Genomic DNA, 72,089 nt, shown 5'->3' with positions numbered 1-72,089 from the left:
CAGTCAGACTGGTATGCAAGGTGCTGCACAGCAACACAACTTCCCATCTTTTCTATCTGAAATATTTTGGTATCTGTGGAAAAAAATAAATACACTGTAGCCCGGGGGTGTAAAGAATATTATAGTGTGTCTCTTGAAATAAGAGAGCAATAAAGCTGATGAGAGGGCTGGAAAACATCACTTACAAGGAAAGAGTGAAACTGGGAATGTTCAGTCCAGACACTGAAAGAAGTTATAATGACCTTAAGCTACATGAGCTGATGTTGCTGACTGCTCTTCTCTGAGCAGCAATCCATATCCACTGGCCATGGGCAGGAACGAGTGGGCTTGAACTGCAACAGGGAGTTTGAAAACTAAGAAAAAAACTCAGTAACTGTCTTCCTGCTGTTAGAGAGAGTCCAGCACCTGCAACACAGGAATGGATCAACAAGGGATGTTCTCAATTTGCCATTATGGCAAGTGAGGGGGAACGGGCAGCAAGGGGATCGACTTAGGCAAGTATCTGTTAGAAATGGGATGGAAATAGTTTAAGCCTGCTTTGAGATCAGGCTTATGTCGCCTCTAGAAATTCTTTCCCTCCCTATTTTTTATTACTCTGTGTTAAGTATAGCTGGAAGATTTCTGCAGTCCCTGTAGGCAAAGATGATTCTGCGACTGCTCAAAGGCAACAGCATTTCTCCCAAGGAGAGCCTCACCCAGCAATAGAGGATATATGGGTTTTGTTAACTGTTCCTGTGTTCCTCAAGGAAGTAATTCATGTGAAGTGCAGCACTAAGTACCTCCTCCCTCGGTTTCTTAACAAAAATGACTGGTAAAACTGAACTGAGAGATACTCAGAGGTCTGTGGGACAGCCTGAAATGAAAATGCTTTACAACGAGACTTATCCCTTACTTATTCCAATCCACAAATAATTTTCAGTCCCACCTGATGTTTATAAACCTCCACAGTCACCCTGTCCTCCATCCTAATGAAAACAACTATAGTATGTTCACATTTTCCCTCAGCATGTGTATTTTTTTCCCAGTGTGCAGCTTATGATCTGGGTACTTGCCAGACTGCTGGGGGTTCCAAATTTAATCACATTCCCCTTGTTCTGTCCCTCTGAGGTACTCACGTTAGGCTGAAATTATAATCCAGGTATTTCATTTTTCTCCATTATATCACTTATTTTGGAAGGTCAGCCAAAGAAGGAGGGGGGAAAAAGTTATTCTTTTTATTTGGAGCACATCGCTGGAGCAGATGATGTACTCTTGATTTACCTGCTCCTTTCTTTCTGTTTTACAATTTAATTATTTCATTTTTATATAATACATGGATAGACACAACAAAATCCAATGGGAGATTTACAGCAGTGGGAAAACTAACCCCTGAGCAAACTCACAGTAAGAGGAGTGAATGTTTTTGGGGGGGGATTGACACAAGACCAATGGGATCAGGTTTTGACCCTTTTACACAGATCAGAACAGATGGTATACATCACTTTGGTTGTAAAACTCTCTCCTCACATTTTCCCTCAGCATGTGTATTTTTTTCCCAGTGTGCAGCTTATGATCTGGGTACTTGCCAGACTGCTGGGGGTTCCAAATTTAATCACATTCCCCTTGTTCTGTCCCTCTGAGGTACTCACGTTAGGCTGAAATTATAATCCAGGTATTTCATTTTTCTCCATTATATCACTTATTTTGGAAGGTCAGCCAAAGAAGGAGGGGGGAAAAAGTTATTCTTTTTATTTGGAGCACATCGCTGGAGCAGATGATGTACTCTTGATTTACCTGCTCCTTTCTTTCTGTTTTACAATTTAATTATTTCATTTTTATATAATACATGGATAGACACAACAAAATCCAATGGGAGATTTACAGCAGTGGGAAAACTAACCCCTGAGCAAACTCACAGTAAGAGGAGTGAATGTTTTTGGGGGGGGATTGACACAAGACCAATGGGATCAGGTTTTGACCCTTTTACACAGATCAGAACGGATGCTATACATCGCTTTGGTTGTAAAACTCTCTCTGGTACTCACATACACATGGGGGTACAGAGACATGCATGTCACAGTTCTGTTAGCAAGCTCAGCTGGTATTTCTTAATGGAGAGTTATTAGGGACAGAGTAGTATGGATGCTCAAAATAGTACTAATGCTCAGAGACTGTCTCATACTCTGTATTTTAAGTGCTTCAATTCTAGTACGCTGCAAGAATACCATGTATTTGAGATGAAACGTGTTGGCAGACTCATGCTCTGCAGAAGCCTGTTGACAGGTAAGAGAGTGGCATAATCGGGCATCAGATGTAATTGTACTTCTTAGAGTAACCTCTAGTCACAAAACTCCTGCATTCAAAAACTTCAGTTAAGCGTTGCCTGTGGATATGCTGAACTGCAAACGGATGCCTGGGCACCCTTATTATTCCTCCTCATTGAAACAAATGCTTTTATATTTAATTATGGCAGAGAACCATCAGAAGAACGTGTCAGACACAGAGAAAGGTAAAGCTTAGTTTCTTTTTGCTTAATGAGCGCCCTGTTGCCAGTGTCAGGTATCCAGCAAACTCATCTAGAGATCAGCTCCACATCCAATACGGGTCAGAAGTTACAAGTAACCTGAAGAGAGCTCACTGCCCTTTAAAGACAAGCTGTAACCGAGCACTTTTAATACTTAACAGTGCAGTCACAGGCTGTCCTTGTCCCTGCTTATATAGCTAGAGTTTGCTTTTACATCTGCTTCTCCTTTTTCCTTTACAGATCTTTTCTTGAACAGACAGTAACAACTAAAAATATAACCCCTTCCCCCAATTTCAAACAAAAATTAGCACCAAGAAATAAAACATATTCTTAAACTAAGGCCAAGCATTATAGCTATCATATAAATGGACTGCAATGCTGCTCAGAATTCTGAATTCAGACCAAAAACCGTGCTCCACTGTGTCACTTATTGCAAGATATTGCAGTTATACCAGTTTGCTGAACTTGTCAAGTGAAGTAATTTAACTAATTAACTGCTCTCTTTCCCACTATGGTGCTGTTCCTGAGACTCCTAGCATCATTAGAAATCTCTGAGCTCTATAAATCAGAATAAACACACCAGTAAAGTTTGCTTCTCATCTGAGCACTTAGAAAATCCCACCAAAGAGGACGGCACCTTGTGTAATATCCACTCTTGGAACCACAACCTGTCTCTGAAGTGTCTCATTATTCCAGTCCTTCTTGGGTTGAACAGCAGCTTCAGAGGAGCAGGAATTTTCTAGTGGAATACACAGCAATTAAGTTGCTTCTAGCCCTCAAAATGGTAATATATAAGATGATAACTTATTTTTTTTTATGAAGAAGTTATTGAATTTGTTTTAAAATTTAAAACCTATGACCAATTTGTCCTGAGTCTTAAAGAGAGACAGCTACAAAAGCTACATAATAAAAAGCACTGGAAATGTTTTAAAATTCCTCAAAATGTTTTTTGTTTTAATCAGTGCTGGATAATGTGGGTGCAGCACAGGATCCTGGAGGTGCTGGCTCACATCTGCAGTGACCACAATGTGCTCAAAGCATCTCCACAGAGGTCCCTGGTAGGGACAAAGCAAGAAGAGCACATCAAAACGCACACCTTCAACCTAGTGAAGCCCTTGGCTACTGCTGTGGTAGAAGGGAGGTCTGGAAGGTGAAACTATCTGCTTCCACACATTTTGGGCAACTGGGTGAGAAATGACAGGAACACAAGGACAAAATGAGACCATGCCCTGATCAAGGAAACCCATCCAAGAAGCACCACAAAGTCACCTCCAGTTTCTCAGTGGTCCTGAAGTCAATAAAAGTTTTCCTTTGGCTTTAGTGGGCTTACACTTTAAAAAAACAAACATAAACCTAACACACTCACATAATATGATGTACACATTGTCACATAATCTAATGTCACTAAGGCTTGCATTATTAAAAACATCACCTAATAGTATAATCTCTAAAATGTTGTGATTATTTTGCTAAACATGTCTGTAGCTGCTGGACCCAGGCTCATGACAGTCTGAGAGATGGGCAGAAGTACGTGTTCCTTTTCATTCTTTTCAGACTCAAATATAATCCTGAGGATATTAAAATATTCATGATATTAAATATTTAAATTCTTCCACCCTGCTGGCCTGGTTACTTCTATATTCACCAAAAAATAGAAAAAAAGAGAGTTCTAACATATGCAAAAAACATATAAAAAGCTAAACAGGGGGAAAAAAAAGTGTGTTCAGCAAACACAGGTGAGTATTTGGGAAATAACAGCTTTAGTCTAATGGTGATAAAGCATTCCCAATTAAATAGAAATGAATATATTACAAAGGCATGACAACAAGAAGGTACCTCTCTCGCTGTACAGTGGCATGCAGAGGGTGGAGTCAGCTCATTTTATAGACCTTAAGGGTTAGATTTAAAATTTAGACCCAGATTTGACTCCAGAGCTCTTCAAACTCTGGGATCGTAGTCATATGCCAGAGGTCTGCTGTATTTTATTAACCACACATACTTTTCTTTCTTGGAATATCCAAACGTGGGGATGGAAGGCATTAGTTAAACTCACAAACAGGCAACGGGCCAGTAGCATTTGGGTTTGACTACAGGGCAGACCTATTGAAAATATAAAGCTACAGATCCTCAGGTGAGAGGGTTGTCCCCTTTTTTTTTTTTTTAACAACTTATTCACAAAAAGTAGAGAGGGGAGAGAGGGGTGTGAGACAAGGCAATAAGAACAGATATTACTGGAGAACCCAGATACAGAAAGCCCTCCTTGATGGGAATTTCAAAGCTGGGCACTGGTGATTGCTGTGTCCCAGGAGCAGGCTTCAAACCAGATTTCAGAGAACCTGCAGGGTCTCAGCTGAGGGAGTACCTGCTTACGAAGGGAACAGCCCCTCTGTCAACAAGAAAAGAATATTCTCAAATCTTGATGGGGTGATGCTTTAATGTGAAACACTTACTTTATGAAATAATTTTTAAGAATCACTAGACTAAGTTCAAAATCACCTCTTTTCTTTACATACGTATTAACTGAAAAATCCAGATCTCCTCTCACACTTGATTTTTACTGGTCAGCCTTTGTGTTTTCCAGAAATGCATGAGCCAGAATTACCCACAAATCCATGAAAAATGTTGATGTTGGTATGCCGAATATAGAAAACATATGAGCAAACATCTTCCAGATATGTTATTAAAACTAAAGTAATAAAGTCTACCCGACTCTGAAAACATAAAGACACAAAAAAGCCAAGCAAATAAAAGGTTAGTTTAACCTTGGCAGTTTGACTTTCAAATGCAAACCTAAAGCATCCAAAACAAATGGAGCATTTCTTTCATTTCCAGCCATGTGAGTGATGCTGAATTAATATATAGGTCGCATTTAAAAGGCTTTGCTCCAACATTAGGCCTTTGAATACAATTTTTTGTTCCTTATTTCTTTCTCCCATTCTATTTTCTATAATCCTGGGGTATACGAGGCACTTCAATCCTTTAGATCTTCAAGGTTTTATTCACCTTGATACAGCTGCAACCACAGCACCGGGCCACTTTATTGCAATACCCCAAAATTGTACTATTACTCATATGCTGTGATCAGAGTTTGTAGGGAAGAATTAATGAAGAGCAAGTAATTTTCCAGAATGGTTTAGAAATACAGTTCTTAAAATTTGAACTCACTGAGGGCAAATTCCCCCAAGTTATGAGATTTCAGAGATCATTTCATTGTTAAGATTTTATATGAACATGATATACGGGTCTTGGAAATGTCATTACAAACTCTTAAATCTAAATACTTAGCAATTTAAAAACCCATGTATTTTAAGAAATGTTTAGAGTACATTATAAAATGTAGAAAATACGTATATAGACACAGTTACTTTGAATATGGTGACTTTTTTTCTCTGCAGAGCCCTGTGCTACCATGTGCTTCACATTTGCACTCGTATTGCATGAGAGCACCCAGGCACTTGGTGTGAGCAAAGCCGTGGTGAGGAGGGCACCTGCCCTTTGCACCAGAGTGAACGCTACTCGTCCTGTATGAAACTTTTTGTTCTTTTGCTTTATTTGCTCTGCTGGAACTGAATTTTCTCTGATCAGCAGGGCATAGGCAGGGAATCAGTTTTATCCAAACAACAGACTGATCTTTGAAAAATCTGATGGGATATGTAGCATCCTGAAATGCAACTCTGATGGCAGCAAGGAGCCACACAGTCAGCTTGGACTCTACTGAAACATGATGGCAGGAACCTGAACCACAGGACATGGCTTTGTTCCTCAGCATTAGCATAAACAACAACACACAAAAAGACGGGGGGAAAAATGTTATTCCCAGCCTTATGCTTTGTGATGGGTTTGAACTGGGTGGGTCACCTGCATGTTTTGAACCCAGAAATACTATCACAGATCAGCTTTAGCTTTTACGCAGTCAGTTCATTCACTAGCCCTTTCTACATGATTTTAAAAACCTTTCCCCTCTCTGCCTCAGAGATACTCAACACAGGAAAGCAAAAGGGATGCGGAGCCACATGACACTACTCTCTTCCCTCACCTTCCCCGAAACAAAATGCTTAATATGAGCACAATCTGCCAATGTCACCCACATGACAGTGCTCTGCATCTGTGTGGCCATATGATCGCTTAATCTGCCTGTTTCATAAGATAATTACTGAATGAGACATTAATATTAGCATAGCAAGCCGTAGCCTCACCAAATGTGTGATGTTTTGCTAAAGTGTCTAAACTAGTCAAGTTCAGATTTAATGTTGCAAGGAAGTTTGAACTGTTCATTGAACATGGAAGTTGAAAGGACAAAATTAGGACTGAGCCTGAAATCTGCTGCTTGTGAGCTCCAAGTCCCTTTTGGTTGTTAGCACCGGACAAGCCAGTGTGAATAATCCATCAGCCATTTAAATAACTTGCCCCTGATTCCTCTAGTTAATAAAAGAACTGTAACTCTCTCAAAAGAATTGTATTGAAATAGAAAATGTTGTGAAGTATGTTAAATATCTTTACAGGAAATTATCACGCTGAAATGTTATGCAGAAAATTATTCCTGCATTTTGCAAATCTGTGCTGCAGAAACGTCAAAGAGAAAACTCCCCATTCCTGCCTAGTGAGAGCCCAAAGATTTCTTAAAGGAGACACAGCAGTGATTTTGCCTCCCGCATTTCTCAAAATCAGGAAGGATATCTATCATTCATCATTTGTGACATGTCTAGACCCTACAGTGGGTGCGTATGTGTATATTTATTTACACACACATACAAATACGCTCAGCACGAGTAATAAGAATTAAGAAAATAAAGTCATGCAGAGTTACACAGTAAAGGTAAACAACAATTCTTATAAAACATGCATGGAAGTGATCTATACAAAGATGGCTGCGAGGAAATGTTCTTTATACATCATTTTCTGCAAATACACTGCCTGAAAATAAAATGATTTGAAATGACATAAATATGAGTATTTTTCATATTCCTTTCTCAGCCAATGCAGGAAAAACACTTCCATTCCTAACAAAATGTTTCTTTACATGTTTTCTTTGGATTTATTTTGTGACTGTTACAAAAACCCAGTGCTATTCTCCTGCAACCCAAGCGGCGGTGATCCGACACCGGGCGATGCTGCCGCTCTGACAGGGTGTGAAGGAAACCCCAGCCTCAGGTTTCAGGGTTGTCAGGGGGCACAAAGGCAGGCAGGAGGGATGCAGGGGCAAGAGCAAGATCATCTGCTGAGCAAACAACACCAAACCGGCCGATTTCAAAACAAACATGATACACCACTGAAGAGAAGGGCTCTTTGACAACAGACTTCTAAACCTCCGCTCCTGGAATGACTTTTTCCATGACTGAGTCACTAGTTTTAATGATGATCTCTCACTGCTCATGACCCAAGAGAAGACCTTAACCAAACCACTGCAGTTCAATTAAACCATTAATAAGATATTTGACAGCAGGAGGACTGTATCTTAAAAGGAGGATAAACAGCCTTTGGGAAGAGAGGTATTTTCCTTCATTAAATGTCAGAGGAGAACAGTTCCAAAAACTGAGCAAACCCAAGACATACCAATGAAAAAAACTATTCCTGTCACTTAGATCTACTGATTCCAAACAAAAATGACAAATTCACAGAATAGGATGTTTTAACAAGTGTTTGAGGTGACCTCAACTTTCTGACCTCTCTTCTAGCTGTTGGCCAAAGAGACAAGAGCTCACTCTGGCCAGACTAAGTACCTGCCCACCGCTGGTGTAACCCCGGGCTGGGTTGCTGGTACAGCTCAGCCACTGGTTGCCTCCCAAATGCCTTGGGAGCATTCCCACTTGGTTCCTCACTGGATTAGGTAATTTTAGGAGCCCAACTTTCCCTCTCTGAAAGAGTATAGTGTCTGTCTTGGGTCAAATGACCCAGAATCAACTGTAATAACAGATAAGCAAGAAACAACTTTCCTTAAAATCAATAAGATTAGCAACAGTGGAACCAAGCTGCAAAATGATGAAGCAATGAAAAATACTGACAGTAGCATCCTCTTCAGATGCTGTCAATGACAGTATTAAAGGCAGAAATGCAGACAATAAAGGTTCATTCACAGATGGGATGACTCCATTTGTTGCGCAATAATATTATTTTGCATAAGTGAATGATTTTTAAAAAACATTAATAAGCAATTTAATCAAAATGTGTCAATGCAATAAGTACATTTCAACATCCCTGGCCTGATTTTCTACTCACTTAAATCTCTTTTAGCTTGTGTAATCCCATAGAATATAATAGTTTTGCTCTTGAGGGGAAAAAATCAGGTGCAGAAACAAAGGTACAACTGGAAATTATTCCAAAAAGTCACAATATAACTTGCTTCCTTGTGCAAGTTGTCATACAAAGTCAGAAACTGGCAGAAATCATGTGTCCATATTTTGGTCTAGGTAAGAAGACAAATGAATAGGCAAAAAAAAAAGGTCATGATAATCAGCATTAGACAAAAACATATTAAATACTCCCAGAGAAAAGTGACCAATAAATTAATATCTAAAATCCAGAAATACCCAAGAAAAAAAGTCATGGTTCACTGTCCTTCAACATGTGCCTTCATTTTATGTCCAGGATGCACCAGACACTCCGGACTCTGCAACTTCAAACACACGAGCGGACTTATTCATTACTCATATAGGTATTAAAGCATTTTTGTCCCTTAAAAAACTACATTCCAGTTGCCAGGATATCAAAGACACTGAAAGTTATTCCCTGAAGCAGGATGAGAAAAAAGAAAATATTTTTAATCCCTATTATTTCCACATCCGGCACAACAGAAAACAACAACAAACATCCATCTGGAAGAACAATATGGAATATAAATTCAAGGAAGAGGCACCAGGACCCTAGAAAAATCACCCTTTTACAAGATATGTGAAACTGGCTTTTTTAAACAAAGAATGTTAACTGTTATTCTGCAGCCAGTTTGCACAAGAGTTCAGTCTCTGATCGAACTGCATTTCACCTGTTCACGCAGCAGGAATTCCTTAAAATTAGTGTATTCCCTACCAGCATACAGAAGGGAAAGATTCAGCAGTGAAAACTGGTGTAAAAAAACAAATACTGGTGTCACTAGTGTAAAACCCAGTATTTCCTGCTCCACTATGGAGAGATTTTGATGTGGGAGAAGTGCAACTTAGACAATAAAATAACATTGGACTGAGGCTGAGTGCTTCTGCACTGAGTTTTATCATGCATTTTTCTATATATATCAAAATCAAGTCTTCTTAATACCTGATTGCTTTAGGTTATTTGGATGGAAGTCACTGTATATCGCTTTAATTGGTTTATGGTACTGCTCTCTTGGACAAGTTCAGAGGTACTGAGTCCCCCTCTTTTCATAAATATTACAGAGTTTCTTATTATTTCTTTGTTGAGGAGCTCCTAGAGTTTCCAATAGAACTACACCCTTATGTACTAGGTCTTGTGTAGACACATACTGAGCGATAGATCATCTCCCAAAGACTTTAAATCTACAGAGGGAAGAAACATTAGTCTGCAGATGGGAAACCAAAGCACAAAGGGTGAGATCTTCATTTAAGTGCACGCCTGGGGGAGCAGAAGCCTCGGGAAGCAAAAATGAGGTTAAACCCGAACATGTCATTTGATATCCTCAAAAAAGCTATGGCATAGATTAAACAGAGAAGGATTAAAATTAGGTTTCCTTCAACACACCCAACAGGACAAATAAACAGCATAGCATGCAACTGCTTTAAGAAGATGAAACCATGGGAATACTCATGTATTCTCCAAGCGAATCTATCCACAAATGAATTTGGCTTTTTTTCCTCTTGTCTTTATTTGAAACAAATGCTACAAGGACTAGCAATAAAATCGCTTTATTGTCAATTATGTATTGAACTGTGAGGCAACTAACTGAGGAGGTTATGGTTTCTGCATTAAAATGATCAAACATAATAATAATAAACCTGCTTTTTATGAGTAATGTCATGAAAATGTTAATAATAAGCCAACTGGCACTTTTGGGGGCTTTCTCATGAATATAGCATCTTAACTGAGTCATTAGACTATTTTTTGAAGAGTCCACATTCATACTGAAAGATGATATAACTCTTAGTAAAATCAAAAGGATGGATAGGTTCTATTTTCATCTTTAAATTGGTCTAAATAAACTTAACTGTAGCCGATATTGTGACACGTCCCCCACAGCCTCGTCCTATGAAGGGCACGATAAAGGACAATCTTGAATTCAGGAACATGCAGGGCAGTGGGGCTGGGCGAGATGGTCACAAGCATTTGCTGTGCCAACAACACTGAAAGGGCCACTAGTGAATCAGCATTCTGTATTCTGGGCATGCTTGGGATCAGTAATTAAAAATTGATTTTTAAAACCTTGAATTTAATGGAAATACAAGGATATGGGAATGCTTGTGTCTCCATATTGCATCTCCAACCAGAAGAGTTTGCCCCTTATAACAAATTCACTCCAGCTTCCACATACTGGGCACATAAACCCAAAGCACTTATTGAACAAACACTAAGTCTTGCATATAACTTTTTATTAGAGTTGTAAATGTAATGAAATTAAAATCTCTTTAAAACAAGCTATTTTGAAGACTACTGAATCTTTTATGAAGGTGTGTAGCTTCTGACTGCATAACTACAATCTGCTCTGACTATAGACACCCTACCCTAGGAGAGACACGGGGTGGGAATCTAACGGGACAGAGCTTCAGAAAAGCAAAGATACATCAGTGGAATTCATTATTAAAGGATGAAGTTCAAACACATACCCATTAGCCAATTAAGTCCATTGAAAATAGATTCTGGAAGGGAGTACAATTCAAAGGACTCATTAGCTTAAGATGTGCTAATATCAGCCAAAGACTCTTTTACTGCCTGAAGTGAATTTAAAGTTGAAGATATGAATGATATTAACACTCCTTCTCTCCAGACTTTTCTGCATGTGATCTACAGCTCAGCATTACTTTACCAGAGTCTAAAACATTCAGCTTTGGCCTTGGCCTGAAAACATATGGTCTTTTTTCTCTCGAACAAGCGCTGACAGATTTTGCTTCTCATGTCCATATGAACATTTTCTACTCACAATTAGCAGGGCAGCATCCAGTGTGACTGAAGTGAACAGAACAATCCTGGAACAGGATTTAACCCTTAAATTACATGTATCGGGCAACTGGCCAGTTAATGACAATTATGGGAATTCACTCAAGAGTCAGTGAAACCAGAGACCTAATTTTGCCTTGAAAACGGTGACTGTTTTGATACGATACTGAAGTCCAAACAAACCCACAGTGCCTGGCTTAGTCTGTTGCATCTAATTCAAGGGTGAGCTTTCTGAGACACCAACCATCTGTTTGTCCTGTGTTTGTACCAAACAAGAGGCTGTTAAAGTCTTTTTCTTGGATTCTTAAGCTCTGCTGCAACACCACTAATGACCAAGTAATAGCAAAAACAATCTTGTCTTAGATACCAGAGAGCCAGCATCAATTTCTAGACAATATTCACGTAACAAAACATTGGGATTTGCTAGAAATCAGAGCCATAATATAGCAAAAACATTGCAGAAAGGACATGGCAAGGTGGACACACTGCCAAGGTGGCTGTATTCCAATACCTTGAAACACTTCTTGGAGTTGGAATATAAATTATGAGATAATATCAGTTTACATGAAAATAATAATGCTTCTGTAACAGTAAAATAATTATCAGTCCCACCAGCATGTGAATCCAGAATCTACTAGTCCTTCCAAAGCCCTGCAGCCCACCAAAATATGTTGGAATATGAAACTTCACAAAGCTGTTTTTTAAAATTAAGGTCTCATCCTAAACCTGGGAAAACATTGTAACATTTTCGATTTTTCCAATCAGCTTTAGTTCTTTTCTTCTCATTATCATGAGTAATGAAGAACTCGTAGTCCAAGCTACGCCCTCCGTGCCCTTGGGTCCCTTTTAGCTCTCATCCATCCCTGAACTTTGCCTGAACTTAGTGACCAATTCTATTAACAATGCACCAAAAGGGAAAATGACTGAGCTGCTTTTCTGCCAGCAGGATTTGCTTCCCCAGAGCTGGAGGAGAGCAGCATCGCCAGTACCAGCAGCACTTCTGCCTCCGAGTTCAAGTAGGGAACCGGAGGTGCTGAGTAATTCCTTAGTCATTGTTCAGAGTAGACTGTGCTTTCAACTGATGCCCTCCCTAATCTCGTGTTTAGATCGCATCACCTCAAGTACTCTCCTGGTTTTTATCTGCTGATGCATTTATAGATGAAAGGAGTAAGTACCTGCATTGATTTTACAAGCTTTTGCAGTAGCATATGATCAGTGGGGCTCAGAGGAGAGTACAAGCAGCAATACACTCTGCTGTCACCTAATGAATAAAAAGATGCACTCTATTGCCTGGTTCCATCAAACATGGACTGATAAACCAAGATGACCCCTAAGAGAAAAATAGGCTGGTGAAAGTTTCTCTGAAAAGGACAATTGCTGCAGTAGTAGTAAAAAATGGCAGCATCAACAAATCACAGCAGCAATCAGTGTGGGGGGTTATGAAAACTCATTAGGCATATGATCAGGAACCAGGGAGTTGAAGGAGCCCATCAAGAGTGATACTAGAGAAGCCTTACGGATACTTCTGCTCTCTGTATAACTGGAGGAGTTTATGACAATTTGGGTTATTTCATTCTAATAAAAATCTTTTCATATTTCTAATCCCTTCAGCAGATTAAATATCACTAGAAGGAAAATCAACACCCACGCACAAAATCTGGACTCATCCATTGAGTGTAGTTATTTAATTGAGGTCACTAAGGTTGAAAAACAGTCCCTTTTGGCCAGCTATTTACCCGGTAGAGAAGGACAAGCAACAGGAGAAAGTCTGCTATCCAAATAAACGCTCTGGAATGAATACATTTCAAATTAGTCTCCTTTGCTAAGTGCTGCCATTTACTTGAGTCCTTCTACAACACTGTTAGAAATGGATGTTCTAAACAGCATCTTGGAGACAGAATTCATCCCGGGTACTCTCCGTGAACAAAATATTTGCACTAATGTAAAATCACCAGGGACAAAGTTTCTGCAGCCCATGTCTAAATGAAGGAATTTTTACTGAGGGTAAAAACACTTTAACTAAGTATGATGATAATTTCTGCTTACCTCCAGAAAAGGGGTGCATGTTAGTGTTTTTCCATGTGAAATGGTTAAAATGAACTATATGCATTCTAACTTCAATACATGAAGAAATATTACAGCCACAATGAGCCTTCAAGTTCTCTTTTCTCACTTGCTGCCGTACATTTATATGTAACACAACTACCTGGTTATTTCCCAAGCAAGCAATAAGAAACCAAGTGGTAATTAAATTACCTCACTCAAACGTCAGGTGTATTTTGAGCCACGGTAATATCTCAGCATCTCACATACCCTTCATGTCCTGTTGTTTAATTATCAAAGGAGCAATGAAAAGGAGCACGGGAATGAGGTGTAGATGAATATGAATTATTGAAAGAGACCAGGAAGAAAGCGCTGCAGAAACAGGAGCATCTGTCATTTAAGCTCCACGTAAGAGGTTTTAAAGCACAAATGAGAGCAGTGAACGTGAAAATGCTCTGACTGGTGTTTCTACTGCTTAATAAAGAATAAAGGGTGTTTGAGTTCCTGCACAATTTACCTCTCTGCACCATGAGGGAATACCCAACAGTACCCAACACGGCCACCTCACAGCTTCAGCCTCAGAGAAGGACTGGGGGATACTGGCATTTTTCAATGCTCCCTCTCTGTCTGACCAGCCCACCAGGACCATTATTTTCACAGTTGACAGCAGTGTATCTTGCCCTTACTTGACCTATGGGTAAAAATCATTCTCTCAAACGTTCTTCTCTGCTTACACCAAGGGCTTTCACTCAGCCAGACCAGCCGCTGGCCGCTTATACCTCCTGGCAGGGCAGAAGGTTTTGCTGGAAAAGCTCCCCTCCCTTCAGCAGCTTCAGCGACCTTTTTATTTAAGACATTTTCTATTGCCTAGCCCAAGCATTCAGACTGAAATTCTGTGTCTTTACCTAAATCATTCAAGGCAATATTTCCTTTCTCTTCATGTTAACCCCCATTCAACAGCTGTGGATGGTTGTCATGTCACTGACCATCTTCTAAAATCATCTTTTCTTTTTTTTTTTCCCTTTTAAGACAAAATCTTCATGTGTTTAAATGACTGCCAACCCTTCTCCTTTCAAATTCTGCAAATCTTTTTTCAAACAATGAAATCCAAAACCACAGGAACCGAAAACTTAACACTACTTCCATTTAATCCACGATCCGTAGCATCATCTTTTTAAATATCTCTACAGGAAACTTTTGATTAGTTTGTTGGGCGGAATATATGAATGGATTAATTTTATGTTTTGCTTTATGTTACTCCATCATATTATAAAACCAAACAGCATTTCTGCTTTCCAGACACTTGCTTTTCATTGCACTCCTCTCTCTTGCTACTTTATGGCTGTTTTCCTTTAGATTAGTCCCTCTTAGTGGGCATATTAGTCTGTTTTTCCCCAGGTTCAGCCTAATTTTATTAATGCCTACCATTTTCTCTAATCTCTCTAGCTCCGTCTCTGTCTCTCTATCTATCCTGCCAGACATTTCCCTTGATTTTATCATTAATTAATGCATCTTTGTAGGGTTTACAACAAAAGCTGGATTATAAATGTGAATCACATACCCATTTCTTGTCCAGCCACTTAGAGTTCCACCGTTCCCGTATCAGTATGCCAATAATTTTAAGATTAGAGTGAATGAAACACTTTCTGATTATTTTTCCCCTCCAGCACTTCAGCACTCGCAGCTGCTAAACCCTCCTGACTTTGTAGGCTACAGGTCTGAACACAGACTGAGAACAGTGACCAGTTTGCAAAAGGTAATGGCCCAGAATGTCAGCTTCGGGGGGAGAAGCTCCAAAGGGGCACTTGTACCTTCCTAATCCTGGCACTATTGCGTGCCAAGCCAGCTCTCTCTAGTGTACCTTAAAGCAATCCAAAAGTTCCTCTACACGAAGGGCTGCCAAAGCAGCCAGAGATCAGGGAAAAGTGGGAAATATTTACCTATAGACAGCAGGACAGGAACTTGAGTGATCCTTTAGGTTTTGCGGTACTGAAGCTTTTCACTGCTGAAGCCTTGCAGCCCTGAATGCTGAGAGGGGTCTGTTCCTGGGTGGCTAATGCAAATTTCAAAACAAATGGGCAACGAATTTGTAGGGAGGAAAGTGAAAAACAAGGGCTTACTTTTGAAAATGGTTCTGCAGCTCTTAATTTGCCTTTGAAATATGACCCTGCAAAGAGTAGGTGCTGTCAGATGGATTGAAAGATGGGTCTGATGAGTGGGTTTGAAGGAAGAGCTTGGTTTCTCACCTGATGGTGGACTTTTAAAAAATGTTCAGTGTCAGCCTAAGGAAGTTGTCCCCAGAACCAGCACAAGGAGGAAAAATTCTCCCCTTTCCTTTCAAAGGGAAAAGTGAGACAGCTCTTCGGAGCCCAGTGGATGGGGATCCTCCCATGGGTTTGCAATGCAAGCACATAGTCTCTATTAGTTTCATACTAGTATGATCAAATCATAATATCTTTGTATTTCAGCCTGAATGAGGCTAAGATTTCATTGATTAAAACAGATAGAGATCTCAATAAGGAACTAGCAAAGTTATTAAGAGCTTAAGGGTATTTTTTTTTAACAACTGGGTGGTACTATATGCACAGCAATAACTTTTATGTATATTGCTTTTTAACACAAGGTCTCAAGACTTGGGAGGAAATATAATTGAAATGATTCTTTTTTTTTTGGCATTTAATGCATCATAAATGGAGAACTGGATTTGTATGGTAATTCGTTTGAACAGTACGGTATTAGAAAAAACAAGAAGTAGTAATCAATCTCACCAGAAACACCTAAAAAAAAAATTCTCAGACCTTCCTTCACTACTTCTAAATTATTTAAGAAATAAATCCTAACAGGAGAGGGGAAAAGAAAATCAACAACATCCAGTATTCAAACCCGCCTCACCTGCTTAGCAATTCATATTTTAATCTGTCAGTTTGTCACAGTAGCTAATGTAATTCTAACACTGTTTCTGCTTTCTGTTTGAAAACTGAAAGCATTGCTGTATTTCATTCTGGAGCTATGTAACTTTAGATAATCAGTCTTACTAGTAACTTATCCACCTATTAAAAGCAATCTTCTCCAGCACAATTAGTTGATTATCAACTTTTTAATTCCTCCTGTCCTTCTTCCCAAATGGGAGCTTGCTGCCATATCTTAGGATCATAAACAGAGTTCTTCTTACAAGACCACAGTCATTATATTTATTTGATTTATGACTAGGAAACCAAGGCACAGAGATATTAAGTGATGTGCCTGGGATGAGAAAGAAAGATTTTTACAATGGTAAGAGATAAACAATGAACTTCTGGATTGTAACCACGATATTACCTTTTCTCTTCCACTGCTGGCAGATATTTTCATGTGCACAGTAAGTCAGGTATGTGGCTCTGTATAGAGATAGATACCCACTACCCTGTGATCTCCAAAATCAATGGTACTTATAGACATACATATTCCCCAAGGGAGCATTCTGCTCAGCATGTGATAACAACGTTCATACTACTTGAAACATCTGGTTAAGCGTTTCGTCAGTTTTTCTTCCTAGCAAACACCTTCTTCTGCCTGTTTCCCTCTTCAAATTCTGAAATGGATGTTATTTTTCCCTACAGATAAAATTGCTCTGTTACCTGTCCCTGTGCAATACCCTTCAGACAGCTTCTCTTTGAAGCAAAGCTTCCTCTTTCTTAATCACGCCTCTTGTTACTGACTGTAGAAAGGCATGAAAACAGCAAAAAAAACCCCCAACAACCTCAGCACTCAAATGGCAGTTGAATATCAGGTTTTAGAGTATTTTCAGAAATAGTAAAGTTATATCTGTATAGCCATACCCAATACTCTACATTGGCTGTTTGTGGTATTTCAATGATCCTGAGGTGGATCACTGAAATGACTCTTTTAATACCAGTCACGAAAATGGTGTTATTCATAAATGCTTTGGAATTTTGAACTGAAAAGCACTTGGTAAGAAAAATATTTATATCATTTCCAATTTTTATCTCACCAACAGTTTCACATTGTCAAGATGTTTTCAACTTTGATAGAAACATCAAAACGCACAGTTCAAATCTGCCTGCAGAGTAAGACAGAAAAAAACTTCGTACTCTTGAAGAAAACTTCCATTTATCAGCAACAGCCCCATGCTGATTATCACCAGGGACTCTCAGTTAACTAGGCTCTCTGAGAGGTTAAAAATGCCAACCACATATTTTTCCTGATGTGCATGCAGTTAGACAGATGCACCTTTTGGTTTGGACTCAAGGAAGGGAAGGTTGCATGTGTTTCCCATAGAAAGTTCTGGCACCTCTGAATAGACCAGTGCTCAGTGGTAGCAGAAAAATTTCTTCCTCAAATGCTTGACTTGAGCAGTGCTCACAGGGAGACTGATCATCAGAACTACAATCAGGAGTGAATTACTCTCCAGATCAGGTTGTGAAAGACTTGAGATTGTCTTCCTCTAAAGCACCGCTCTCACATTACTTGGGCATATCTCACTTAACCAATCTCTTGCTATCTGGAGAGACAATAGCACTCAGCTCTAAGCCGTGGCATTTAGCTCTGTTTCTTCTGCCCTTTAATCCCCTAAAACCTTTTAAACCTGAGTGATTCAGCCTTTATGCAAAATTTATTTGGATCAACACAGGAATGATTATCCATTTGAAATTAATTTCCTTGGGTACTGTCCATTAACAGGTATAAGTTTCTAGATAGTCCAGAGGAAATGAGCACAGAAAACTTTGGGAAACTTATCTGAAGGTAATTCCTGGGTTCAATCTTCACACATGGAGAACAGTGAAAGGACACAAATTTACCTTATTTACTTGGCAAATAAATGCTATGAATAGTTAATTTGCTTTAGTGATATTTCACCTAATGAGAAGTGGTCCCTTTTGGCTTTCATCAAACTTGACAGAGAAAAAAGAAAAAAACTTTTACAAAGACAAGGATGGAAATACAGCATAAAACACTGCCTACAATATGTGACTCAGTCTTCCAAGACAATTTGTGACAAAACAGGAGCATGGATTACAACTGGGGGTTCTAAGGGCTGGGATGAACTAGCAATATATTATAAAAGTGTTCAACAAATCAAGGGTACCCATTGCCTGACTTACCACATATTCCTGGGTGATTGCAGCATTATTCTACTGGAATCAATAATGCCGCAACTCAGTAAGACTTGAATAATGAAGAGGTGAATCTAGCCCTTCGCTGTCAATTTAATTATCCATACAAACTAGGCATTTGGCAAGAAAGGGTATTTCTATTGCTCCATAAAGACAAATTATGAGGAAATAAACAGGAACACAAAGCTAACATTGCTGCACTGAGTAAAATGTTGGCATAAATCCTGGAAGTTTACCTAGCAATGTGTAATGTCATAATTAAACTCAGAAAAGAAGCCTGAGCTATTCTCTATGCCCGATGCGTAATATAAGGATCTGAAAAGATGTTGAATTTCCATGTAACAAAGCTATCTAAATCCAGTTACTTCCAGAAGTGTTAGCCACCTGTGAACACAATGGAAACATTTAAACTAATTTTTGAGTGTTCAAATGCTCTTTTCAATCCCATGTCAATTATTTTGCAAATAAATTAAAAATTATTTTATTTATCATAAAAGTTCACATGACACAAACAAAGAACCTGGGAAAGGCCAGGTCCAGACATTGGCTGAGGATTAGAGAAGAATTAGCCCTCACAGACAAAAGGCTGTAAACCCAATTGATAAAAGAAGCAACATCCAATAATTTTGTGATGAAATTGCACCAACTGAAGATTCAGCACTGGGGTACTTTCTAAGCCCATGAACGAAGACAGTACAGGCTTTCAAAATGAATTTCTTTCATTCTTATTTTTTCTTCTCTTTTTCAGTGCATTCATATTTCCTTAAATAATTATTTTGATTTACACTTTTGTTTTCTCTCTGACTTTAAAAAGCCTGAAATGTGCCTTCTGTTACAGATACCAGGCAAAGTAATTATCTTTGCATTATATTCAAGCATTACAAAAAGCCCAGTTGGGAAGGAAGGAGGACTGACAACACTGCCTTTATTAAATTGCATGCCTGCTCCCTGCAGAATGATTGGAAGACCTGCAAAGCCCATACAATTTCAGAGTGTACAGTCTACCCCTTTGTGAGGCTGCCCATTATATACAGACGTCATTACTATTGAATATATATACATGCACATACATATATAATCAGAGTTTTTTCTTCAGCTCTGATTTGCTTTTCTGACAGAAATACTGTCAGGTAAGTAGTGCACGATCATCTCAGAAATGCCTGACCAAACTAGAAGAGCCTCAGCCACCCTCTTCAGGTTTCTCAGCATGAGAACATCTCCACAGGGTCGCACCATGGTCTGTGCACTGCCCCTGTACATCATCTATCAAAAATCTAAGAAAAAAACCAAAACAGCACAAGCATAAACATAGTCGTAAAATACCTCCCTGCTGCCCAGCAACATGTGGGTTACCAGCTTTCCATGCCAGAGGTTGGATCTAGCTGGTGGATCTTCCTTACATATATTTTCTCAGTCCTTTTTTGAATTCTTTACACTTTTGGCCACCACACCACCACGTGCCAATAAATTCTACACTTTTCATTATGTGCTTTGTGCAAAAAGCGCTTGCTCCTATGAATCTATATTCTGTATGTATCTGCTGCTCGATACAGGATTCTGGCATAATTGCAGAGAATGACATAGAGGAGATGAAATCACAGGTAAGCAAGCTATTAAAGACACTGACAGTCACTGGCTTTCCCATTTTCTACAGCATTTAACTATTATCAATATCTAAATACTAACCCTGCCAATGATTTAATTATTGAACTAAGAAAAATCTGCTCACTGTAATGGACGTCCCTTACCCATTTCTGCACGTCAGGGGGACATGGTGATCATTGCACCGTCAAACCCACAAAGTTTTGAGCCAGCCAAGGAGATCTCTGCTGCGTGTGTTTGAATTTGAATTCAGTAAGAGTTTCACCATCAAACACCTTACAGCCTAGATTGAAGCTTTAACCTTGTTTTATGCAGGGCTCAGTCCAGCTGAGAGAGCTGTACAACAACGTGCAATTGCTTTGTCCCTGGAGCCATCTGGATAAGAACTCTCTCTTCTGCTCAGCTTTCTTCTCAGCAATATCATTATGGTACAAAAGGGATGCGAGAGGCAGGTCTAAATCAAATTGCAGTAGAAAGGCAAAACAAGAAAACAGTGGAAACAACAGGGAGGAGACAGGAATGTCACTCACATCAACAACTAAATGAAGCATATGGAAACTGCATGTAAGGCATAGAGGGCATGTAAAAGAAGTTGATATGACCAGATGGCTAAGGAGCAAGGAGAGAACAATTCTGGAAACTGTAAGGGAGACAGAAAACAGAAAAAGAGAACAAAGAATATGAACTTCATACTAAATAGGGCAAATCCAAAGGGAATTTAACAGGACGACTACCGCAGTAGTTGTGAAGAACAAAAGAAAAAAGTGAAAGAACAAGTCAGCAGAGGTTAGAATTGAGCCAGGAATATGCCTTTCCCACCTGGGGAGAGATTTCAGTTTTGGGTTGTCAGCATTAACAGTTTTAGATACTCCACTATTAAGGAGGATCTCATACAGACATGGTAGTAGGGTCCAGGAGAGAAGATGACGGAGACAGGGCAGAGTGGGAGGACAACTTTAGGGGTAACTAAGTGTTTAAGACCTTCAGAGCTGGGTACAGGGCCTGGCTTCCTCAGACACAAAATCAAGTATTTCTCTTTTCTGTGCCTTCATCTCCTGTTAATAAAATTAACATAAAAATATTTCTATCCTTTCTCCGCCTCATTTATGAAGACAGATGACTCTTAAGGACTGACAGGCAGATACTTGTGTTGTTTTAGCTGCAGTGAGGTCCTGATCTAGCTACAGACACAGCTGCAGATCCCAATAAAGCAAATATTAGTGTGCCTTGTATTGGAATCGAAGTCTTAAATATTAGAACATATGTATGTTTTGATAAGTAAGTGTAACACTCAAATTACTCAATTATGTACAATATTTACTCATTGTTCTGGATTTATGCACCTGCTTGTCAGCTGGTTTCAGAAATAGAACTTTTAACACCACCACACAAGGGCATCACAAGGTAAGAAGGAAATGTTAATTGATTTTATCCTTTTGTGAAACAATCCACCCAAAGTTAATTAGAATAGGTTGTTTTTTTCTTTGCAAAAATAATCCGTAAGAAAGACTGATAGGCAGAGCAAACTGCATCTTGCACAAATGTGGTAGGATTTAAGTGATTTTGAGCTATGCTCCCAGAACTCGGTTGCCTTCAGGCATCTATCTGGTCTTTCTCTGTGGATGGCATAATTAGGACTTGAGTGAAAACCCCAGTGGTGAAGCCTGATAAGAAGTTAATCTTCTGGGCACCACATGGGCCAAGAGAGATGTGCCAAAAACTCCAATTAGCAAAGGCTTCCTGTCCGAGGTTGTGCCATTGCATTGCTCAGCGCTGACAAACAGCTGCAGCATCCCCTTCCGAGGTGCGTCAGTTCAGCAGCGCACGAGCCCCACACACGTTATAAGGGTGAGCAGCACAAGAGCAAGCAAAGGGCATCACCTGCACCTTCCACTCACTGCACAAATGGCAGAAAAGCAGCTCTGCCATCTAATCTCATGCCATTTCTCCACCTGACCTTCGTGCTCACAGTGGGACATGTAAATCCTATAGATTCACTCCCTCTGTAGTAATAAGATTCAGCTTCAGTGCTTTCAGCCATAAGCCAAGGCATTTCTTACTACATTTGGGAGCACCTCAGAGTCAATAGCGTCTGATCGTAGGTTTCTTGAACCTCTGACTGAGGTCAAGAAAGCAGAATATAGGTCAAAATCCACATCATCCCAGTTTTAGACTGAGACAGCCCAAGACCTACTGATAGTACAGAACCCAAAAGCATTACAGCAAGCTCATCCCTCCTAGAGCCTCGTATGAGAAAAGGATTATGTTAGACTTCCCACCATCTGTAAAGTAGAGAGGAAAAAGTTCTTGGCTGTTGGAAAGTACTGCAGATCTAGAAAAGAGGATGCTCAGCACCTATTCTTTGCAAGCCAGAGACCCTTTCTTTTACAGGAGAAAAGCACTTCCCTAACAGCCAAAGGAATGCTGAGACCCAGCATCCATGGACCAAACTTCCCTTTCCATCTAGGGATAATTGAGAGCAAATCAAGAGGGATGCAGTACACAGAAACTGCTCCTAAAGAATTTGACTGGTGTCTCCAGAGCAAGGAGCTGTGGTATGACTACAATGGAAGGAGTTAATACACATTGAAATTGCTTTATTAAGTAGGTTTGCCAGAATTTACTTATTATTAAACCTCATTAGTCGGAGACTGCCCTTGTACTCCATGTTCTTACCCAGTTGCTGCCTGCAGCCTGCTGAATAGACGGAGGGATGCTGGAGAGATTATTTCTAAGCCCTTCCCCCTTCCCTCTCCCCTCCTCTTCCAGGACCACACTGACAGTGCCAAGGGAAACAGAGGAGAGACAGGGAAAGGGCAGGATCCACCAGCTCTCACTCAGCAGATTTCACCAGGAAGCCCCAGGAGTCCAGAAGAGGAGCTGCCACTTAGGACACTGTCTCCTTTGCAAAGGATCTATTAGCACACCATATATTACATGAACACATACGAGTATTTTCCCCTTCCCGGAAAGGAGGAGAGAAAGAGGAAAGAGACTGCGATCTCCAGAGTGCTAGAGTGATTTTTCATGTAATCAATACTGTAAAATATCCCCAGGTCTTTCTGCTGGATGGTAACTCAGAGGGCAGCTGAGCAGTTTGCAGCATGTGTACTTCACCTGCGGGGAAGGCAGGCACTGGGCAGCAGCCCGTGGCGCGGTGGTAAGTAACTTCGGGGAAGTTTCCTTGCAATTTTTGCACATCACTGGCTTGGGCTAATAAATGCTTTTGAATCTTTAGAGATTATGAACAAAACCAGGGAGTTGATCCTGAAAGGGGGAAGTGAAAAGCGAGCGTGTCTTTCAATTGCTTCCCCCCCTCCACCCCGAGCTGATAAAATACTTCACTTTCTGTCTGCGAAACAAGTTTTCTCCAGGGTGGGCAAATGTTCTCTATATCTTCTCAGTAATTTGCAGTGACAGCAGACTGGGTTGATAACAATAGTCGCCATTTACACAGCACTTTACCTCTTAAGGCATTTTACAAACATCTACTGGCTAATCCTTGCAATACCCCCGAGAGGCAGGCAGAACAGTGCAGGGAAAGGAAGAGGAATTGCAATCCGAGCCTCCAACTTAAAGCAATTAGTAACTTTACATCCAGCTGATGACAGGTAATTGACCACTCTAACTCTAATAACTATTAAGCAGTTTAGTTGAGTTAGCATGTATTTAAGGGTTTATAGAAACAAGAAAGCAAAGTGACAACCACCGGGAAATACAAGGATCTAACGATGCCCGAGAGGTGCTGGGAGAAGAGCCGGATCTGTTTGCGTTTGGATTTGCAGGCACCCGACCCTGCACAATAATTATGAATGAGGCTTTAGCTCTCCTCCGTGTCTGTGTGTTGCCAGACAACCAATGAGGCTGCAAAGCAAATCGCATTCACAGGCTGCAGATCTCAGGAAGAAGCACAGAGGTGACTTTTACTTACAAAACACACGCTCGTTAACTTTGCGATTTAGTAAAGTAGCCTGAAACACCTTTTCTCTTGCAATAACCTCTGCTATGTTTTCTCCTCCTTTCCATGTCTTTTGGATAACAGATAACCCTGCTCTGATGCCATTTCGGATGTCCCAGTGAGAACTCTTAGAGATGCCTATTCTCTCCGGAGGCAGTGACCAAGACTATAGTAACATTAGCTACAATTCTTGCAATTCCTTGAGCCACCTCTTTCCTGTCTCCGTTGAAACCCCTTCTGTCAAAGGGGTCCATTACCAAAGAGCCAGGAGGATTTACCATCCTGATCAAGTCTCTGCAGTCGATCTAAAAAGAGAGATCATGATAAATGTTGGAGGCATCAAGTACCTGCTACCTTGGAGTACTTTAGATGAATTTCCCCTGACCAGACTGAGCAAACTTAAGTTTTGCAGCAGCTATGAAGAAATAATTCAGCTGTGTGATGATTATGATGAAGACACCCACGAGTTCTTCTTTGACAGGAACCCCAATGCTTTTGGGATGATTGTCAGCTTTCTAGCAGCGGGGAAGCTGATGCTCTTAAGAGACATGTGTGCCTTGTCTTTTCAGGAGGAGCTGAGATACTGGGGGATTGAGGAATCCAACCTGGAGAACTGCTGCTTTCGAAAACTATTTCAAAAACTCCAGGAGTTGGCCGAGGTACGCAAAGAAGAGGAACTTCGGAAGAGCAAAGAAGCTGCATGTGTCTTGGATGAGAAAACCAGATTTGGACAGTTTATGAACAGACTCAGAGATATGGTAGAAAATCCCCAGTCAGGACTCCCAGGCAAAGTCTTTGCTTGTCTCTCCATTCTCTTTGTGGCCACCACAGCTATAAGCCTTTGTGTTAGCACAATGCCAGACTTAAGAGCTGAAGAAGACAGGGTAAGTCAGTCTTTTTTTAATTGGTCTAACTACAGAATTAAAAGAAATGCATCTATCTTGCTAGGCATACATCATTAAAAAGAGAAAAAAACATACAGAAAATCTGTAGCGATGAGGTTCAAAACTGTCGCTGGTAAAGAAATGGTCTATAACAGAAAATGCAACAATGGCTTAAATTTATTCTCTCAAAGTTATATCCATTAAGAATAATGCAAACAGGCAAGAGCTTCTGGACAGAACAGATCCTCAGCTTTTTAATCTAGCACTGTTTTTCCTTCCTAAGAAGCAGTTGGAAGTGTAAGTTGTGATCACTTGTTAGCACTGAGACTCAGATTGACATTGTGGAGTTTTCTCTTCAACATGCCTTACTCTCTAGTTACCAGCAATCTCTTGTTTGGACACATCAGCTAAAGAAATATTTAACTCTGACATCTTTGTTTTTTAAATAGCAGGGCATCTTCCCATGTGATAATACAGCCCAATCTTTAAAGAGGTAGAAATACTCATTAATTTATGTTTAATGTCACAGTTCAATAGTTGCATAAAAATTAAAGGATGAGAGACAGATGAAGTATTTTCACAGATACTGATACTAAAAAGCTGCACCTCCAGAAATCGTAATTCCATGCTAATAGAATTCTGTATTTGCCCACATATATATGTACATATTGTAGAAGCAATGCCAAATACTAGCTGAACTGCTAACTGCATTTAAACCCTTTTCAAGTTAGTCATCCACATTAACTCAGGGCAAGTAAATCAAGCCTGTATCATACATGAAGGATCTTCTCTATAACAGTGTTGTGAATATTTCAGCATTTTAAAGATTTATCATTCTCATAATGAAACAGAGAAAATTAACAATCCAATGTTATTTCAGATGTTGTAGTGCCCAAATCCATCAAATAACCTTAACTTATCTCTTCAATGAATCCTGCACTTCATTTGCAAACTGCCCTTCCAAAAGTGTTGAGGAAATCCATCTCAAACTCCCTGCCCCAACCACTGCTATAAGACATTCCTCAGAGTACTGTATATTGATGAATAAAGTAATATTTACACTTATAGCCCAGCATGGCATGCACAATACAAAAATCTGTATATATTTTATTGCTCAAGCAGTAAGTCAAAGCAGCACAGTCATGGTGAAGATGTCATTATATTTGAAGTCTTTGAATAAAACTAAGGACTGCAAAGAGAGCTGAAATTTAAGATCATTCCCTGTTCAGTTAACCCCTTGAATATTAACTTACATTTGCATAGGAAGACCAGTACTTTTCAGTAATAAGTCTGGTGCTCTTACAGCCTTCCACAGATATTACTTTTGGCAGGAAAAACTGTTCCAATGCTTCTTCCAAGAAAGAGCTTTAAATATAGAACATCCTTCTTACTGCTAGATGTAAAAACATTACAAACTCTGCTCTAGCAAGTGCTTCCTACTAACTTTGTTAATGGAAGTAGCCTGATGCATTTTATCTTAATTGCCCAACCACTGCAGAAAAAGCTATTATACATACTTTTCATGCAAAAGAACAAGCACATAATGTTTCAGAGCTCAGCTAGATGTAATATGTTGTGTGTTTTAAAAATAATTAACCATATGTTAAAAAGGGAAGCACATTAAGGGTTATATGTCTATCTGGTAGCTGCAGTGTAGCTCCTGTTCCTGGATTTCCTATAAAACACAGATGACATTACTACTTAGGGATCTGCATATATATCACTACTTTAAATACAAGCAAAGTGGATTGAAATAAGCTCAAAAGATGGAATGTTTAAAGTGCAGAGGAGAAGATGAAAAATGAACTTAAGCAAAGGAACCACATTTGTCCAAATATTTGGAAACATTCCATAATTTACACTTACAGCAGCAGTCTAATGCACTTTGTCACTGTGTCCCAGAAGCACAGAACAGAGTATTAAAAGTCCTATTATTTGAATCATTTAAAATTATGCCAGAGAAAACACAGGGGAATACATTAGAGAAAATACTCGTGCCTTATGGAAAAGCAGAGAACATGAACAACTAAATAGTAGTTTTTCCATCCCATCCTTAAGTTCTTAGCCTGCAACACCTAAGATTTTCTTATGGAGATCTCAAAAGAACATTTTAGCTAGAACTAGACAAACAGCTCGGAGAACTTAATTGACTTAAAATACTACTTCTTGGTTGCAGCTGAGTCATACCCAGGCAAACTGCAACTCTGCGCTGATTTGTAACTCCAAATTGTTCTTTGGTCAACCTCTGAAAGTCATTCCAAGATGGGGCCACATTTACCAGCAACCTGGGACAGGCATGCAGAATCTGCAATTTTGTCTCTTTGGTTTAAACATAAAGATCACATGATATCAGTTTGCTTAGTTACAAAAAACAGTCAAATTCCTTCAATAAAGTTTCTGAACAACCTGTAATTCCACCCCTGAATTCAAAGATTACCTATCCTGAGGTTTATTAATTCCTGAGCTAAAGCTTGGTAAAACCTCTATGTGTAAATGTGTTTACAAGTACTGCAAGGATCCGTTTCCCAGTGCCACTAACACTGGAAATTGAATTTATCCATTCTGAAATACAAATAAAATTTGTATTTACCTCTGCTGCATATGTACCACTCTAGGGTCCTTTTTCTCATCATCCCAGCCACATTAAGACAGTGAAAGCTGGCTGGACTCCAGCTCAAGGAGAAGGATCAGAGAAAAAAAAAAAAAAAAAAAAAAAAAACAATCAAAGAAAAAAACCTGGGAAAAATAATACAAGGTGACTCCACTCAGAGGCTTGGCTGATCCCACCCTGCAGGCACATAAAATCACTTATCCTTTCAGCAGTTGCTAAGCCACATCTGCTTAGAAGGGAGAATAGCTGCTGGGCAGGCAGAAGAGCAACCAGGAGTCCTCACCATCCAAGGGAAAGTGAAAACTCTGGGAGAGGGATGGCAAGGAGCCAAGGCAAGAGCATCCGCATCAGGGAAACCCAGTCACCCTGGCAACCAGAGGGGAGGGAAGGAGCCATCTCTATGGGCAGCAGAAAAGGGAGAGGAGGGTTAGCTTAAAGATCGGAATACAGCCGAAAGTGAAATAAAGAACACATCATGATTGATACCCTGCACACACTCCAGAATATGTCAAATGACACTTAGGAACCTCCTGATTAGAGATGTGGAAGAAAAACACAGGTAATGGGCAAACTATTCTGTAACTATATATCACATAAGCACCTGCCGTGAATCCCAGGGAACAACCCCAGGCAAAGGAAGCCAAAACTTCAGGAAAACTCTAGAGCGGTAAATGTAGCTCTAGTGATCTCAAGTCTGACTGTGAAACAGATATCAAAAGGATTTATCACACATGATGCTAAGGGGACTCATCAGTAACAAATTATGTTATTTGGGTATAAAAATAACTGAAATGTCACATCCTCCAGTGGCAAATACATCCTTATCTAGGATATTTGCATCTCTTCTTTATGGAGACCAAACTGTTTTCAGTAAGGAAGCAAATATATACCAAAATGTAGTAATCAAGGCAAATGTGTATGTAGAAACAGAAATAAAAAGGCATATTTGAAAGTGAGGAACTCTATTTGTTATTGATCTGAATGGGTAGCCTGAGAGAACCACAAATCTGAATCAGAGGCTACACATATACAATTAGAAAGCAGAAGTGACAAAATTTACCAGTATTTCCCTCAAATGAAGGAATTAAGATTAACCCATGAGAGAAAAAGCAAAATTCCCATCAAAGTCTGCCGAAAGTCCCAGTCCCACATAAGAGTTACAATCAGGATCCAAGAGGTTTAACTGAAATAGTCATTGCTCAGCACATCTAACCCAAAGGAACAAACATCATTACACCAGAGAACCAGGGAATAAAACCACTGCTGAAGAGCCTGGACAGGGAGAATGCTTTGAAGCACCCTTGGGATTTGCTTTAGGATGAGATACTTCCTTTAATGAGTCCCTAACATTGGCATCCTCTAGAGAAATGACTCAGCAGAAAGGATATAGCAAGGTCGTCTCTTCAGGAAGGTGAGGAAATTAAGGACAAAGGGAGAAAAAAAACAAAAACAAAATCAAAACCCCAAACATTTCCATTCCCTGTCCCTCAGCACCGGTAACAACCAAATCCTTTTTCCCAGAGCTGACAGCTCCCAACAAGCCACATGTGAGTGTGGCTTAAGAGAGAAGGAAATCCCTATTCTCTGCTCTCCCTCTCCTCTCCAAGGGTCAGTGAGTGGTCAGACCTTGCTACCACTGATTTTTGTATTTGCTCTTAACTGACCTTGAGAAGCTCTTAATTGCTTTGTGTTGTATATAACCTAATGAAACATAACCAACATAAACTGCAACCAGTGATGTTAGATCTAATCATTTTATCTTGAAACATAGAATATTCACTTTTTTAAAGCTCCAATTCCCAGGGTCATTTGATTATTTGAAAATCTAACTCCTTTTAAAAGAGTAAGTTTTTAGTGTCTGGTTACATTGAGAATCCAGAAAACATGAACAGAGGAAAAGAACCCAGTATCTAATACATAGAACCACTTATTTTTTTTTTCATTCTACACCATTATTCTGGAGGCCCTGACGTGTTTTTCCATGTTTGATGTCGCTGATGTTGTCTGTATGATACTAAAACCAGCCTATTTGGCTTGTACACTAGAGGAAACTGCCAAGAAACACATTTTCTTTAGAAATGGAGTAATTTTACTTTATAGGGGAAAAAAACAATTTATTGATCTTACTGTGAAGAGAAAGAAAATCAAACAAGCTACTTGTTTCATCAGGGTTATTATTGCCACAGCTAAATGCCTTAATTATAAAAAAATCACATTGACTTGTATCTAGCCAGATCAGTATGTGAAGATAGGCTTGCAAGAGGTACATCCTCAGTATTCAAGCCATTAATTCCATTACAGAGACTTTCAAACACAAAGCTCCAACCCTACCCATAACCTGCAGGTAACATAAATATCTTTAGTGCACTCATTATAGGGAAACTCGAATAACTGGGGAGTGGTCTGGAGGAGATAATAATCCATATGAAGAGTAGCAACGACAGGACTGTAAGCCTAGTTCTGCTGCTCACGTAGTCTGCAAAGGTAAGACTCTTCATCAAAGTCTAATTTGGCCAACTGTTAGACACAATCACCTTTGGCAAACTGAAGATACAGCCAGATTTTGACAGATACTGCTGGCTACCGTTTTTATAGCTTTTAGATAAGGAGGTCTAAGTATTGATCAAAAAATAATTTTCTAGCTGATTAGCCAGGGCAAAATGATTTCTGCTGAAAAATACATTTTTCAGTGACTAGTTCAGAGTACTACTACTGAATTGGGGCACTACTCAGAATATACCCGAAAAGCAGGGATATTTCACAGTAACTCAGTGCTTCTAACACAAGCACACATCACACAAAGCACGGCCCAGAATGACTGGCTCTAACGCAAAGAGATTAATGAAATCCTGACTTTCAGAAACACTTGTAATGCTCATTTAAAAGTGTAAGACTATAAAGGCGTATGTGTACATGCCTATCTATAAATATACTGGTATATACATATGACTTGAAATTACTTGGAAGAAAATAAAGCTGGATGTGCTTTGGTTTTATTGCATCTACTCAATACATTTTTGGGGCTCTTATTGGAACACTTACTGCAGACACTCACTCTCTTAAATTATCTAGTCATCTAGTACAATTCTGATTTCTTCTAACCATTTTGATCACCAATGAAATTGTTGCTGCACTTAAAAGTAAGAAAATGTGCTTTACTGAAGCACCAAAAGCCTCCCAGTCTACTAAGGTGTACTCGGCGCAATAGAATCCAGCTAACTTATTTGCTTTGTGCAGTGAATTAGTTGAATTAATAGCAATTGAAGAAAGATATAAGAAATAAGAAGCTGTGAAGCAACAGAAATCCGAATATTCAACCCTAGGACTTTGATTGATATACAAAATTATTGCTTTATGGGATCTGCCTTCTTTTGAGGTTTGCATATTTGTTCAGTAATGTCAAAAGAGTTGACCTTGAAGTTGCACCATTATGTCAAGACTCTGATTTCATAGTTCCACACTATAAGTACCTGTTTTTCAAGCATCCACAAACAGAATTATGTATTTCAGCATTAAATCTAATACGTACAACACTGATGAAGTTCACATGACTTAAGCCCCGCTGTACATAACCAGAGAGGGGCACAGTGGGGAGCAGGCGCTGCTGGACATCTGTGTCTCAGCTTGCCCTGGCTGCCACACAAACCAATTTTCTTTAGAAAGCCTGGACACTCCACTTCAGCGAGTAAATGGATTCCGCGTGGTTTTCAAAAGCTGGCTTTGCCAGCACAAGGTCCAGTGTTCAGAAAGCACAATTAGACATTATTAGTTTGCCTTATGTTCATCCAGTTTTGGCTGTATCCCAACAGCACTAAGTCTCCTGGCTTTGCACGCTATCCTGGGGGGACACCCAGCTGTTCCAGCTGCTCTGCAGCGGGCAGTCAATCAGCTGCTGTTCAACGTGCCAGCACATGCATTCCTCACCGGGAATCGGGCTTGCTTTTCCCTTTTGCTGCTTTCAAGTCTGTAATACCTACAAAGGGGGAAAAAGTCCCATTTGCTTTCCTCACTTCACTCACCCCAAGGGGTTCGGTACAGATGATGTTTTCTCAGCAAAGATGGGCATTTCCTGAGGGGGAGACACTCTATTTTTGGAAAACACTATTAAAAATCAATGCATCCTCCAAATTTGTAGCAAGAATGCAACAAGTATTAAAAATAAACAACCACCCAAATTTGTATGTGTTTCAGAAAGTGCTCTTTGCATATTATGGAAAACTTTGAGGACTCTTCAGTCTAGTACTGCAGTCAAATTCACAAGCTGGTATTTTAATTCTGAGCAAATCTAATTGCTAATTTCATTGCAGCGTCAGGGCTATGCACTGCATATGTTGTGCTTATCCCCACAGTGTCAGCACCTCCTGTTAGCACTAGGATTTTCCCTTATAACAGATTCAACCATATTTGGGACCCTGCTGTATGTCCTCTACTACACAGGTACAATAACAAGGAGTCTCTGCTCCAAGGAAGGTCCATTGCAGCAAGGAAAGAAGCAGAGAATAAACAGTAACAGGGCAAATTATTTGACCAAAAGCAAAACTAGAAATTGAAGGTCATCCTCCTAAGTTCCAGATAAATACCATGTCATTTTGACTCTATAGTTACAAAATTAAGTCTTTTAAATTTATTCCTAGAAAAACAAGAAAAAGTTAACACTTCCACATCTTTCTCCTAACACAAACACTCCGGGGTCACCAATTGCTTTAAATCAAACTCACATTCTTCAGACTGATTCTCACAGTGTTTGCAGAGTAAGGACCCAAGCTTAAAAGTTAATTGAAATATTTCAGTTTAGTTACACTTCTGCCCCAGAGGAGATAATTATGTGTTGGATACAGAGATAATAATTTCCTTCTATGTTCTTTCTAATGTCCACATTAATATAATCCCAATATTAGTTTAGTTACCTCAAATATACTAGTTATAGTAATTATTTGTATAAGTCCAGGCTTCTTTCCCATAAAGCAAAGTGAGTGGGAAATGGTTCTGTGATCAGAATACGCAGCGTTCCTTTAACAAGCTCATCATTCTGTAAATCAGGTTACAGTCTCTTTCTCAGCAGGCTGTGAACCTTTTGATTTCATTGCATCGGTCTGTAACCATAAATCCAAGTACTTGAGCGATCCATAGCTTGGGGTTTTCAAGTTCTCCCCGACCATCGTTTGATTCAGCAGAGCACGGTTTAATTATTCAAATAATAGCGGCAATGCGGTGGCAGTGATTCAGCAGTACCTGCAGCACTGCAGCTGGATCCCACAGCTCCAGGTAGGCAGGGAACACAGATTGGCACAATGCTTCCTGAATCATCACTTTACAGCCAAAAGAGATCTCTCCCCTCCATCAGTTCATCTCCTGCTGTGAACTGGGATAAGAACAGCCGGCAGACGTTAGGTATCTCCCTACGCTGAGGTCTCAATCTGCCTCACCATTCTCTAGTCTTTTGTAGCCTCACCCTGTAGACCCACCGCCTTGGATTTGTGGCCAGGCGAGAGCAAGAACTGAAGGTTGTTTTCTCACTATTACTTTAGCACATCTTTTTTTCATTGAGGGAATTGCTTGGGAAGAAGCTGTAGACCAGGGTGCAGTGTCCATGTATAATCTAAAGGAGTGCAAAAGGCTGGTAAACAGCACTCTGCCCAGAAAATGTTAATCTCGGGCTTCGAGAGGAAAATTCCTGTGAGTTTGGCTTCTAAATCCTCCACAGAGCGGGCTGAATGTTTTACCTCTGAGCGGGCCAAAAGGCCAGACTGCAAGAAGAGCAGCCTTGCTGAGATAAGCCTCTCTACTGAGTGTTGGATAGGAGAAGCAGGCAGAAGGCAGGTGGACAGCCACGATACAGACTGCTCCCATCTGCCACCACTTCAGTGGACACTGGCCTCGATCCACAGAGCAGCGTGTGGATCAGAGAGAAGGATCTGAGGGGTAACTGGCTGCACTTGAATGTGCCAAATAAAATGTGGACGTGCCAGAGTAAGTTTAGCAGATGTGGACCATGACCTCGCATCAGAGACGCTGCCAGGCACGTTTCTCTTTGATGATGTTCTGGCAGCCCAACTGCAGAGCGCTAAGCAGGGCCAGAGCCTATGTTTAAGAAAACTCTCCTTTAGGACTCCAATAGGAGTCTGAACCAAGAACAGTCAAGTATATTGCTTTATGAATTCCTTCCCTGCCTTGAGACTGTTTAGTAGGGGTGGCTGAACACCAAAAGAGCCTTTACTTGGAAAGAATCACTACTGCATCAAGGGTGGATCTAGCTGGGAAGAGGTTTCAGACCCTTTTTGTCCATTGCTCATTTGTTTTATGACGATGAGCCAGCTGCTCTCCATAGATATACCCTGGGAATAACAGCCTTCCCATACAATGGTTCAATCACAACTTCTAGGTGTGTTCAAGGACTTTTATCAACTTGGCTTCATAAATAATACTACTTGCTTTTCTCATAAGTATGCTGCATAAGCAACATATATACATATTGCTGATGTAGATGTTGATTTCCACTCTAAAGCTTTGAAAATATTAACCTCTGTAGGTATGATGTGATTCTGAAATAATCCATGTACTGATCCAGCAGTACTTATTAGCAAAGTGTTCTACAAGCATTGGTGCAAATTTCACCATTTAACTGGAAAATAGATTATTGACATCTCAGACTCTGCCCTATTAAGATATGGTATGAAATCCCAAATTACACACCATGGAAAACAGGTTCAGATTGATGCCAGTGACTTCCACAAAAGTCCAGTCAATCACACCAAAGGCAGAACTGTGGTACCCACCCTGTTCCCACCCCAATACCACTGGAGAACTGCACTTACAGTATAATGGGAATAACAGGATTTTTCCCCCTTTTTCCTCAGCTTACGAGAAACTTTGCCTGCCTCCCTCTGGTGTTTTCAGACCATTTCAATCCCCTCTTTCACACTCCAGAAATTGCTTAAAAAGGATTTGTTTGGGGTGTTTTTTTTGCTAAGAGTAACAAAACATGAAGAGTCCATGGCCACAATATAGAGCAGGCAGGGATAGAATACCCCTTTTCAGAAAAGTGCCGAATTTTGCTAGCCTGCTGGCAAGTAGTCAGCCACTGATTTCTACGGTGCTCTGCAGAGGATTAGAAAGAACTGATCTGTTCCAGTTGATACTGGTGAGGGGACCAGAGGTAAAACCTGACAACCTTTCTATCATCCTGCAACACAACCTTCAGCTGCTTTGAGGCCAGGTGGACTCAGGTTCAATTGCTCAGAATCCTCAATTTTAGAAGAGGGTCATACCAAAGTGTGCAATGTGCAAAATGCAAGTTCTCACTCTGTTTTGTGTTTGCTTCAGCTTTTATGCAAAAACACCTTGCAACGGACTAAAGGGTAAATACCCACTGCAAAAGGTATTGGGGTAAAACTTCGGCAGTAGGAAATCACTTGGCAGATCAGGTAATGATTCAGAATAAGTTTTCCACCTCGTATTTTAATTATAATGTGCCTTAGAGTACAACCAAGTGGGACACAAATGGTCAACACAGAGCAGATCCTGAAGGCATAAGAATAGTACCTTGGTGTTCTCATCCAGTCATCTATAAACAATACATTTTTTCCTTGTCTAAAAAATGTAACATAGTGAGTTGCATCTGAAAAACAAGGTGGATAGACAAGATATATATTCCGCAGGGGAAATTCTGATTCAGTCTCCCTGGGCATTGCTACAATTATTGATGCATATAAAGATATTATTTTCACTAGATAAGATTTATATATCTTGTAAGATAGGTTAGTGCAGCATAACTCTGAGATCTGGTTTTGTTTATTATCGTAGATGTCATTATGCCTTAACTAATGTTTGCTGGTAAACTAAGAGGGCACTTTGCCAGGAAATTTATCTTATTTATCTTGTGAGTGGCACATATCTAAAGCTCATTTAGCTTGAATTCATAGTTAGTGAATACGTTACTCTTCTGTAAACTCACCTGTGGGATTGAGGACTGAGATTTAGCCACCACACATCACCCTGGCCAGTCCTGGCCTCAGAGATGCTGAATTCCTGAACCTCAGATCCTTTCAAAAAAGGTACTGCAAGAAAGGTTCCGTAACACTTACCAGAGCCACACAATTTCTTACTATCAGAAACCTTCCAAGCATTGTTCCTACATAAATCCAAAGTGCTTAAATTTTTGTAAGGAGCACACAATAAGAAGCATAAAATCAATTATAAAAATGTATAAATTTGGTTATATAAACCTACAGTTCACCAACACTTTAAAACTGCAAGTCCCAGTCACTTCTACCTCAAAAAGGAAACGGGCCAGAGAAAGGCAACAAGGATGGAACGAGTTCACACAAGGACCAAGGCAGGCAGAATTCCTCAGGATGGGAACAAGCTACGACAGCAGCTGCAACAGAGGTCTACAAAATCACAAATGGCAGGAAACGAGTAACTGTCAACCAAGTAGCAGGGTCCTTTCCAGTGACAGAGCTTAGGGGCATCAGATGAAAGTAACGGGCACCAAGTTCAAAGCCAAGGGGTGTCTCCATGAAACAGGCAGCAGAAAGCAGATGGGTTTGCTTACACGAACACCACCTTCAGCACAGGAAGCTCTAGAGTGGAAACTAGAAGCTGGGAGATTTGCCTTGGGCATCTGTTTTCTCAGGCTGTTGGAAGAGGGCACTGGGCTAACTGGACTCGGTACCGCCGTCTTATATTTCCTTACGAGCCTATTTTTTTATATCTAAAAGAAGTTAATAGAAGTATCCTAGAACAAGCAGATTTTTTTATATCTAAAAGAAGTTAATAGAACAAGCAATTTTACTGTAACACGATAAACATTCCAGCACATAAGAGAATCCAGAAAATAAGCCATAACTTTATATAGTGGAAGGCAATAATGAAAAGGAAGCACGAATTGCTTATTACCTCTGGTGGCACAGAAGTTTGAAACAGCCACTTTGCTGCTTTGAGGTCATTTATAAATTTAAGAAATCACTCAATATTTCAGGCATCAGACTGAGTATATATCTTCTTACATATAAAATATTGTTTCCTTCATTGCTGAGCCAAATCTCTTTTCATACCTATGATCAATACCAGGCACTCATTTTATTACATTTATACCATACATTGTGGAATTTCAGCTAGAGAGAAGTTCCATAAATCCTGATAAACTCCTCCATTGTTCAAAAGCAAATCTGCAGGATGAATAAAGCATAAAGAGTGAGATACTCACTCACCAATGGCTTTTTGGTAACTGTTCTGCTGTCAGAGTTGATGCCAGTTTGAGTACTGATTGGCATTACGGCAGTGTAAAATATGCCACAGGGTTTTGTTGAAAAAGCCACACAAAATATGTCGTGGTCAGTTATAAATAAAACCTCATCTTCCCCTCATGTTCACAGTCCACACCAGACTGGCTTGGAGCTTTCATACGTTCTGCTACACCATGGAACTTTGGATGCAAAAATGCAGTCAGGAAGAGAATGAAGTCAGTGACAAATTTGACTCAAAGATCTGAAAATAAAAGCTCAGAATTCTGCTCTAGTTAATGGCAAAGTAAAGAGCAGTGTTTGTGTTAGCAGGCACTGATTACTAGAATTTCCCACATGTGTGTGCTTTGTTCAGGAAAAGGAAATCTATAGATGTCCTTGTGGCACAGAAAATCCATTATTGGCCATTTATGCAAAAAACCCTTCCATGGATCAGAGTATTTGGCCCACAATTTGCCAGTTCACTGAAAGTAGCTAGCATCTAATGGGAATTTGGTGACAACAGCAACTTTGAAATCTACCAGTGACATACAGGCATCCCTATTTTGGTAAGAACACAGGGTTTGAAGTCAGTGTGTTATTCTGCCAGCCCTTTGGACAGCAGTTATAAGTGGAACATAAAGCACTTCAAAGTCTAAAATCATCAAAAATACTGGGAGAGACAGAAATTAGCTTTGGTGTTTAGTATTTCCTCTTTTCCTCTTATAATTCCAATATTTGCTGCTTTTGAACAGGATGTTCAAAATGATCAAGAATCTTCAAAAAGACTGACATTAGAGAGGGATATTCTGTATACACCATGTCACCACATATATTACATAACATACACAAGTATTTGTAATGTATAAAAAATTCACATGCAAACTCACTGGATGATATTTTTCTCCCAATGTGAAATTAATGAGCAGGTTCTCATTAAATCCCATAGAGCCAGGACCTTACTCTCTCTTTCCAGACACTGGTGACAGAGAAATAAGCCAGCAGGCAGAGAAAGAGGCTTGGAAGTTTCTGGCAGATGTCAATGGATTCACTAAATCACTGTAATATCTACACTATGTAATGGAGTGAAATTGCCCTGCTGTGGGGCAGTAGCCCAGCTGCATTATTTCTAGGGCTTGAGTTGGTCACCTCCATTCAGAGCTACAATGCTGAATGTATAAATCAGTTCCCTCTGAGACACACGGCTGGTTTTGCTGCATGACTTCATGTAGCATAGGCATGTCTGAAGGAAACACATCCTTCTTTTTCTGCTTCTTCCAAAAAAAAAAAAAATGAAGCACAGAATTTGCAGCATTAATCGCACTGTCAGAGATTATGATATTGCCGTTCTTTTGTTTGCTGCAGCAGAAAAAGGGACCGTGGTTTGAATCACATGCAAAAATTTCTGAACTGTCTTTTGGAAAGTACATGAAAAAGACAAAGTGTGCTAACAGGGGGGAACTCGCCATCCTTTACATCCACAACTACACACAAAGGAAAAATAAAATGCACAATAACGTTCCTGAAGAGTTTGAAGGATGCTCTTCTGAACAATGAAATACACATTTAGGAAGCTGGCTGCATAAATTGCTATCTCTAAATATATATAACTTTCCATGGGGAATACTGAGGCAAACGAGGGCGGCAAGAAAAAAAAAAAAAACAATTTATGCAGCCAGCTTCCTAAATGTGTATCTCTAAATATATATAACTTTCCATAGGGAATACTGAGGCAAACAAGCGCGGTGAGAAAAAAAAAAACAACTTCCCAACCAGTCCTTATGATGCTACACCTTGAAATTTCACACTCAATTCAAAAGACACCCTAGATCTTAATGGTTAAAACTTCCAGCAAACAAAATTTATTTTATTATATTTTCCAAGGAAGGAATAGCAAAAGCTACAGGATGATCCGAGAGCAATGTCACCTGTAAATGCATAAAGGCAAACAAGTAACAGATGTACTGGAAATTCAGCCCAGTTAACAAAAAATAAAATAAATCTTGATGGGAACAATGAATAATTCACAGGCCACAGCACTACAGTGACCATAGGCAGGTCTGTGCAGAGAGTAGGCTGCACTGTACAAATAATTTACAACTCAGAAAAGTGCAGGCTGCATAACACAACTGCTGATTACAAGCAATCTCATCAAGCCAAGTCAGCAGCTCCACAAACATCAATGCACTCCAGGCACTGCCACAGCAATGACTTCAAATGGAGCTATAACCTGATGCCTGATATAATCCTGGACACGTAGTTCTAGAGGAGCCAACTCTTCATTACCTTTTGCAATGTTTCCTTGAGATAAATTCTGATCTTGACAGTCTGCTGCCAGCCTACTGAAAGAGGAAAAATCCCCAAACAGTGCTACACAGCTAAATTGTTCTGAAGGTGAGATAGGGTAAAGCACACACGCAAGGAAGATGTTACAATCTTATCTGAGGAACCTCTGATAGCCAATAATAACAAACAGTGCTTTAACAAAAAGACTTGTTACTGCCAAGAATAACAATAATTCTTTCACAAGGGACACTAAAAAAAACAGCTTTGCATTGCAATGCAGGGGGTAACTGAACATCAGTAGTAAGTTCAATTATTAGTAGGGGTACGTGTTTCCTGTGGTGTTTTGAATCAATATTGTGAAATTGAGAATGGATAATATTGTATCAGGAATTGCTCCTGTAAATTGCTTAATTTCAGAGACAGGCTATCAGGAAAGATGCTCACAGCAGACTTGACTTCATTCTACAGCTTTTCACAAACCAAGGGTCTGCAGTTACTCCTGAATAACACATGGCCACTCTGCTCTGCCAAAAGGACATTCTTTCTCTGCACAGATCCTCCTTCATTGTCCCTAACTCTGCTTGATCATCTGCAGTTGTGAACATCTGAGATACAAGTTCATGTTCAGCAAGAGCACAAGACAACTCCATAACATTGTTCAGCTGTAGCTGGAAAGAGCTATTTGCTAAATATTAATTTCCAAGGACCTTAAAAATCTAAAATGAAATTCCATCTTCTACATTTGGGTTTTCTGTAACATGCAGTGACAAATCATGTTCTGAGTCCAGGCTGGTATCTCAAAGGGTTGCGATACTCATCAATCCCCTTCTCTGGTTCCCAGTTATAGCTGAGATTTCTCACCTTCACTAAAAATTCAAACCCTGTCACTTCATATGCCAGTGCTTTGATAATGTGCTCAGCAAAGAAAAATCATACAAGGATGCTTCAAAGTCAGCCAAACTCTATGCAAGACTCCAGTTCACTTGAACTGGTTTTGAATTAAAACTGCAACCCGAATACTTGCACTGATGCAAGAATTGAATGTAAACGACAGCATCCCACTGTGAAAATATACAAGTACCTGTGAGGTGCCATTCTTCAATAGACTTACTCACAAAGTTAAAAAGCAAAAAAAAAAAACCGCAATAAAACCCGTTAGCTTGCTCTTTGTATGGATGTAGCCCAGTGGCTGCCCATCACTAAAGGGCAAAGCTCAATGTAGCATTGCTCATCCAAATAATTAAAAGTTAATTTACATTTTCCCCCTTTTTTCACTGGAATAGGCTGAAAGAAGTTTCACTTCTTAAGCTTAGCTCAGAAAAAATAAAAAAAAAAAGTGACTCCAGAGTAGTTCAAGTAAAGCAATTCCTTTGATAATAAAAACAACAATGTATTGCTCGTAGCATGTGATCTCCGTACTGGGAGAGGATTCTTCAAGGCAAGTTTCACCTACTGAGTATTTATTTTCCTTTAGATTAAAACATTGCATGTTCATAAAAGAAATAAGATTTATATACGGCATAACTGAGCTAAGGATGCAGATGGCTTAATGAATATTTCTGAATCACTTTTAATTACACCAGAGTACACAGCACTTGTGAAAGCAGCGTACATTGAACAGCACCACAAGTTTACTGACACATTCAAACATTAATCTTTCTTTTGAAGAGAAATTGATTTTTGTACAGGCTTATAAACCAGTCAAGTTTAAATTAATTTGTTTGAGAGCAGAAAGTGGGACTTATTTGGGACTTACAGGCTGCATGCCAAGACTTTATACAGAGATGAGTTTCCTTCATTTAGACTGGAAGAAGCAACATAATGAAAAGAAACAGGTAGATTATATCTGTTCATTCAGATATTTCATGTGCTTATTATGGTCTATACACCACTGAAAGATGGCTGCCATGCAGATACCTGCTAGCTGGGATTTGTTCATTTCCCATAGCAGTGACTCAATCAGATACATATTGCTTCTTTCTTACTGTTTTTGGATGCTGGTTCACAGACTGTTCTTTTATTTAATTGTCTTTTTGTTTTGTGTCAGGGTGAGTGTTCCCAGAAGTGCTATTACATCTTCGTCATAGAAACCATCTGTGTGGCTTGGTTTTCCCTGGAGTTCTGCCTCCGATTCATTCAGGCAAGGAGCAAGTGTCAGTTCTTCAAAGGACCCCTAAATATCATTGACTTCTTGGCTATTTCACCCTATTACATTTCCCTCATCTTCTCAGAGGAGGACTCAAACGAGGAGGACGACAGGCCAAGCAGCAACACTTACTTGGAGAAGGTTGGTTTGGTGCTACGGGTTTTACGTGCCTTGAGGATCTTGTATGTAATGCGCCTTGCCCGACATTCCTTGGGCTTGCAGACTTTGGGCCTCACAGTTCGGAGATGCACACGGGAATTTGGCCTCCTTTTACTCTTCTTATGTGTGGCTGTCACTCTGTTTTCTCCTTTGGTCTATCTCGCCGAGAATGAATCTGGGAAGGTGCTTGAATTTACAAGCATACCTGCTTCTTACTGGTGGGCTATCATTTCAATGACCACTGTGGGCTACGGAGACATGGTACCACGGAGCGTCCCAGGCCAGATGGTGGCTCTGAGCAGCATCCTCAGCGGGATTCTCATCATGTCTTTTCCTGCAACATCAATATTCCACACTTTCTCCCATTCCTACTCAGAGTTGAGAAAGGAGCATGAACGATTGCAGTCTCGGCTAAACAGAGTTAAAAATGCCAATCACTCTGGTGAAAGCGACACCTTCAATGAAACAGACAGCTTGATCCTGGAGAATCAAGCATCACCAATCAAATACATTTACACAGGGAACTAAACCTGGCTGTAAAACGTTCTCAAGAACCAGAATAGAAATATACACATATGTATGTCAACATAATACACAAAGCAAAGCAACAACATAGGTTACGATGCTATTTTTCTCTGCCAGCTTAGGAACAATAAGCAGCAAAGCCAACGCAGTCAGCTCCAACACATCCTTATGGAGCTGGAGGCTTTGAGAATGTCAAAAGTCAGAGTTTATTCAATAATAAATATTCATTATTCTCTACAACTAATAAGAATAAACTTTGTCTCTGCCAGTCCTATGTCTCGCTGAATACCTAATATTGAACGAGTAACAACCCAACCAGCTTCTGTTGGCACAAATACACTTGTTATTTTATTTGCCTTCGAGTTTCCAATGTTCTTGCAATTAACATCCTGAGCCAAGCATTAGAATGGATTCTTTCAGGGCTACGCACCGGTGTTGTTTATACAATGCTCATCCAGCAGGCATACAGAAGAAGCCTCAATACAAATCTGAATTCTGTATCTAAAGCCACTAATAAGCTTAAAATATAAGCATTGTATGTGAAAGCTTTACAAAGATTGCCTGTAGCCAGATGATCAATCTACAAATGACAAATTGCACTGTTATTGTATAAAATACCTAGTGTTTGCAAGAGAGTTTGCTTGAAATGCAGTTGCGTTCTGCAAACTGTAAACATTTCATACTAGAGAGCAAAAGTTTTCAAACTTCTTTTTCATATATTTAAAATAATAATGAGGAATAAAAAATCCCCAAGCTTATCGACCATATTAAAACGAGTTGGTGTTATCTTTTTTACTGAATGGTAATGGCTTCCCTCAAAGAAAGATAAGAAATAGTTATTGAAAATAAGATGAGAGCTCAGAAGTATCCAAACATATAAATAGTAAAGAACGAGGTGAATGACTGCCAGAGCAGCAGTAGCAGGCACTTCCTAATGGAAAATGTCCCTTTTGGGACAGTCCTCTTGATACCTACACAGTTGTGACTTGCTGAATGTTGGGTATGTATTTAAGTACTGAAGTGAATAAAGGCCTAAATTATTTTTTAATCAGATTTGCAGCTTTCACTATTCCATTTCTTAAATCCTACCAGGGGCTCCATGACCTTGTGATGAAGCACAGCTTCAGTTCCAGATTTCAGCAGGCACCATTCTTAGAGCCCTGGGAGCACTTCCAGGTGCTGTGACCCATCTCCCACGTGGACATACACACACAGTCCCTTGCAGAGTTACGCAACTTCATGCAGGTATTTGGGAGCTTCAGGGTTTAGATACTATCCTCACCGCGCTGCGTAGCTTAAGTACAGAAAAACACAGTTGTTGGCACAATTTGGATCATGTAACTCAAATTAATCTCTTGGATTTATCTTGCTACTGACCCTATGATTCAAACCAGAGAGACCATAGCATATTATAGATGGGATGTTCCAACACAATTGGAACAAGCTGACACCAGATGACAGGCATTTATATTTGCCACATAAAGGGTGGAACTTCTGCTGGTTTATGCATAGGTCCATCTGATTTTTTAATTTTTTTTCAATTAGCATTTCTTTTTTGCCAGTAATTCTTTAGAGTAGGACTACTTAGACAGAAAACCAGACAAAATCCAAGCCCAATCTAGACCATGACCCAACCTCTCCAGGCTCTGTGGTGTTGTAAAGCATCGGAACAGGCTGCCCAGGAAAGTGGTTGGGTCACCATCCCTGTAGGTATTTAAAAGACACATAGAAGTGGTGCTGAGGGACATGGTTTAGTGGTGGATTTGGCAGTGCTGGATTAACAGCTGGACTTCATAAACTTAAAGGTCCTTTTCCAACTTAAATGATTCTATGATTCTAACATGGTCCCACAGAAAAGCAGGCCAGCCATATTACTCCAAACATGTAGATAGCTGGAAAAATATCAGCTTTTACTGCTCAAGTACTTATAACAGCTTACTGTCCAACAGGTTCTGTGATGTAGGTGGGGTTGTGGACACAACATGCTTCCAAATTCACAGCAACCCAAACCTTGACTCAGTCAAGCACTTAAACTTGTGTAAATTCTTCCAAAACACAATGTAAGAATGTGCTAAAACATGGAGGTAAAACAAACAAACAAACCACCAGTGTTTAATAGGGAATTAAGTGCTTGTGCTTTCAGCAGAATCAGGACTACAGCATGCATTTCTGTTTCTAACTTAATCTCTTCCTATAGCTGGGTCTGGGCTGCACCAGCTTTCATAGAAAATGTCCTTCATGATTCATTGTGTTATTATGGAGGGAAAAAAATATGTTGAGAGGAACATCTAGTTCCTGTGTAACTCAACTGAGTAACAAATTCAGAACAAGCAGTTACAATTAGCAGATATTGTTGTTGCCAAGATCATATCATTTCATAACCAGACTTAATTAAAAGAGCAGTTTAGATGCCTGGCATCCAGCTTCTCCTAGTTCAAAGCCTTTCTCTGTATCTAAATCCTAGAATCATCGGAGGAACAGCACCCATTATACAGGGAAAACCATGTTGTTCAGCCCTCACCAACACATTACATCTCTTTTTAAGCTTCTAATTGCTACTCTGATAAAGCAACAACTCTACTGTGTAATGAAGGGACCCACAAAACTCCCCACCATTTTGTTTGGGAAGCTGATAGACACCCTTCTCTGCAAACCAGTTAGGGACACCAAAGTGACAGAATCACAAGAAAATGCAATACAGGACTCTTCCAATTATTGGTTTGACTTGGAACCAAAACACTGAGTGGGTTTTGATCACGGACTAAATGCAAATTTTCTATGATGTTGAAAGAGTACTGAGGGGCTAAGACCTTTGCTTTGACCTAACTCTCATTTCTTCAGGGATTCTGCAGGTTGTTTCAAATTCTCGCTGTAGCCCTCATGCCTCCTGGCTATTCTCCAGCTGCTTCTCCTCGTTGACTTTCATCAGTTCCGCGGGTAGAGAAGCATTGCATAAGATGGACAAATTATTATTTCAGTAATGAACTCCCATTAACTTCATGGGTTCAGTATTTTATTATTTCAACCTGCTGTTAGATCCCCTGAAACTTGCTTTTCATCTGCCTTTGGCAATCTGAAGGTTGCATCCAGCCACTACTACTCATAATATAATTAAAGTTACCACGTTATTATTTAAGTCACATAAATTCATTGGAGAAACTAGTACATTATTTTAGCAGTAAATTGCAAAGAATTCACTACGCGTACTGCAATATAAATTATAGATGAACTACCTAAAACTTATTGGTCAGTATTTTTATTTCATACATAACCAAAACAGTATTCTACAGTTATTTTGAGCAATTAAGCATATCTGCTGATATAAACTACACTCAACGTGCCTCCTCTGATTTTATTCCTAATGAAAGATTTTTTTCCAGAAAATTATTTTAATACATTGCAGTAATCTATAAATAACAATGAAAGCCCAGAAGGTCAAGGAAATGAGAAGTACAGCACGTTCCCTGAAGGAGTGTTAAAAAGTTTTTACTTCTATGAGTAATAAATTATTAGCCACATGTTAAAGTTAAACCTGATAAAAGGTTGATACAATACTCACATTTCCTAAATGGAATCTGATTTATGCATGGCAAAAAGCTACATATTCTAAGATATTTTTCTGAAAGTATTAAATTCCTTCCTGTGAACTATTTTCCTTCTGTAGCAAAGCTTATCTGAGCTATATGGGGCTTTCCCTGCTTTCCTGAGTCCTCACTGTGGCACAATATACGGCAAAGCCCTATGAAACATGACAAGGTTATGAATGTATCAGGCACTCAATATGCACTGGATTTTCTGCTGCCCTCTGATATGGGGTATTAAACCTGATTTTCCCAGCAGGCAAAGCACAGAGACTGAGCTGAATACTCCTCTCTCCTTACAGGACATCACCATTCACCTCAAGGCCTGCAAAACTCCCCAATCAGTTTGGGAAAAACCAACTGCTGCATATGGGGTACAGATCTTGTTAGGAACCTGAAGTTCTTGACTTGCTAGATTAGGATGAAACCTAATGCTCTACGTTACTCTAATTATTTTTTTCTGGATGACTAAAACGATACTCACGAAGAAAAGATGATTAAGAGAAAGAACTAAGGTGCTTCCCTTCCCCCTGTGCTCCTGCCTTCACTGTCTCACTTCCAATAGCTGATAGTTCTCAAAAGCTTGTCTTCCCCAAAGCTTAGTGTTTCAGTAGTTCCTTTATGCCAGTATCTGATCACCATGAAAGCATCTGTCCCAAAACTAATTCACTATAAGAAAGGTCTGTATTCAGAATAGTACCAAGGAAAGAGCTCATGTAAAAAAGGCAGGCTTGGATCATCAGCACCAAGTGTTTAAGGAGCACCTCAGCAGAATATTGCAGTAGATTCAGCAAGAGGGATAAAAATCCAGCTTGGATTTCATTATTTCCATACTTGATTCCTGCCATAACTGTACCAGCTGTAAAAATCATGCATATTTCTAAATTAAAAGGTCTGTAGGAAACCCTTTGGGTGCTTCTCTTCTGAAAGTTATGGTGTCTTATATCACCAGTAATAGGTCCCATAACTAAGTAATAAAACTTAATCATCCTGAAACAATACTTAAAATTTTAAAACTGAAATGAAAAGGTCTACTGCTTCATATCTGACAATTTTGTTTAAAAAAATCCTTTAGGATTTAATGCATTCACACAGAGCTCCATACATGCATATAGTAACGTCATAATATCTTCCAAAATTTCCCACTTGCTAGTTCTAGCATTCAGCCAAATATTAGTAAATTACTGACTATGAGTCAACAGCTTATATTTCAGCTTCTTCAAAATAATTTCTTTTCATCAGCTTTCAAGAAGGTCCACATCACCTCCCACACAGACAGGACACAGACCACGTACATTCCTAGTTCCACAGCTTCATTTGTTCTTGCCAGACCACTTTGGAATCTCACAACAAGAATTGTTCATTTCCTATACAAAAAGCCATCTCATTAAAGAATTTTCTTACTAAGATTCATAACCTTTAAGGTGCAGTGTGACAAATAATACAGATAACTGGATTGTACTCATGAATAGAGAATATTAATGAAACAAAGGAAGTGCTTTTATGTCCTTCAATCAACAGGTCTTGGGCTGCCCTTGAAGTGTATTCCACACTCTTTTAAGAAAATACCTGTTAAAATTTTCTAATTAAAATTTCACTTGCAAATCCCTGTTACTGAAATATCTTCACCAGAACAACAAAGCAGGTAACAATCATAAAACTTTATGCCTTGAGGATCTACATCTCCAAATTATGTAAGTTTCCATTAGCCCGATGTTTTATTTTCACCCAGCTGTCCTGAAGCTTTCCTAACTGCCGAGTTCCACACCAAATTAGTTAGAGCTGTTCTACCTCAGAGATTTTTATATGAGAGTTTCACAAAAAATCATTTCAGCTCAAAGACAAGAAACTCCAGGAAATTTCAAACCTTGAGACGAAAGAGCCATGAGCTACTCATGATTAAAGACAAAAAAATTATTACACAGTTTCGTAAAGATCCATGAACAGGCTTATACAGCACAATTACTATGTTTTTACAGGGTATTTTTAGGAAAGAGAGGGTGAAACCAGCTCTATCTGTAATTCCAACCCTGAGAAATAGGTTCATACCTTAAATAGTACTTGCAGTCAGTAGGATTTAGTAGAGTCATTTCCAGAGATGCTAAAGATAATGCTATCAGCTCATTATGGTGTAAGTATGCACGCTTGAAGAAATTAAACTAATTTCATACTGATACAGAGATACCTAAGGGAAATTGAAGGTCAAATAGATTTATGCCATAAGTGATTCTGAGATTATGAAATGTTCTAACAGAATTTAAAACTGCATTTTGTCTACAGAACTTTGTATTTCTGAAGAAAACTGTAAGCAAGGGTCCATTCCTCAGAGTTATTACTCAAGTGACATTAAAAAAAAAAAATAATCACAGAAATGCATTTCAAGAGCCAGAACATTGAAGGGAACACCAAACAGAACAAAAGATACATGAGTTTCAAATTTTCTCCCAAAAGAGCAAGATGTCAGCAGCACAGAATAATAGGCTTGCTAGTCTTTAAACACTGTTGAAATAACAGCAAATTAAAGGCCTGGTTTTGCAGGTTGTCAGATATTTCCTGCAAGCTGCTAAATGCCTCTGGCTTTGTGAAAGTCTAGAGAGTTTGAATCCCTCAGTATACTGCAAACTTTAAGAAGCGCAACTAAATATTACAATAAGGGAGTTAAATTTTATACTTTATTTCATTGAAGTAACACAGATGCTGACTGATATTAGAGAAGACCCTAGTGTTTCACACTGCCTGCTTCTGTAGCTCAGCGTAGGATACCAAAGGAAAAAAAAACCAAAAGCAGCCTAGACATGGTGTAAATCGGTATCACTCTTAAAATTCATAGACTTAATCCAACTTACCACAGTTCAGAATAAGGTTGTAAGCACTTCTATGTTGCTGCAGTCTCTTCCTTCATCCAGTGATTCTGAAATGTTAAAAGGTCTTCATCAGAAAGATCAAGAGAAAGATCAACCCTTCTTTTACCACCAACTCCGATCAGCGCTTTAGGCTTCACAAGTTTTGTTGGCCTGTGATCCCTGCAACCTGCTGACAAGAACCACAAACCCAGACACAAACACAAGCCTTTGTATTTCCATTTTTATCTATACTACTACCACTGCATGCTATAGTTATATACAGACATTGATCTTCTTAACAAACACTGCCCATACACTCTCTGAAATGGTTGCACTGGACACTCCCAAACACCTGCATTTCCAAAGGGGAGTTTCATAAAATCTTCAAAGATTTCCAGTGTGGCTGACTCTCGATGGGAAACTGGAAAAACATGGATGCAATTCTTGATTCATTCTGTTTCCAATAGAGAAAAGAGGGGCTACCAAAGGGTCTCTGAAAGCAGGGGATAACCCAACCTATAAACCACTATTAGACAATTGTGTTTCTGCACATGGGAGAGAATACACTCCAATTTAAGTCCAGGAAGATGCTGAACCTGCTCCTTAAGAGCTCACTTGAGAGAAAAGCTGGCAGTGCCATAGCTTGCTTGCACAACTCTGGCTAAAAAGCAGCACTGAGGACTGCCAATATTTATGTCATTTCTCTCATTTTATTCAGAGAGCAAGAGCAACCAGCCAAAAAGTCTTGGAGCACCGTAAACATAACAAGAGAGCAATAGCACTTATTTCTCCTCACCACCTTTTCTGTTGAATAATCAACCTTAGTTTTGGAAGTTTTCCTCTTCCAAGATGCGGTGGGTAAGTCTAGTGGCTTCTAAGCTGAAAACTCTGCACAGAGCTTAACCCTGCCAAAATTTATGTATGGGAAATCTGCATAATCAGGTCTCACAAGACAGCAGGAAAGCAACAAGTACTAATGGAGGCTTTTCCTCAGGAAACCTGTGGGTTTGCCCATAAGAAATTACTCCAATTTCCAGAGCTTACTGGTTGCCACAGGTATAGTTTGCTCTTTCTCTCCATTCATGCTTTTTGTGCTGCTCTGGGGCAATCCATATTTTATTCATAGGCTTTAGGAGGATCAGTGAATACACTGTGCCACAATAGACTGGTTTTAAGCTAACATCTGCCCAGCTGTGACCCGCAGCTGAATATCTGGGGAGTGAAGTGTATCTTTGTAACATTGCATTGGCCTCCCTCCCAACACAGTCACTCCGTGTACTTTTACGGAGTGAAGAAATTATTGAAGAAGCATCTTCACATATGTGCCAAGTGTCCAGATGAGTGAACTGAATCTGCAGGAACACTGCTTTGGTGTTCAGCCAATATTAAGACATCAGTATTCAAGATTTTCTCCCACTCTTCCAGTCCATCAAGGAAGTGAAGCACACATGGACGGATGATGTGCTCACTCTTCAGGGGCTGCGTTCCAGCTCTGCTCCAGTCAGATCTGACTGGGACCCAGAACAGGACCCCCACAGTAAGTCACTGCGCTGGTCCCCTTCTTATTTAACATCTTCTCCATTTTGTTACTGCCTTCTGAGACAAACACTTCGTATTACCACAAGGCAGCTTTAAAATACACTTCTAATGCCATTACACAAACTGTAACACTAAATTAAAAAAGTAAACCAGTCCAGTGATCCAGGTTTTTTTGTCTCTGGGACCTTCTGTCTCTTTAACATACGAACTGCCAAATCAGAGTTCACTTCACCTGACACACTGCCACCAGTGGCTCAGAGATGCCTCCAGCCTACGAAACCCCATAGCAGGCCAGGAGCAACCTGCCTCTGAATTATGCTTTCCAAGCCAAAACATCAGTTCATTTATAATTAACAGTGACCACCCGCAGCAGAGAAACAATTCAGCATGATTTAGTCTCTCCCCTCCTCCAAAACTTTCTGATAGTTAAGACCCCACCTCAAACCCACTTTGTAAAGGCCCTGCATTGAATCCTGATCTGCTGTGGATGCCCTCCCAGATGTCCTCACACCTTCTGTCTGACAGCCATTTTAGTGGTACCTACACTACTTAACAAGGTAAAGGAGCAGTTGACTCAGTGCTCAGACAGCTGGGTCTTCTGTTAGAGCCAGAAGCCATTCAGGGAGGATGGAATTTGTTATCTATACTTATGTCATACCCTTTATTTTCTATTACCATATAAAAAAATTACTATTTCTATATGTTAGACACATCACCACAAAGCTGTTTGTGGCTGTCCACTTTTCACGGTTACCATAGTGGTTCACCTGTGGACACAGACACTGAAAACACCGCTCAAGCCTCCCTAAAAGCCCTGTTGAAAGGTTTTCATTACGAAAAGCATGCAGCAGTGATTCTTATGGCTGCCTTTAGATGCTGGATACTCCTCTTCAGTGCCCCTTTTATCCATCCCCTGCTTTCATGCACACATTCAAACTTGTTAGTTTCCTCCTGCAGACTAAGGTCCTTGCTACAGTAATTTCCAGTTGACTCAAGGGAGCTCCTGCCCACTGTAACATACACAACCAGAGCTTTGCTAGTTGCTTCCTCAGTTCCATCCTTTTGTGTTTTGAGTGCTCAGATATACACCACCTGCCCAGAATCACCTAGGGATCTTTGTCATGCTTTTGTCTTCACATATACCCTTCTCTAATCTCTTTTTACCTGACCCTCAGTCTGCATTGTCCCCAGCAGAAGCAGCAGAGAGCTAGAAAAATCTCCAAGAGGCTTTGCATGACAAAGTAATAGAAGCCCACGTAATGCTGAGCACATTTCTAAGCTCAGTAGACCATTGCACTCATACCTAACTATAGACATCATCCACTAGGCTTGATATTTCACAGGTGCTGCATTGCCTTGAGGTTCTGAGAACTGTGAAATTAGCAGTAAAATATCTTGGCTAGCTTAGCATGAAGGCAAGAAGACTGCAAATTAACATTAAGTTTTATTTGGGTTTACCCAGAGGGCAGGAATGTTTTCGAGTGGTAAGGGAAGAAAAAAGGAAGATTTTTAAAGAGTCAGCATGAGTATTCAGAGTCAGGTATGATTATTCCATATATTACAAACAACCCAAAGAAAACCAGCTGCCTCTGGTGTTTGCCTTTAGCTGTACATGCAGGGGTCAGTTTATAGCAGATATAGAGACAAAGTTCAGGGGAACATCTCCTTGCCAAAAGCATGATTTAACCCCAGAATACAGCTACTAGTCAAACTACCATCCCAGTACCATCAGGCAGATTACTCAGCCCAGGGTTCCTACCAGAAAGAAATGTTGTAAATAGGATTTGAAGGAACATGAGTTCTGGTCTGCTACAAAGATAAAGGTATTGCAGATCTCAACATACTGGACTTCAAGCTTGCTTTACCTTTGATGCATTCAAGCCCACACTTAATTAACACCTTAGTTTATATCAACAGAGATGCCTTATAGAGAAATTGTATGCAATGTTTTCCTCCAGCACTCAGAAAGGATAGATGAAACCCTACAACCAATAAATAATGCATAAGAAACCAGTTCTAAGTTTAAAGATTGATAGAGAAACACACCCCTCCCTCATTTCTTCCAGCCTGAATTCTCCACAGAAAAGAAGATACCTTTCCTTCCAGCTTCCAGCATACTGACCACCCAGCCCCAGCTGTCTGAACCTTCCATGAGGCCCAAACTGCTGCTGTTCCAAGCAATTTATAATGATCCCCAGCTGGCCCTCATCCCCCAGCCTGATTAATTAACACAGAGATGTTTCTTCCCTTCCTGTGGCTCTACATCTCTTTGTAAAGTCCTGCAAGCAACCAAAAGGGAGAAGAGAAAAGGAAAAGCTTCAGCTGGCACTCATCCAAACATATATCTTTATGTGGAAGATAATACCCTCAGAGAGGGAAAAATGACAGAATAAGCTTCCCAGGGCACAGTGCAGCAAAGGAACGCTGTGTTATGCGCTCTCTCAGAAAATCACTTTCAGCTTTTTTTGCCCTTGTTAAAAAAAGGCAGTGAGTTTTGTCAGACACTTTATACTGGTTCCTTTCACAGTTCAAAGGCATCAGTCACAGAGACGTCTCAGGACCCGTCCCCCTTCACAGCGAATTCACACTCGAAGAAGTAAATGGAATTGATTACTGATGTGTACCTTTCCAGAATGGAAGCTCCAACTAATAGCTCAAAAGCTACCTGGGAGCTCCTGGTGAAACAAATTACTTCTCTTTTTTTAATATATCAGAGCGAGTGGACCAAATTACAGAAGTATTAAAAAACAAACTAGCATTTTGTCATTTACAAATGCAAATACAATGTGTGCAAGCACACAGAAAGGCAAACCAATTACTCCTTATCCCTCTGAAGCTTGAAAAGGTGGGTGGGAAGAAAACATAACAAAATGAATTGATCTTTAGACCTCAGCTGTTTCCCTGCAGATAAATCTCTGTTGACATTAAACACAAATAAACCAGATTAAAAAATCGAACAACAAAACTAAAAGAGAATTCAAGTTAGTAACCTAAGAACAAGAGGAAAATAAGGAATACTGAAAATGAACTCACATTGGCAAAATATTAAATGCCATGTTTAAAATATTTAAATTCCTTCATCTTGGTTTTTTTATTACATTAAATTAATTTAATCTGTAATTGCCTTATTTTTGACAAGGGTTTGTTTTTACACTGGGTAGTGATATCCAATGCTTTTAGAAGTACAGCATAAAATTCTTAAAACAATTATTCTTGAAAACAGTGATTATTACTGCATCATGTCATATTGACACCACCTACAAATGTGGTTCCATTGAGCTGGAAGCCTAAAGTCTGGCCTATAACCTTTTCCTTCACATTAAGCCACTGAAATGATTGAATCAGGGTCTGACACAGGGTTACTCATCACTAATTGTCCAGAGGTCCAGCAGCATTGTATACTGAGTGTATTACCTGTAGGGAGAATTAAGATATCTGCTCAAGAGTTCACAGTGGATGCAAAAGGTAACAGAGGGAGAGTGATTTATTCCGAACATTTTCCATGTGTCTTAGTGGTTCCACATTTTTATGTGATGTCCTTATCTTCAGCCATCTATTTTTAAAATGTCTCAGAAGGATATGCTAGTGAGTGAGTCAGTGGGAGGATCTGAAGGAGGCAAATTAAAAAGAGAAATATGAAGCACGGTGGACAAGGTTAAGAAGGCCAGTCCATGCACAGGGAACTGGGCTGGAACACGTACCATGTAGGGGAGCTGTCTCACTCCCATAAAAGTACACTTTAAAATGTGGCTTTAATTGTAGTCCTAAAGCTTGTCATCGCAGGGTCTCACTGATTCTCACCGTACTTGTCTGTGAAGTACTGTCAAGCCTGTATTTTGTGTGGCACGTCCCCAACACTAAAAAAGTTACCATTTTCCTTCCCACAGGACAGCAGTAAATCTGCAGGAAGGTGAACAGTAGAAGCAGTATGTTCATTAGTACTATTTAACAAGTAGATGTTCCCCACTTAAAGAAGAGGACAAAATCATTAATTATGTTATTGACAACATGTGAAAATACAAATCCTGGGAGAGCACCACACAAGATTTTCAGAAATTCCAGCTGACAACTGAAGCTGACTGTATTAAAGTTACAAAGCTCAGTCCTGACCCAATTCTCTGCTTCTCTGCCCCTTCCATATTAATGGACTGAAAAAGCCCCTCAGCTGTTTAAGTTTCACGTACTAAGCATGAAGCAGCACAGCAGGGCCATGAAAAGTAGCTGAAAGTGAACATCTCAGCCCGAGCAGACATTTGGTTGTTGGCCTGGTAGTTTTTAAACTTACTTAAAGTTATCTTTTTGCCAGCTTGTATGATCGCTGCTGTGGAATCGGGAGTCTTAGGAAGACTCTTTAATGCAGACAATGAGCAGAAAGTGGCAGATTAGGAATATATATCTTTTGAACTGGCATAACACTGCTGAAGTGCCTTTAAGAGCAATTGTTGTTATGACATTTTTTGTCTCTAACTGTTCTTTATTCAAAAAAGTATTTTTCCTTATATCAACAAAAAATGACATTTTGCAGATTTTTTCTATTTATAGATATTTTTTTCTTTTTACCAAACTGCTGTTTTTCTTCCTAAGGTAATTAAAATTGTTGATTTGTGTGAAGCTAGATAAGATCTTTAGACATAAACACCACCTGCAATTAACAGGTTTTCTTTTCTTGTTTACTGATGAAATGGGAAGGGGGACTTTTGGTCTGCTCTAAGAGAATACAAAATGAAATCCTGTAAGAAATAATCATCTATGATGAGGCTGCCTGAAATAACTGAGAATACTGTGATTAGAAAGTTCACTTAAAAAAAATAAATAAAAGAATATTGAGGAGAAAAAAAAATCATATTTCATTTTTTTTCTGTAACAGCAGAAATTTTAACATAAGCTTTTACCTGGCAGTACTAAAAGATGAATTGTTTCTTAGGCTGAATTATCACTACATGTTTCATGAGGATTAACTAGTATGTTGTTATTAGAGTCGTCAGTGATTCAGTATGCCAGAAGATTGGAAGATTAAACAAAAGCTAATCTCTAGAGAAGTAGGACAAAATCCTTTGTTTCTTTTTCAGGAAAAAGAATTCACAGCTTGCAGGTTCTCAAAAGCTGCCTTCCCTCTTGCTGTCTTGGGAAGACAAAGTTTTTCTCAGCAGCAGTACTTTCCCATCCACGTCTCCCAGCGGAATGCAGCTTCCAACAACTGTGTGTTATGGAACATTAGGGATAAGGAAGCACCAATGTTGTTTTTTGTTTGGTTTTTTTTTGTCAGCTTAGCACTAACAATAATGAATATTTTCTATAAATCAGGCAACTCTTTTCTCTTTTGTTGCACTGGTGGTCAGAGCTTGACACAACTGGAAAAGGCCAACACATCAGATTGCTGCAGAATTTGAAGAGGTATCCAGCAAACGAATGACAAACAAAATGCTGTGAAAAGTGTTTATGTGTATTTTTAAAAAGCTGTTGGCAAATTCAACATTTATTTTAACTTGAATGCACAGTGTAAAGCATATTTCAAATTCTCATCACTGACTTATCAGCTGTAGGATCATCTTCTAAGTGAAAAAGGAGATCAGTTCAACACATTGCGTTCTACCAAAAATCTCTTACTTCAAAGGATATTGTCACTTTTACATAACCAAACATGCTGTCAACCTGTAATTATTTTCAAAAGAGACTAACAATCCAAGTTTTGGATGCAAAACTTGAAATCAAATATATTCCAGGCTTTAAGCAATGCCTCTTTATTCTTTTCCTGTGTTTCCATGATGGCGTGTAAATCTAACCCAAAGCAGCTGCATGTTCAAGTCTTAGCTTTTGGCACTCTGTTCCTAAGTGTAGAAACTGTTGTACTATTGACATATTGATGGAAAAGATTATATCCAGTTCTTGACTAGGCAGCAATGTCACATTCTTCAAAAGAACAAAGAAATAGATAAGTTTTTGTTTCGTGTGATATATAAATAATGTTAATTTTTTATATGAGAAAGGTGGTGAATTTAGAGCAACCTAATACAATCCTACATCAGGTTGTCCTTTTATATTTAAGCAGCACTTGTCACCAAGTTCCCTATTGGAAATATCAGTGGCATTCAGGACTCTGATAAACACGTAAAAGACACCAATGACAGATACAGCTCTCGGTAACACAAGACACAAACAGAGAGCAACTGATATGCCTCCTATACACTAAAGATTTTCAAAGGTGGCTCAGGATCTGGACATTTTAAAGAGATTTTTAATACTTAAGGGACTTTTGACAGCTATCAACAAATAATCCAGGACTTTAGCACTCAACTCATGCAGAAAACTATGAAAATGGTCTAAAATATCCTTTGAAATGTTCAAAATCTACAATAGATTTGGAAAATATTTAGTATCAAGCTGTATGACAGAGAAATGCTACGTATTAAGTAGATGTCTTGTATACATCTATTAAATATTCTCCTGCACTGGAAGACACCTCCCATCCAAGTGCAGAAGATTGGCCAGGAATGGCAGCTCCTGGGAGGATATATCCAGGGGACAGTGAAGCTTTAAAACATTTGCAATTCATACACGAGTGATCTCTTACTTTCCTCCAGGCTCCCTCTGCAGTCATGTTCTGCTGAGAGTCCCAATTAAACAGATGAAGCTGCTAAAATTAGTTATCTTAACAGCAATGCATCGGTTCATGCCTCTCCTTGGGATCAAGGGCACCTCAGTGGGAGTGACTCCCTGACAGCTGGAAGGTCACCTGGGAAGTTCCTGCTCATCTGCTCCAGGGTCAGATCTTTCCTGTGGCAAGGTCTGGACCCAGCAGTTGGTAGAGAGCACTTTTTGCCTTCAAGGAAGTTCTGAGATCGACGCAGTGATCTGCTAAGGAGCTGCCAGCAGCAGGACCAGGGTCTGAGGTCTGCACAGTCCACCCCCTTCAGTTGGACTACATAGGAAAATGTAAGAACCAGCTTTGACTTCCTGAATTAATTAATTTTAATATTTCTTGTCAGTCTTATAGCACAGAACTGTCTATCCTTTCAGACTGAAACTCAGCATAGATTGACAAGCCATAAATAGTGGTAATCTACAGCAGAAAAATGTTAAGACTACTTATCAGAACTAAAGTACATGAAACATTCATCTCAACAGGATTAGGCAAACTACAACAGGCTTAAAAGTCCTTGTTCCTTTTATCGCTATTTTGCTTTGCTCTCCATCTCCTACGTATCCCACTTATGGTACCTCACTTCATGCTGCCTTGTGCCTCTCTCAGGACACATGAACCAAATCAGTGTTCAAGGAACCCATGGGAGGCCTCTCACTGATTCACTGAGGCCCGTGTGTTAAGCATCATTGCACAAACAAGTGAGAGAGGTGAGCTCACTTTAAACTCAGGACACTCCAGGCTGAGGGCTAGTATGGAATGTTTATTGATCAGATCATATATTCACTCACTCGCTTGTTCTGTTCCCACTAGTACCTCTATCCAATTCCCTTAAAATTAGAGTAACCATTCCTCAGTAATGAATATAGTTGCTAGAGTTTCAGATCTCACAGCAAAAAAATTAACTATCAGTGTTACAATATTTAACATCTGTTGTGAGTCACTCACAGGTAGTTATCAGCTCTTCTGTGGCCCCCTAATGATCTTCTTAGAGAGGGAGAGGCAAGGATGAACAACATGAGGTCCACAGTGAGATGATGTAGCTCATGCTAGCAGGCAGAACTGGCAAATATTTCTCTTTTGATGGCCGTTGCTGCACTGACACTTGCCAGAGCAGCATCTGTAAAAGCGTAAGGGATGAGCACATCTATACCCATATTCTGTCCAGGCCAGCTGAAAACAGCTATAAGGAAGAAGTTACCAGACATTACTATTTGCAAACAGCCGGTTGGGAGGGTTAATAACTCCTGTAGCCTGAATAAAATGGCAGAGGTTTGTTCTTTTCCCACTGAAAAATAATTTTCCTAACCAAAATCGAAGGCAGAAGATCTGATCCATTTCACATGCATCATTCTAATTTCAGTGGATGTTCTACTCACATTCACAGGTATGTATTCCCAAAATACTGTATTTGCAGTGATTTGTGGAAGATCCCTAGATCTTCCACAAATAACCATCATATCCTCAAGCTGATGTAAACCAGCGTAACTCTAAAGAAACAAAGAAAACCAACTAACAGATCCAGCTAGTAATTTCTTAAATGAACTGCATGAGATTGCCTCTGTGCAGTTCATTTCTAAGGGATGAGAAAGATGACACAATGATGTCTTATTTGTAACAGGCTACAAAATGAACCTGAAGCCCCTATCAGCGTTACTAAAGAGCGATGACTTACATCTCAGCGGCTGACCTCGTTCTGCAATTCAGGTATGGTTACCTGCCGGCTCAGTTACTTAAATTTTCATTGGATAATCATTTTGGTTGGCAACAATTCCATCATAATTTATTATTCCAGGCTCACTTGGAGAAACAAACTGAAAAATTTACTGTTAATGTCAAGACTTAACAGCGTGATGTTACAAAGTATTTTGTTAACTAAACACACATCAAGAATTATAGTGATAATTCTTAGTTTTCCTGAGACAGATGGAAATTAAAAGAAAGCAGAAACTGAAGACTTTTATGGTCTTTTTACTAAACATAAATTAGACATGAAAAATCATTTTCTACATACTGATTTATGGTTACCTGAAGACTCAGGCTTGAAAATAGGGATAATACTTAAAGTGTCTTCAGAGACATACTAATTGAATTTACTGTTAATGTCAAGACTTAACAGCGACATACTAATTTCTGCCTCAAATCAGCCTGGTTTCCCATAAATTAACAGTTCCTTGGTGGGCAGTTTTTTATCCTGAACACATTGCTGATTTGCAATTTACTTTTGTGTCTCATACAGTTCAATTCCATAAGAAGTTTTTCAGTTTACATCCAAAGTTGTAGTGGTCGGTTGGGATCTTAAAACACACAGTAGGAGAGCTATCCATCAGGAATGCCTAGCATAGCCTGGAGAAGAGGAAAATACAGGGGAAAAACTCAGTATCACACCCCTCTCCCAAAAACCAAACACAATCTCACACAACTGGTAGCTTTTGGAGCAGATTTGACCAGTGAGAGAAATCCCACCAATATGCTATATCCACATGGAAGGAAATGGTAAAGGTGGAGGATGCCTTGTCCAATGCTCCCATTTAGCTGGCTAATTGGGGTCCCAAATTATCACCATTGTATCCTTGCTATTAGAAAGGCTGAACGACCATTACTTAGGGTGAGGTGCATTAGTAGGGCTCAGAGTGAAATGGCATTAGAAACAAGAAACCTGACTGTTATTTGCTTTTGTCAGAGGTCCTCACAACAAGCTTATCCTGTACTCAGACTACTAAATGGACATGGAAAGAATTACAGTTCCCTTGTTGTGAATGATTGATTACCCTCCTTGTTTTCTAATTTTGCCTCAGTAAATACTTCAGGTTCTGGACTTGAGGTTGTAAAATAAATCATAATACAATTATAGCTTGCCAGTGTTTCAGAAGCAAAAAGTGCATGAATTTATTATTTCTGATAAGCAGTCTTATAATAACAGAAGCCTGAGGTTTACCAGCAAGACAAACAAATTAACTTCCTCTATCCGTGCATTTCATTCCAGATTAAAATGGCTAAAGTCAGAATTTAAAACCGACCTACTTCATCCTGGAAGACGAGCAGGGTAGTGCTTATAGACACAAGGATCATGCAGCAGGACAAGCGCTTGAACGTTTGGAAGGCAGCTAGTTTCAAGCAATCAAATACATCAAGACAAGCAGCATCCACTGAAGCATTGTATCTGCTGTCAATGGATATAAATTACTTTACTTTGCATAATGAAAGTGCAATTTGTAAAGCCTTGTGTTTGGAACTCAAGACAGTGAATTTATGTTGTAAACTACCTGATTTTTGGCTGTCAAGTTAAAAACCTGTCTGGAGAGGATGGAAGTCAAAGGCTGAGATTCACTCAAATTCCAAAGCAAGATTGCTGTGACAGATTGGACATAAACTGTGTGACAGAAGAGAAAAACATTTAATCGTATGTGATAATTCTGTAGGGTTGCAACTAGGAATGTAATTTCCTTGTACCCTCATCGCTGTCTCGCTCCAGAGATGGCTGATTCTTTGTTTCCTTTTCTTAGGCGCATAGGGAATAACTCTGCTCCAGTGCATAGATGGGAGTTGGCCTCAGCCAGGATGCAGAAGGAGGAAAGTGCAATTTGGAAAGGCTGAATTAGCTCAAACACTTTTGGTTTACGCAAGCGAAAGCATGAAGACTTGATCCTGAATTCATCCTCAGATGCAAGAGGCAGACACTTCTCTTGGATACTTTTCTAGCCGCCCTGTCGCTAGAAAAACTCGGCCTTATTCACCAGCCATGATGGATAATAATCTGGCTATCTGAGTTAATGCACACTCACTCAGCCAGAACAGGACTCTGCTTGGCAGTAATCATGACCCAGACCCATAACAGCACTTAATGTCATCAGCCATCTAAATTCACGGTCATAAATGAAATATTTCAGTGGATCCCTAATGATTTCTATTATGAGAGTATAAAAGGCAGAGACCTGAAAAACCGAAATCACACATCTCATTGCTATTTGAATGATAATAGCTCTGCTGCCTGTTTGCCTGGCAGGCCAGTTGAGTCGCACAGAGTGGAATGTGGCAAACTCTCACTGCATTTCTTTTCTCTAACCCATTTTAATCAAGCAACACTTGATCTGGGAGATACTCCTGTCACATCTGGCACATTGTCAGAAAGCTAAGGGAACTGCAGCTTGAAGAAGATCCAAATGTACTCAAAGCTCTAAAGCTCAAATCTAATATCTGTTATACAAGTATCTAAATTCAGATATAAAAAAAGTGTTTGGCCAAATCCAGATATCTGGTGAAAACACTCCAGAATTTTGGCTTAGGTTGCATCTAGTTTGAGAAAGTATGTATTTAAAAATAACCTCTCACAAAAATAAAGGAAAAAGAAGAAAATCCTCAAGAATACTGATTTTGAATGCAATAAATTTCAAGGAACTATGCAGTCATATAATGGGAGATTGACATTTAATCACAGTGCCTTGAAAACCCTTCGTAAGAAGGATACTACTCATGGAGCAGGGCTTCATGACAAGCCCTTGCTCAAGGCTGAGTCTCTTCCTGAATGTCTAATTCACTGTAGTGCACTCCAAAAAATTTCCACTCATCCAAGGTTTTAAAAGTCAAATGATCTCTGAAACTGGCAATTGGCCTCCATATTCAAATAATTACCCAAGTATCAATTAAATTATCTGCTTCAAAACTTTGTTTTGATAAAGACTACCAACTTCAGAGCACCAACGATGATGCAGTGATTGTCATCATCTAAACCATAAATAGAATTGCCCAGGTGGTGGTCAGACTGCTACAGTCATTCCAGATTAGAAGACTGCTATGATTCACTATGGATGTCTATTTGATTAATCAAAAGTTCCATAGAATGTATCTACACAGATTTAAAGCCAAGTGGTGATCGATGTGTGAATGGGTTTAACCTGAGCTTAACATTAAATGGAAAACAAAGACAGATGACATAGTATTTGAATGGTCAGTAATGCCAAGAAATAAAATTTTACTACATGTAAAAGGAACTTTAGAACAAAATGTTGTATTAAAAAGCTAGCGACTATTTGAGGATATTAAAAAAAGATTTCATAAAAGCCACTACTAGGTAATGTAATCTTGTAGAAAAGCCACAGTGGATTGAAAGAGTTCATATAGTGGTCAATGGAAGATTAAAATAATGAAATTTTGACCCTGCAAGATGTTTTAAAGCATATGATTGGGATATGGCAATCCCATTATCTGGTTCATCATCTAATATTATTGAGGAAAGTAGCTAAGAACATTTCAGAGTGGATTAGATGCTGTGAATAAGGACCTTGATGGCTATAAAAAAAAAAAGGCCAGGGTGTGGAAATCCATCCCTTAGTCTTTGCAGGAAGTCAGAACGCTGAAAATAACATAGTTGGGGTCACCCTGGAACTCTTAGATGCGTGGAAGGATAGGAAATAGAGAAGATCCCTAATGATTTCTTTAATGATTTCCTGAGAACTTGATATTCTATAAAAGCACTAGAACCCACGAGGATGAGGGTATCTCTCTAGCAACAACCAGCAATAACAGCATGTAGAATAAATAATAAATGCTAGATCCTAGAAGCAATCAGACATTCAGAAGTCTTGTTTTCCCTTATGGGAACTATTAACATGATACAAAATTCAAAATGGCATTACACAAAGAGAATTTTGGTAATATGCCTGCTACAGAGACCAAACCTATTGACTGCAGAGGAATCCTAAGGCACTTATAAATTTATTCCTCCCCAGAAAAATGTTCAGGAACACTCTGGTGACCAAGAAGCTTCATACTAGATGAATCTGAGGCCCGTGATACTCAGCACAAATTTTGCTGTTGAATGAAGGCTCCTTCTACAGAATATCTCATTGAAGGGAAAAATTCTGTCCCAAAATGATGATTTTATTGCCATTGAAAGCAGTCTTTTAATAACAAGAAAGAGTTTTTATGACAACAGGTTTCTGCTTCATAACCCAGGCCACTCAAGTGCTAGAGGAAAATTACTTCTCCGCTAATTCCTTCTTTACACTCAGTGTTTATGAGAGAAAACAGAACTGTGATTCAAATACCGAGAAAAACGAATTTCATCACAACCACCAGACCTACCTAGGCTTTCTTGAAAGAGAAAGTTTAGGACACCATTTCGTTTTTCCTGTTTTTCTTGCCTTGTTAGTAAAGCATCAATGTTAACTCAACCATACTAGTCACTTCTATTTAGCTTTGCATTTCAGATAAGACTTATCACCTCATTTACACATCTGTGCTAGCATTGACAAAATACCTTCCTTTTCGATGCACATGCAAAGTCTGCAGCAAGCAGCATTGATCATTCTATTATCACTCTGTTATGCTTAATTTCCTCCTCATCTTTCAAGTCAAACCCCATCTCAGACTACATCAATAGTGGTGGCAGCGCGCTGAGGGATTAGCCATGCCTTTGGCAGGCATTCGTGCTGCAGGTACCTTGTGAGATGGCTTTTGAGTTACCCCAGCACAACTGAGCTCTCCTACACTGTTCAAAGAACGAAATTAACAAGTGCATTGCGATCTTTAATCACTCTGATATGACTTTGTAACAAGCAATTAACTGTTGCAGCCAGACAGTTTGACAAAGCACTAGAAATCTGTGCCAAGGGAAGGACTCAGCTGCAAGAATAAACCATCTTCAGCATCCACCTGGGCGGCTCCTCGTCTCAGCTCTGCCCCTGAGAGTAACAGGCAGGGCTTGGGTGCTCTCACCCATTCCTGGGCATGCAAAGGAGGCAGCAGGACTGCAGTACAGAAAAGCAGGGATAGTAATTCCTTATTCTCCACTCTGAATAAAATTAAATGCAAGAAACTTTGTGAAATTAAGCAACTCCTTCATCCTTTTAGAGCAAAGGAGCTTTTGGGAAGGAATGTCCCTAGAGTTCCGTCTGACAAGTAGCAGTAATTTCCTGATTAAATCAATGAGTGCCACTGGCTTTGATTTAAAGGATGAAAGAAGTGTTCTTCCTATTACTTCTCCTTTCCAGATCCAGTCAAATCACTAGCACTTGCCTCATTCATAGCCCAATGTCCTATGGCCCCAGAAGTTAAATTACTGAACCCAGTGGATATTTGGATTATAAAAAATGCCAATTAGGGAAAAAATTAAGTCTTATCAGTCCATCTTTTCTGATACCTGAAGATCCTTTGAACCTTTGGCATTTCCTAACATACCCAGGATGTTATCAGTAACTTGATTTCATAGTTTATCAACACAGTATCTTGCAAACTGTCCTGCACACCAGCAGCTCTGCAAGCAGAACAGAATCCAAACAGCAGGTCAGCAACACAGCCTGGTGACGCTTGCTTTTATTGCTTTGTGCAACTTTTGTCCCCTTACATTTAGCTGTGCTGGCTCAGGCCCATAGCAGTGGCAGTTTGCTTCCCACAGGACAGGTATTACCTGCAGATGCTGCTTTCAAACCCGTGTTATTATCTGTAAAACAGTGGCAAATAAGGGCAACCGCTCTATTCCAAGATCAACCGACTCAAACAAGAATATTGCAGCAGTTCATCGCCACCAGAGCAGAACCCTCACTTTCAGACTGGAATGAACAACTAAGTCCTTTTTAACTGCCATCATTTTTTAACATTTTTAGAACATTTTAACCAATTTTCTTAAGACATTGGCACCTAATAATTGTGGTATTCCTCAGATTAGTACATGTAAAAATGCAATGTCCAAATTGCTAACAGTACTGCATCCATCATTTGTACCTCTCTTCAGTGCCTCCCTTTTCTTTATCAGGCCAATCTCCACACTATACACACAAGTTACAAAGCATTTGAGAAAATTAATTAACAAGAGAACTTTTGCTCCGTTTTTTTTCTGGCAAGGTCAATTTAGTAATTTGCAGTAATAATTACAGGTTCTCTGAGTCTACTACTGTTTGTGTTCCCTAGACACTGCAGATGCAGATCTGAACAGAAGTGATAACTGAACCAGCCAGCATACTTTATTAACTCTGCACTAGTTTAATTTCAACTGTCTTTAATTATGGAAAGTGCAGGAAAATAATCACTAGCTTTAGATGGAGTTTTATTCATGGCTGGCTGAATAATGAAATCACAATGTGCACAAATAACATGTTGACAAGTATCGATTCACAAGTATTTATCACATTTTTTTTTTAGGATTGTTTTCCAGTTCCAATTTATTTTCAAAATATGACACCTCTCAGTTTCTATCTTTCTCTTACTTAAATGACTATGTGTTACGGAACCTGCTCCAGATACATATTTTGGCATCTGAAAGTAGGAAACTTATAGTATAGAACTTTAACTCTTCCCTTGGCAGTCATGCATGTACATACAATTTTTGAAACAATAGATCGCTTGAATTTTTTCAGCCCATGTAGCCTTAGAGTAGGGAAATAATAGATGATCTTTTTGTGTCCCTTTCAGGTTATGCTTCTAATGGATTTTTTCTAGAGCTTCATATACAGTAAAAGCATTTCTAAGATAATGCAACCAGAATTGTAAGAGTTGAATTTTACTGCCATGCATTTAGGGTGTTGTTAAAGTTTAATTTCATTTCTTCTTAAATTGCTGGTTCTTTCTTCCAAATGGGTTATGACTCTATGATCCTTCCAACAACCTTCTGCTTGGCGTAGGCATCACATTTCTGCACGGAGCTAGACAAAACTATGTTCATGCAACAGGAGATGATAGCAGTAGTCCTGCATATACTTTTATAGCTCGATATTGTGTGTTGTTATGCATTTTACTGCATAAATATGCACTCACTGTTGAATATCAAAGGAAATGTATGGAAATGAAAATGGAAATATGTGTATTGCATCTAAGAACTGAAAATAATCATGTGCTATCGATGCAGTTTAAAAATAGGTGGTGTTTTGAGACCCAAGAGCAGATATGTTCTCTCACATGTCTCTCCCAGACAAGCGTAACTCTCACTAATCACATGCTCTGAACATCTTTATTCAGTTTATAACAACATAAAGAAAGAACTAGTTCCTTTCAATATTAGTCACTCATATCACTGATGGAAGGGGAAAACAGATCAAGATGTTAAAACCTGGTCTTCATCATATCTGGCAAGGAAACAGCCCTATAACATATTTCTAGCACTTTGTCACAGATACAACAACACACTGAATCCAGAGAGAAAAACACAGCTTTCCATAGGAAATGCTCACTTAAACAGAAAGAATTTGGATCAGTGGACATTTTTTCACAGCCACGTGTTAACTGCTTTCCCTGCAGTGAGAGTTTTATTTATCTTAGCAGAGACAGGAGTCCAATGTTAGGATTAATCTGCTGTTATGTTCACATGAGGAGACCTTGTCGTGTTATGATGAACAGAGACAGAACAACATTGGCATAATCTGAAACTAAGATAACGAATTGATGAGGTGGGGTAGCATAAAAGTCTGACAGGACCTTTAAAAGTATGTGGGACTAATAAGTAGGAGTAAGAAAGTTATTTTACAGCACAGCTGAGACAGAGACTGGGAGACTGTGTGCAGTTCTGGTAGCCATGTTTGAAAAGGATATTGAAAAATCATGCAATGATGGATGAGCTGTGTCTGGTACCCAGGGTTCTGTCTGACTGTTGCGTGACAACAAGGGGTGCACGCTTTCGGCCCAGCTCTTGTTCTCAAAGGAGCACCTTTAAAAGGAACAGATCTGTCAGCTGCAGTCTTTCCTACAAACCCTCCTCCATCCCCTGATCCAGTATATGCATTGTCACGGGCAGGCTCAGGAAAACGGCGAAAAGTTTTCATTCCTCCAGTAGATAAAGGGAAGGCGCCCAAAAAAGAGACAATCTAGGAATGTTATGCTGATATGAGATATCGCCTATAATTAAAGCAGAATATTATTTTGCTTTGAAGCATTTCACATTGCCAGTTATGATGGGATTCAAGAAGTACTTATTTTTCCCTAGTGGTGCTTCTAGTTTGTCTGTGACAACAATTTTCTCTATTTTTTCTACTGAAGACACTTCAAGCTTTTCCTAAAGAGGAGAAGGGACTAAAACAAATGATGCTTTTTTCCTCAGTATTAGAAGGAAAAAAAAAATCCAATCTCCTTTGTGCTATCAGTTTTTGCTGCGTGGTAGAACAAATGACACAGATGTGTCTTCCATGCCACATTTACAACTTGAGGAAATCTAAACCTCAAGGCTTACATTTTACAGTATCGTTTTGTCATTTTTTAAACACACAATCTTCCCTTCCTGTGGCAGAGGCAACAGAAATACACCTGTCTTTTACACTCCACTCCATTCCTTAACCTCTCTCTGTTGAGCTGAAAAAATAAATCAGTTTCCCACACTGAGGCAACTGATCAGGTTACTGTCTAGTACCGGCAGTTTGAAGACTCAAAAATCCAAAGTCAGACTCCAGAACCTACGTGATTGCCCCCAAACAAGGCATATTGTACAAAACAATTAAAAAATAAAAAAAGCTTATGTGCACAATTGTATTGTGTCCTTCTGCCCCACTGTCTGTTGAAATGGATCCCTGTGAGCCCCAAATCCCACCAAGGTTACTGGAGAGACCCTTCTTACTTCAGTGGTTTCTGGTGTGGATTCTTGTGAGGAAACTGCCTTTTCTTTTTCTGATTCCTGCTCCTTCTCACCCCAACCTGATGTAAATTGGCCTAAGGGCAGGGAAGGCACTACCATTAAGTGATGGGTATCCTGCCTTCACTTTATTAACGTCTCCCTTGGGAGTGCTAAGGACAGACTGGGAGAAGATGATCACATTATCAAATGCTCTATTCCTGAAAGAGACAAGTCTTGAGAGTTTGTTTACATCAGATGTAGTGATTGAATTTCACTTGCCATGTCACAAGCATCCAGCCTGTTGGCCGCAGAATAAAGTGAATAATTTAGCAGGGAACTGCTCTATGCCAAGCAAACAGGTTGTAAAACAGTTCTGCACAAAATCTGGGCAACCAGCTGTCTCGGTCTGAGGCACAGAATAGTATTTATTGCTTATGCATCACGTTGAATTGCTAACAACATAGCCCAAAATTAGGAAAAGAATGATGAATATTTTTTGTTATCCATCCTCAAAAACTCTTCTAGCACATGGACACTTAGATAGAACTGCAGGCATTACTCCTAAGGTTATTAACATTTAAACAACAGTGTAAACTAAAGCAGATATATTCATGTGGCAAATAGGGGAATATCACTGCCTACCTACAACAGATGAGGCAAATGCAGATTTTTGTGTGATGAGAAGCACTGGTGCACAGTTTGGGCAGGAAATGAAGAAGTCATTCTAAAGAGTAATTTGGGAAGCTAAATGTAGACCCATATCTGATGGATGTTGCAGTTCTAAAACCTTTCCTTTCCTATCATGATACTGAACAAACAAATGTTGGCTTTATTCATTCCTCGGTGGGCGGATTTTGCAAACGAGCACTCAGCATTGACCTCATTGCGATCGTGCTGGAATCAATGGGAGTTTAACACCAGATTCAGCCAGAGCAGGAATGGGCAATCACTGCCCCAAGATGTCCAGTGTTATAGATTTACACATTCTGCAAAGCCCTTATAATTACGCCGTTATTCAGAGTGGCTGCACAACCATGTAATTGCCACCTTTTCTGATCTGGCTTCCCTGCTGGCTTCCACAGTTGTCCATTTGTTTTCCAGGTGGCACCGCTGTCCATTTACAAATGACGCCTTTCTCCTGGCTTTATAGAGTTGGAAATGGAAGGAAACATTTCAGATCTCAATGAGGGAAAATTTCAACTGTCCTCAATTTTAGTGTAGGATATGTAGTTGTAAATTTGTGATTGATTTGCCAAACTCCTTTTGGCTCAATAACAGAGAGAAAAAACATCTTAGTGGAGCAGACACTGAGAATAATTAGCTATTCTCCTCCACACATGAAGTATTTATAATTAAATATATCCAGCTTTGTCTATTCAAAGCAACAGGAAGGCCAATGAATTCTTTAAAAAATACTCAAGGAAATGTCATCCTTTAAATTATCAGCTAGTTCTGGGTATTATTAACATTCAAAAGGTAAGACATACCCAAACTTAACTGCTCATCCAGAAGAAGGCAAGAAATAAAATAAAGGAACATTTCATTATTGTGCACAAAAAACCTAAAACTGGAAAATAAATCATATTATCTTTGTGGAAAGAAATGAAGACTTCAGCAAACAAGTTGTACATGGAGATATATCAAACAGAGACAGCAGCTGTAACTCAAACAAAAATGTATGATCATTAGAGCAGAGAAGCTCTTTCAATAGAATGACAAATGTAATGAACGGAGTTAGAAGACATGAGAATAACAGTATTGATGTCTCTCAGAAAACTCCAACAATTAACAATGATAACAATTTTTCAGGAAAAAAAAAAAAGGTGAAACAATCTTACCACATAGTTATAGTCATTGTTCGGATATAGTTTACAGCACTCAAGCCTCACAATCACTGGATGGGAATCCCCCCCTCACCCCACTGCAGTCTGTAACCTCCAAAGCACTTCTCTTCCCATACCCCACATGGGATTTTTACACAAGAGTAAACCAACATAATCTGTGTCCTTTAATGAGGTCGCTATTATAACCTTGTATTAATTTTTTTCTTTTTCTCTTCAAACTTCCCAGCCGGGATTAAATATTTTCACCTCATTTATAGCCCAAACATCTCTGAGAGCACTTTGAGTATTTAAACCAGAAACTGGCCAACATTTAAGTAGTGTCTAGCACACTCTATACCCTGGACTGTCTTCCCCAAGGAAATGACTGGAGTTTTGTAGGCTGTGTTTTTGTCACCGTCTGTGTGACACTAACCTAGTCCTGCTGACGAAATGTGGTTCAATCCTACAATGACCTGAGGTGCTCAGCACCCACAATTCCATGGGACAGCTGGGGATAATCAGTAACTTGCAGGATCAGATTCTTAGCAGACATGCTTTTTTTGGCAAAGAAGTAGACAGGGCTAATTAACAGGCTAAAACTGTAAAGACACAGGCTTATCTGTCTATGAGTTAAACCATAAAATAGCTTCATTGTACTATACCCTTGTGAACCTTCAGTAATTCCCTGGCTTGACTAATTAGACTCAAAATGCAAAGACTGCAAAAACAGCATTCAGTTGCTCTACTTGTTATGATTTCAATTTAAAGCTGCAAGTAAACTAGCCTGCTGCCCGAGTGTAATTCCAGTTCCTCTAGCTCAGAAAAAAACTTCTGCAAAACTAAATTCATTATTTAGCACTTACTGACTATCTTTTGCTTAATTCAGGAGCACGGACAGTAAGACTGTATGTTCAAAGTCAAGTTCAAAACGATTTGGCTACATCTTCAAAACCAACAAATTTTCCCTGAAGGGGGTCAGATGTTAGTTTGAGTTTTACCCTTGAGGGCTCAGCAGCAACACTGTAACAGAAATCCAATGTTTGCAGATAAAGCGCTGAAATGCCTCTTGATGCATAAGTCTATCTCTTTGTGGTTAAAAGCTATTTCTTCTCCTTGCAGTACAACATACAAAACAGCTTGATCTGTCTCTGCTCTGAAGGTGCACCCCCAGGAGATACCAGAATTCAAGACAAAGGAAGATTCCTTCCAATGATCCTGGACACAAGTCTCATATCTCATTGAAACTTCTGATGATGACAGCCACTCAAGTACCTCTGAAAGCAGCACGTCAGTGATCTGTACTAAAAACCATCAAGAGCAACCACCTGCACCACAGCCAGACCCAGCAAGGTACCTGATGTTTCACTGGCATCACTATCTAGAGAAGAAACTGAATCTCCATTAAGAACTTCTCTCTTTCTGCACTGCAAATCTCCTTTTGGCACAGAAAATGTCAGCCAACGTTCCTACTAATGAATTGATTGAAAAAATCAAATCACATTTAATTAGCACAACTAAATTATTCCTCATATCTGTGGCATGCTTGCTGTTTTCAGGAACCATAATGAGATGCCCTCTGGAATGCTTACAATCGAAGGAGAAAATGGAGTTAACTTTCTCAAAAGGAAGGCCTTCAGGCACTATAGGTCATAAATGTCAATGTATGTGAGAAGAAAATATTTCATTTTGGTGAATGTTCTACTGCACACAGCTACGATGAAAGATTCATATCTATACATTAACATTTTAGCTGTGAGGTCCTGGGCACCCACAAAGCTCATTCCCTTCCACTTAAGTTACACTCCGTGATTCTACACAGAAAAAACAGCTGGTATTTTGTGCTAAGGGGCAACAAATGAGGAATGGACCTGAAACTGGCAGTGAAAGAGAGGGTATCAGAGATGCATCTTTTAATGTCACTATTATCTCTAGAACCACCCAAAGGAGCTTGAGACAGCAATACTTTGTGTTAGCAGAGTAGGGCCCTTTCTTTTCTCCTCATACACCCTTAGTGGCAGCAGCATTGAAGCAAAGAGCAGCTCAGACAACTTCATGTTAACAAAGACTTTCTCTTTCCAGTAAGAACTCCTCATGGTCCTTTGGAACTTCACTGAAAAAAATTCCACAGCCCTCATTTCTTCTGTTCTGTGCAGATGCCCATCAGAAGTAATGGGATTCTGGATTCAGCGGTCCTCATGAAAATTTTACCAAGGCATAATGAAAGTTGGAAGTTGCAGTTTTAAAGTAAGGTATCTTTTTAAGATCCACTCTTCCTTCCTCAAACAGCTCCTTCCAGCCTAGAAGTTCTGTTCTGTATTTTCTCCCATAGAGAGAATTAACTTACCTCTCATCTTGCAGTCCTTTCTCATGCTCAATTTAAAATGTCCCCAGGTATAAAATACCAAAATTCAAATAGCTTTATAAAGTTACTACTCTTTTTTGCTCTTGGACAATTGTTCATTTCTCTTGGTGGACTTAATTATTGCCTTCAATGGACAGCTACTAAAGGAACTGTATACATGCTCTAGAGATGCCATTAAACAATCCCATACATCACCATGAATTACAAAGCAGTTAATATTAGGCCACTGGAAAGGGCCATTGGCTTCATGTTCATTGACCATCAGCAAGCTTTTCCCTTCAGGAAAGTATAGATTACAAAAGCTTTTCCTCTTTCAGTCACAGAGGGTTTAGTAGCAATGCTAAGGAAGTAACATTCTGAAGTGTCTGTGTACAAGAATGAAGTGGGAGAGAGAGAAGGAACAAGATAGTGAAAGGGTAATGTATGAAATATGGTAATATCCCTCATATCTCTGTCTCTTACTTTGCTCACCTTCCTCTGCTCCAACCTCCTAAAATGAAATCTGTCTACTCTTAATGAATCCCTGCTTGTCATTCTCTTCCCTCGTGTGGCTCAAAAGATGTGAAGCGCCCAGGGAAGGAGTCCTTGCTCAGTTCCGATGGCAAGTACCAGC

General features: G+C 39.5%; 1 protein-coding gene across 2 annotated transcripts; it reads left to right on the top strand.

Moving 5' to 3' along the window:
- The first annotated feature begins 23,176 nt into the window (after positions 1-23,176).
- KCNG4 (potassium channel, voltage gated modifier subfamily G, member 4) lies at positions 23,177-42,208 on the top strand. Of its 2 annotated transcripts, none has more exons than XM_014942236.1 (3): positions 23,177-23,521; positions 24,404-25,203; positions 41,372-42,208. In XM_014942236.1, the coding sequence occupies exons 2-3, from the start codon at positions 24,454-24,456 to the stop codon at positions 42,155-42,157; spliced, it is 1,536 nt and encodes a 511-aa protein (XP_014797722.1). In that variant the 5' UTR covers positions 23,177-23,521; positions 24,404-24,453; the 3' UTR covers positions 42,158-42,208. The 2 variants fall into 2 exon arrangements, with proteins under 2 accessions (XP_014797722.1, XP_014797723.1); XM_014942237.1 differs by lacking the exon at positions 23,177-23,521 and adding an exon at positions 24,168-24,277.
- Positions 42,209-72,089: the final 29,881 nt, after the last annotated feature.

This window comes from Calidris pugnax, unplaced genomic scaffold (assembly GCF_001431845.1).
Source record: "Calidris pugnax isolate Ruff unplaced genomic scaffold, ASM143184v1 scaffold28, whole genome shotgun sequence".
Taxonomy (NCBI): Eukaryota; Metazoa; Chordata; class Aves; order Charadriiformes; family Scolopacidae; genus Calidris; species Calidris pugnax.
The sequence above is the reverse complement of the archived record's forward strand: the minus strand, read 5'-3'. Positions and strand labels throughout refer to the sequence as shown.

Excerpts from the sequence above, each read along its gene's own strand:
- KCNG4 (XM_014942236.1), top strand. The coding sequence starts at position 24,454 with ATGCCTATTCTCTCCGGAGGCAGTGACCAAGACTATAGTAACATTAGC. Across the intron at positions 25,204-41,371 it reads TAAGAGCTGAAGAAGACAGG|GGTGAGTGTTCCCAGAAGTG; the intron begins GTAAGTCAGTCT and ends GTTTTGTGTCAG.